The sequence below is a fragment of the Filicampus tigris genome, chromosome 5, assembly GCF_054856515.1.
Source record: "Filicampus tigris isolate MCC_2025a chromosome 5, RoL_Ftig_1.0, whole genome shotgun sequence".
Classification (NCBI taxonomy): domain Eukaryota; kingdom Metazoa; phylum Chordata; class Actinopteri; order Syngnathiformes; family Syngnathidae; genus Filicampus; species Filicampus tigris.
The window spans coordinates 372,452-442,500 of NC_141221.1; the positions used below are offsets into that span (position 1 = coordinate 372,452).

A 70,049-nucleotide genomic window follows, 5' to 3' on the forward strand; every position below is an offset into this window, starting at 1 on the left:
GGAATTTTGTCACGCTTTGTAGGGACAAATACATGTTTTAAAACAGATAAAAAGGCTTAGGAACATTGCAGCGGCAGACCAGTCGGTGACAGGACTGACAATTGTCGACTTGCTTGTTGTTATGCGCTGTGTGACTCTGTTAATTTGCCTCATATGAAAGCAAACTTATTTTCTGATTATTGATTCCCTCCATGAGCTGGTCAACAACAGAACTGCGCACCAAAAATGACATTTTGTTTTGAGCTTTTGCGTAAGAAGCAGTAGAACATTGTTTGGTTTGACCCAAAACACCAGCTTCTGACCAAAAAAAAGAGCAAATTGGCAGCAGCTGCAGCAACTTTGACACCAATATCTTTTTGCTATAGTGAGACCTAAACAATGAAAATAATTCAAGTCGGGTCTTTGCCTGGGCCACTTCAAATTCTTCTTCTTCTTTTTTTTTAAGCCATTCAGATGTTGACTTGCTGGTGTGTTTTGAACGGTTGCCCTGCTGCAAAACCTGAGTGCGCTTCAGCTTGAGGTCACCAAGCGATGGCCGAACCTTCTCTGGTGGCATTTTGAGATCTTTTGGCTGGCCAACTTGATTTTGGGGGGGGGGGACACATCATATGATATTTACATTTGGTTGATGATCTTTAACATTGAAGTGGGGAAACGGAATTTGAGAAGCAGGGCAAATATGTATTCGGAGCTCTGTACCTTCAGAGGGTAAGAAGGCGGTTTTCCAACAGTCCTAAGATTGATTGCCGGTTGTTGCGGCAAGGAAATGATACAGCAAACGCGCGTTTCCTTACTTTTTGTGATAGACAATTAAAAGACTAAAGAGAGAAAATGTGTCTCCGCACATTCTAGTCTATTACTTCAATTTTCCACTTCACTAATTTTGTGAACTCATAAAAGGAGCTTCCCATTCTCTTGCCCGGTCGGCATCATCATCGTCGTCGTCGTCGTCGTCATCATCATCATCATCGTCGTCATCATCAATAGCAACAACAACGAATCCAATTAGCTTCGGCGAGGTGTGTCCGTCCAGCGCGCTTTTGCACACACTCGCAGCATCCAAAATTGGAAAGACGAGACTGGCGCCAGCCACCGGGAGCCAGCCTACCGTTTGCGGAAAAAACAACCCCCCCAAAAAAAGCCACTTGCAACAATCCCATTCCTCCACAAAGCAATTTCACACTCGGATTCCGACTGGTGTGCTGGCGACTGATTGGCTTTTTGCCCCTTTTTCCCTTTGCGCTCTCTTTCTGGCGGCGAGTGTTCACATGGCCAACAAAAGACATCAAAGGTGAAAGGCGCACACTTTGATATTGTTAGAGGAGGTTTTTTTGGTTCACTATTAAAAAGCCACCCCAGGTGTTTTCATAACATGTGTGATCAAAATACCCCAAGGATCAATCATTATACTTGGGACACTGACTAGCCTGTTTTGCAGAGGTGGGAAAAGTGCTCCCATGTCAACTGAAATAAGTTTTTTCATCTTCCTAAAGGCTCCCTAAAAGCGACCTTCTGCTCCCAGATGCGCAGCGATTCTTCAAAATCCCATAAGTGCTCCGAAATAAGGCTCCCTGGAAGTTGGCCCAAATCCAAGCAATGCTCTTGACGAGTCACCTAAAGTCAAACGGCCCTCCCGCACGGACGGAAATCCTCCCGAAAAGCGCCACGCAAACCTGCCGGCGGCTTTTCGAGACTTTCCACTTCCATTTGAAAGGACGCTTCAGGTCAACTTAATTGCCAACGTTGCCACGATGCATCTGCTCTTCACTGCTTCGCTTTGTTGGAGTCAGTGGCGGCATTTCAGTTCCGGATCGGAGAACATCGGCAGCCGCAAAATCCTTCTTACGTGCTCCCACTTTGTCGGAGGCTTGAAAGCATTTTTGGAACGCCAACGTCCTCATGCCAACGAAGGCCTTGCTCTGACCTCCGTCATCTCAGCGGCCGAAGACTTTTGAAGGCGCGCGGGACCGCTGCCCGAGACGCACTCCCGGACATATTCAGTGGCCCGAATACGCCGCAATCTACGGAACGGCTCGGCCAAAGATGCGCCCCGATACTTCTCGAAGGCGACCAAAGCACTCCGACAAGTACGCGCGCCGGCTTCGTCTCATCTTCTCCTGTTGCCGACGCGTTGAAAAGCAGCTGGGGAAAATGTTTGAAAGGGCTACGAAAGCGTTGGCAGAGGCGGCGGGTCCGGATTTCAAAAAGTCAAATTGGAAGCTTTCGAAAAGCGCCGCCCGCATGACCGCTTTGACGCGCCCGCTTCCAATTACAGCCAAACAAAGCAAGTGGTTTCAGCCCAACGGAAGGTCGTTAGCGTTTGTTTTCCGCGGCGCCGCGCGCAAACAGCAGGGTCGACGTCATTCTTCAACCGAGTCCGACTCAACTTTCGACGTATTGTCGACCCCGCGGGGGAATTTGTCCACGTGAGCCCCCAACGGAAGAAGCCGCGACAGATTGCAAATCTGTTTTGCTTTGCCTCCGGTGTCAAAACGTGCTCGAATTATCGTGGCAAAAGCAACGATTGCTGCTCCAGCCGTCCTTGGCTGGTGCCGGCGTGGCTAACGAGCGTGGCTAAGCCCGCGGCGCGCCAACATCGGATGTGCCGTCGCTCCGCGTCCGCTCCTGCGCTGCGGCTCCGAGTCAAAGTGGGCATCTTTGCTGGCGCCGAGGAGCGCACGCGAGGCCTCCTACGCGTCCGCGTCGGGCGAACGGCATGAAAGGGGGGGAAAAGGCTGCTGGCAAGTTGTCGCTTTCAGAGAGGAAGTTGAAAGGGGCTCGCCGCACGCCGACGTGACACATGCGCCAGCAGATAGTCACGCTGATGATAACTGAGCGAGTGGGCCGCGCGCGTGGCGGCGCTGGAAAATTTGCCACGCGCCGCCGACGGATGGCGCGCTATTGTTGCCGTCCGGGATGCGCAGCGGGAATCGGCCAGAGTGTGTCGAGAGGCAAAAGCATTGGAAGGCGCCAATGCGCTGAGATGAAAGTCAATCAATGACAGGCCCCTTGAGTGCGTGTCGCACGACCGGCTCGGCCGATCCTCCCAGACACGGGCCCCGGGTCTACTCCGCTGCCGGGACAAGTGGGCGGGCACGCGCCAGGGCCGCACGCGGCGGACACCGGCGCCACAAAGCCGACACCGGCGCCACAAAGCCGTCCCTTTGATCCTTTGACAAACCTGCCGCCACCGACGGCAAAACGGAGTGCCTTCAAGGGAAGACGTCAACTCGAGCCACATCCGAACGCAGCATTTCCTTCATATCGCCGTGGGTGGGCCTCGAACGGCCGCGCCCGCTCTGTCTTTTGTCTCTGTCCGGCATGGCTTCTTGGTGGCTCTTCTCGTCATGGACGCCTTTACCAAATGTCCTGTTGCCCGGCGAGCGCAAGCCATTCTTCCGGCTTCCGACGGTCTCGAGCCAAAATGTTTTCCGGCATGGCTTCTTGAGGGGGGGGTCTACGCATCGACCAAAGTTCATGCCGCTCACTGAATCCTTCTCGATGGCCGAATTAAAAAAAAAAAAAAAAATCAATTCGAGGACAAGTTTATCTTTGCAGCCTGCGGGAAAATGCCAAAATGTCCCCAAAGTGCTCGCATTGAAGCAAAATACAGCAGCAGGTCTTCTCAAGATGGCTACCAAATGTCACGTTGCTCACCGAAACTGCCTTCGGAGGCTGAATTTTGAAAAAGGTTCAAGTTGATCATTTGATTACTATTACATTTTGGTGGATTTCGTCCGTTGGCAACATTGGCTTGCTTAGTCTCATCTTTGGCGGTGGCGGGGAGTGAAAATCCACTCCCGTCCCATCCCGCTTCCCCCGGAAAAAAATCCCGTACCGTCCGGTCCGATCCCGGGCCAAAGGAAAGTAAAAAAAAAAAAACCCCAAAAAAAGGCAATCCTGTCCCATCCCAGTCCCAGTGAAAACGTCCTGTCGCGTCTTGCTTGCTTTCATTCAGAATGACGTCCGCTTCCGTTTCGGGGGTCATCTACATAAGAGGAAAGGCAAAAGGACCCTCTCACTCCTGTCTGCGACCGTCTTAATGGCGTAATTAAAGGTACAGTTGAGAATCCCGCGGGTCCCCCCCAAAACGTCAGCCTCTCCTTTACGCGCATTTCCACCCTCTGCTGGACATCAAAGCCAGCCAAGGGTATTGGAATGACGTGCAAGGCAAATCCTTCCTTCTCCAAAGCCTTCTCCAATGTCAAAATGAGGCAACACTGGCGGATTATTGGCGGATTAGAAGATGCTGTGAGACTGGCAGGTACTGCGAAGCTGCACTACATAGCTCCTCTGTTCAAAAGTCGTTGGGAAGTGACAGCACCCGCTTTCAAGGTCAGTAATGAGCGCGTTTCCAAAGATGCGTTCTGCACTACAGTCAGCGACATATTCCCTCTCCCGAAGCGTCTCTCCGACCGGGCACGGTGGAAAAAGCACCGGCGGATACGTCCGGGCTCAAATGAGTTGCTCGCCTGGACGGGCTTCAAATTTGGTAGAAAGCAAACTAAGTCTTTGGGCGGAGCGCACGTGTCAAGCAGCCCGCCGAAATGTCAGCTTCAAACCAAAACGGCAGGCTTGCCGTTTCTTTTCGTGACACTTTTTGCTGGGTCCACTCACAACGTCTTTCCGGGAAGTCCCTCAGAGATGCTCTCCTCGAGACTTGCTGGGGCGTTTGAGAAAAACCTGATTTAAACTTCATCCGTGGTGCTGGACTGACTGACTTGGAAACAGGACATTTGGTAGACATGTCCACCATGAGTAGACCCACAAAAAGAGCCCATACCAGAAAGGACACAGGAAGTGCCGTTTTTGGTTGGAAGGGGACATTTTAGGCCTTTCCGGAGACATCGTTCAAGGTTTTCCTCCCTCACATTAGCTTTTGGTGGACATACGTAACATGAGCGGACCTACAAAAAGTCTCGGGAAGCCGCAGGAAGCTTGGCTGTGAAGCCAGCGTTTGAGACTTTTCCAGGGCACCTCTCAAAGACGCATGGACTCCTCCTTGAGATTCTGTTGGATTTTTGGGGGGGAAATTCAGCCCCCGAACGCGAGCTCGCGTTTCATTTGGGAGGCACGTGTCTTTTATCATGAATCCTGCGTGTAACCGGCCGTGTTCGGCGGCGGCGTGTTTCACAATAGGAACGACACACACACGGCGGCATTTGCTGCGTTGCATCGTCTCGATCGCAAAGCTGACGACAACAAATGAAAATCCTCCCGCCGAACGTGCCGATGCGACCGGCCCCTGCACCGATCCAAAAATGCGGCGCGGCAATGCAGCAAAATACAAAACAAAAGTTTGTCCAGCCGCAAAGCTGGACATCGGCGTCAAAGGCGTGAACACCACTTCAAAGCGGCAGTGCCGCACGAACGATTCGAGTAGGGCAACGCGTCAACATGTTTGGAGCCGGAGGATAATAAAAGAACGATTAAGATTAAGAACAAAAGGAGACGCGGCCGTAAAGGTGCAAAGGCCGCCGGGCTTTGTTTGCGACAGCGGCGGACTGGACTGGCACGCGCGTCGAGGTGACGACCGCCGCGCTTCCGGCAAACCAGCGCCAATGAAGCCGGCCGGCGATCGGCTCGTTTGCCGAGCGGCCACCTTTCCTCCAGCGGAGCCGCCGCTCGCTACTTGCATCTTTTGTGCAAGTTGGCACACAATGCAGCTGCCCGCTATTCTACCCACTGACGTTACGCAACAGCAAATGAGATCATCGGCCGAAAGAACAGCACTTCATACCTGTGTGAGTGTCGGATGAATAGACCCGAGCGCGCGCGTGCGCGTGTGCGCGCGCGCGCGCTCTGTTTTATAACGCCGTTCGTTTTTGGGAGACGACCAGAGATGACCAGAATGTTCTTTTATGCGGTGGGCATCGGCAGCCTCGACCATTTGTGTTCTTCTCCTCCCACGTGGCCCAGTTAGCCTATGAATTGATCGGAACAGATGAAAAAAAAAATGAACCACAACCACCAATTGTGATCAATGAGATTACAAACCAAACAAACGAACTCTAAAGCTGCATGAACATCAAAAGAAATAAATCCAGCTCGATTATGAACAAAATATTAATCACGATTATTTGGGGTAATAATTCAAACCCCGATTATTCCAACGATCATTTATTTTTTTTTTGCTACAAGAAAATGTTGAAACAAAACAAATATAAAGACCAATCAATGTAAATAAGTTCCTTTTGAAGTAAACAAAATGCATAAAGTTAGTTATTCTAAAACTAAAAAAGGGTGCAAAATTCCTCGCAGGGTTCAAACTTTGTTTTTCTTTCCGTGGGAGGGCGAGGAGCTGCTGCTGCTGCTCCTCCTCCTCCTCCTCCTCCTCCTCCTCCTCCTCTTCCTCTTCGAGGCAAGCCCGGCCGTGCGTTTGAGAGCGTCGGCGCCATTATCTCGCAGGTTGAAGCCGACGATGGAAGTGTTGGTTGCCACGGCGACCGCCGGCGCTTTGCTGCCCTGCAAACACACGCATGCGCGCACGCGCATGTGCCCCCACACACACACACACACACGCACGCACGCACGCACGCACGCACACACACACACACACACACACACACACACACACACACACAGACAGCGGCAGCAGCAGATTCTTTTTTTCCGTCGCGGGGGGGTGGGGGTGTTGAAAAAAATGTTGCGGAGAGGAGATGAAGTTGCACACTTGCGGAGGCGTGCAGGTCACCAACTCCACATTTGATTTCACGATTACTTGGGGAGTGTGCGGCTAATAAGAAAGAGGAGAGCGGGCCGGACGCTGACGCCGGCGCCGGCGCTGGCGTTCGCTCAATCTGCGGCAACCTTCAGTGCAAATGGTGCACTTCTTTTTGCACTCAAGTCGACGTGAGCAAAACGAGAGCAGACGTGGGTGACAGATGAGAGAGTTGGGAGGCATGTGAAGCGAGACATGAAAGACTTTTGAGACGCGCAAGACATATGTCCTGGGGGATGCGACCTGACACGGACCGGAGAGCCACGCGAGACGCGTGAGACCGAAAAGACACGAGAGACATGAAAGGACAACGCGAGACACGGACGAGAGAAATGAGACGCGCACATTTGGCCATTGTTTGGCGCGTATGATTAGCGCGGTGAATTGAGCTTGGCCGTTACGTCGCTGCGACCTTTCCTTCTTCTTGTCTCCTTGGCGCACTTATTAGTTGATTTCAGTTCAGGCCAGAGGGCGCAAGAGTAGCTCTCCTGCGGGAGGGGCTCGGACCTTGTTCCGCATTGTGTCCGAAAAGGCTCCACGGCCGCGTAGCGACCTTTCTGGCACCTGCCGTTCGATCGTTCAACTGGGAACGCGCGGCCCTCTGGCTGTTGCCATTAGCATCTAGCGAGCAGGGAAGAGGAAAGAACCGAATGAGAGACATCTTTGAAGTGCCACATGAGAGACACGCGAGAGATTTGAGACAAGAGACAGAAATGTCGGAAACCAGGCGTGAGCCAAAAAGACGCGGGTGAGGACGATTTGGAACGCGACGCGAGAGCCGTGCGCCAAATGAGACAAGAGCCACGTGGGACGGCAGACTGGAGCTGCTGGACAAGCGGCGGACGCCCGCCGGCAAGATGAGGCCAAAGTTGAGCGGCGAGCACCAGCGAGGTCTCGGCGGGCGCCGAGGCGCGTCCGGTCCGGCCAGCGAGGCGCTCGCTCGGCACGCCGAGCCCGCGATGGACACGGTCTTGGAGAGCCCCGCGCCGGCCCGACAGGCGACCTGTCCGATCGACAGGCGGCAAACTCTTCCCCGGATCGGATGGCCGTCGCTGTCCCCAAAGGAAGGAGAAAAGAAACGCGGAGGAAGACTGCGGGTATTTTGTAAATGTTCTACTTTATTTGGTAAGTCAATATGCACAGTCCTTGCAGCGGTATGCATTCAAACGGAGTTTGGAGCAAAGCAAAACCGGGGCAAAGGCGGCGAGCGCCTTCGCAGCAGCAAAGCGCACACAAAGCAAAGCAGCCCCGAAAGCGAAGCGAAGAAGGCCGTCGCCGCTGGACAAAGTCACCGCGCGCAGTCCCGCTAAACACACGGAATGGAGACACAAGACGCGTACGGGATCACCATGCGTTGAGCCTCGCGAGCCAAAAACATAGGCCGCACCCCCGCCTATCCTCCAATGCTCCTGCTCATTTCTTCATCTTCAAAATACATTCTTAGAAAACTAGTGGTACTCATAGACAGCAGTGGGTGTGTATGCAGCGACTATATTGCGGATATATTTAGCGTCTAGCATGGACGAAGCACTTTCACTTTCACTTTCACTTTTCCTGCTGCACGTTTTTGCCAGCCGGATCTCAATTGCCACACAATTGGCCCCGATTCGCGTCCTTTTGGTTTTTTTACCTTGTCGAGCGCCGCCAAGAGAGCGGGGCAACCCAATCACGCCATTTCTTTCAGAAAAATAACCCAACAAAAGTCAAAAGGTGACAATTGCCACAATATGACGGCGATTTTTGTGTCGCTTTCAACCGATCAATTTGCTTCCAGACGCTCATTGATTATACAGCATCAAGTGGCATTTGTTTTCAGAATTATAATATTAGGAGAGAAAAGAGATCCTTTTTCAGGAAACCAATCAGTCAAACGAGACTGCGGTCACACTATTGGGAGAAAAAGTATTTTTAGCTTTTCCCGCGAGATGAGGTCACAATCTCCGGATGGAGGCTAACGTCCTACGTTCCCAGACAAGTTGTGATGTTACGACAACATTTGACATGACGGCAAAAAAGTTTTCAAAGGGGACTACAATTGCAATATTACGAGCAAAATGTTTTTGTCGATATTTCCAGAATAAACGAGGCTGTGCTGAATTTTTCAAAAAAACGAGAACAATTCTTTTTGAAAGTCAATTTTTCCGGAATAAAGATAGACCGTTGAGAGAAGAGCAAAAAGTGTATTCATTTATTCCTTTGCTTAAACCCCCCCCCCAAAAAAAAAGTCAGCGTTTCCAGACTAAGAATGCCGACCGTCTTTCCGAAGATGCCTTTGCGTCGGCTGGGGCACATCGGTTGTCGCTCCAAGTGATCCAATTTTGTCTTTAAGAGAAATCGTCGCGTCGAGTGTTTCTGTCAATGACGCGTTTGCAAAAACAGCGTTTTTCGCTGGTGTGTTGGTGAACAGCGTTTCCGATTTTGAGATGCATCGGTGTCGGTTGGGCCGGCCGTCAGTGGCGCGCTCGCGCGTCAATCAAGCTCCGGCAGCTTTGTCGAAGCGGTCGGCCGCACGCATGCAAACATCCAAAAGAAAGCCACGCACACAACAAACAAACCGGCAGCGTTTTTGCGCCTTTTTTGCGCTGCGGGCACAGTAAGACGGCGCACGCGCCACTTTGCGGATCTTCTCGTCTGTTGGAGTCATGCGTGGTCGTCATCGATCACAACCAGTTAGCGCGAGTGCAAGAGAACAACCTCGGCAGCCCCAAAACACAAACATGGTAGCAAAGAAAAACAAACACAGATGTCGAGACGGCACATTTGCTCCAGCTTGTCCTTTTGTTGTACAAAAATTGGCACAGTTTTGTGGAACCAGCGCTGGCTGCGTCCTCGGCGGCGGCGGCGGCGGCGGCCTACGAGCAAAAAACCCTGCAAGGAGACGCAAATGGAGATGTTACACTCTTGTTGACTTCTTCCATTAGGAAGGAAAAAGGAGGCTCTCCTCCAACGCGTTCCCATGGCGACGCGCTTGTTTTGTTCACGTGACGGCAGCCAAAGACATTTCCCAGGAGATACCGTCAAGAGAGGAGAACCACTTTACAATGCATTTTGGGACGCACGGGGTCCAATGGCATGTGGGGGAGAAACAAGGCAGAATACTGGGAGGACCCTTGGCGTTTTAAGAACATGTAAATAAATACAATGAAAAGAAATGCATTTTTGATATATATATATATATATATGTATATATACTAGTGCTGTCAAACTCACCGCGTTATCGGGCGGTAATTACATTTTGCAATTGATCGCCTCAAAGTATCTGACGCATTTAAGGCATAATCCCACTCAGAAGTGCACAGCGAGCAGCAGAGCGGACGCGTGTGGCCCGCGGGAGTAGAAAGAAGCATTTGGAAAAAAGAGGGCAGCTTTAAATCTCCCAAATGTGAATACGTTGCTCTGAGCATGAGTAGAGAAGACGGCTGTCTTGTTTTGTGTTCATAAAGTTCAGTGTTCAGTTTAAAGGAGGAACGCGCGACGTGCTGATACCACCGGCAGCATAGCACGGCATAACATCAGACAATCACGTTGGTGTGCGCTTCAGGGACCGCTCGCAAAACAGAAACTCTTAAGAATATTACAAAGGGCCGCACGTAAATGTGTACATTACACACTTTGTTTGCACACTTTGGAATATTTCTGTCACTGTTCTGAGGCCCTTTTACGTTTTTGTAGCGAATACAAATGCTGTGTACTACAGAAAGAATGTTAATACTTTGCATTTGAAAATGTGCATTTTCATCTCATGAGGATTTGTTGCCGTAATAAAAAGATACATGACATATGAACAGTATGTCCAATGCCTCTATCCGTCTTGTGTCTTGTATCTTTCCATTCCAACAACAATTTACAGAAAAATATGGCTTATTTTGGAGATAAAAATGCGACCGAGTACGATCAATTATTTTCGAAGCTGCGGTTAACGCCATTCCATTTTTCTTATGGTTTGACAGCCCTAATATATACACAGACAATAAAGCAAAGTGTTCTTCCGCGACATGCGCTTTGCGGGTGTGTGGGACGTACTCGTCGGGGTCTTTCTTGCTCTCCTCGATGTAGGCGATGGACTCGGAGCGCAGTCGGTTGGTGACCTCGTACGTGCGCAAGGTGACTCCAAAGATGTCCTCGTGGTAGCGGTTCTCGTCCTGCCAAGCCACATGACGGTGGTCACCGTTTGCGCGCCATTCTGCATTTGCTGTGTTTGTTCTCAATTTTGATCTGGCAATGACTTTGGAACTTGCACGCACGGGTTGCGCATTTGCCCGACTTCAGTTGAGCGGCGAAGCACGCTATAGCGACTATTTCTAAGCAATCGCTCTTTATGGGTTCTCGCCGGGAACGGCTGCGTCGCGAAATGGCATCCAGCACATCCCGGCCGGCCTTATTGCAATCGCGTCCGCCGCCGTCCTCGCCACGGCCCATGAAGACGAGCGACGTCTGCGAGTCCCGTCCCGCTGACCAGCTTTGTTTTCAGGCTTAGTGTTTTGCCGGCGAAAACCAGGCGCTTATTTACCAACGCAACGATGACTTTCGGCGCGCTTGTTTCGCAATCGCAATTGACTTTGCAAGCGGCGGCGCGTGCTGGCCTTACCCTCAGCTTGCTGATGAAGAAGCCGGCGTCCTCCAAGCTCATGTTTCCGTGCTGCTTGAGGATCTGCTGCACGGTTTTCAGGACGTCTCCCGCCATGGTGACGTCGCCGCACACGTATATGTGGCCGCCCTCCTCGCGCAGGCAGCGGTACACTCGTTCGGACAGGTGCTCGCGGAGGATGTCCTGGACGTATTTCTGCAGGCCGACAACAGGAAGTGGGGTGCGGCTCAGCTCCGGGCCGCAGACGACACTCGCAAAATCAAAAACAAATGCTAGGCGTGCTAGATGTCTTTCTTCATTTCTTTCTTCTCATCTGATGAGTGAGTCCCAAGAGAACGGACGGAGAATGAAGGCTCCCGTGCAAAGGAAAGGCCCTAGGCCCAAATGACGTCGGAGCCCCGGTTAGAAATACTCAAGTCCGACTGCGATTCATAAATAGATGCAGAAATGAGGAAATAGTCAAATCCAATATGAAGAATTATTGAAAACATTGCGATAAACGATGCGAGCAACCAACCTGAGCAATTCCTGAGGTGAACGATTTCCGTTTGACAAGTAGCAAACGATGATAACGTTTTCCAAAGTGCCCCTCCCCTACCGGGAGTCTCCTACCGGCCAACCGGATTCCGGATTGAGCTGCTCGAGACGCAACCGCTAACAGCCGTCAGCCGACTTCTAATACTTTCTTTGACTCAAAACTCATCGGTGATCTTTCTTTAGCCGGGGAACGCTGTGAGTAGAAAAGGACTCAAACCTTAACTAGACGGGTTTCCTTTCCTTAACCGCTTCTTGCATAGTAACGCACTGAGCTCCAACTAAGCACTTTGGTGTTGACGGAGAGCAGAGACCAATACCTCAAAGTCATTTGTCTTTTATTGTCAGCATTTCACGCCTCCGTGTCGTATATTTCTGACAATATTGCTTCATTTCATGTGTAAATCTGCCAGTGTGGCGGTTTGGAGCGACGGGCAACCGCCATTTCACGTTCTCCTGAAACCTCATGAACGGCTAGATGTCATTTAGATGACACTCCGTATGTGGTTAAGTGGACTAAAATGTATTGCCCCCGTGGCCTGACCCACAGGCCAGCTCCCCCCCCCCCCCCCCACCTTGGGGAAACCTTTGGATTCAAACACAAGTGAACCCGAGTGGCGAGCTAGCGAGCAACTACGACTCCTCGGAGCCTTAGAGGACAACGCGTGAGCTCGCCTGCCTCCGCAGTTAACTTGTTCCTACACCAAGGTCACGGTAGGAATTGGATTTTCCTTTGCTTCCTTGGGATTGACTGAGCTTTGAAAACGCAGTGTGTGCAAGCTAACGCACGTTACGGATGGACACTCTGCTAAGTTAAAGAAAATGTGGACATTGTTCTGTTATTGATTTGGATTTTGATATTGTGTATTTTAAAGCGGTACTGTCCTCAATTTGACGATACATTTCAGAAAGTGACTTGGGTTAACCTAAAAGTGAGCTCAAACCTAAAATGAAGCAAATCATGATTGCTTTTTCGTCCAAAATGAGATATTAGAAATGACCGGTCAATAGATTGTAATAGAAATGAAATAGGATTATAAAACAGATTGAACTCAAAACCTTTTGTTAGCTCCTGAAATCAACAGGGTGAACTATAGCAAAAGGGGAAACTTGAAGGTGCATCTGCAAATCGATCGTGCTGGTATTTTTGTTGTTGTTGTTATTTGTCGTCCCGCCTCGTCTCGTTCATCGTAAACCGCCGGCTTACGTCTAAATTGCTCCGTCTCTGGTATTTTCTTCTTACCCATCTTACCATTCACAGGGAACACTACAACTAGTCCAGTAGCTTGTTTCCCTCTGCCTAACGGCTACAAAGTGCTTCGACTTGAAATAAGGCGCTTGTCCCAAGAGAAGCCTCGAGTGCAAAAAAGTAAGTTGGAGTCAAGGGAGAGGTACGAGTCCCAAGGGAGCGGTGCGGTCTCCGGTGAAGATCTGCATCACCGGAAGAAGGATGTAGTCCTGAGCTAAGGCTTCAGTCCCAAGAGACAGAATCTACTTTGGAGAAGATTCTACTTGCAAGAGAAGGCTCCAGTTCAGAGAGAAAGTAGCAATCCTGGGACACGCTCCTTGCTCCCGGATCTACTTCCAAGAGAAGGCTCAACTCCCGAGAGAACGGCCGACCCGCTCGTTTGGAGGCCGGCGATCGACAGTGGCGCTCCGCACGCACAGAACGGAAACGTCTCGGCCAAAGGATTTGTCTCGGAGGTGTCCATGGGGCATACCTTTGCTTTTCCGGGTTCTCGGGAGTAGGCGGTGTAGAGCTCCTTGAAGACCTCCTTGTTCCTGGCCTGGATCGTCTCCTCCTTGTAGATGTGGTCCATCTCAGACTGGCGACATCCAAAAACCAGGATCATGGGCCACGCCTCCTCGCCTGGACAAGGACACGCACAGAAGCAACTGTAGGGGGCGCACTCGTAACATCCTCCCCACGCTTTCCCTTTGGTGCCTGCGAGAGGACATCGAGTGGCGAGAAGCGTTCACTTGACCTCGGCTCAGGCCACTTGGTTCAACTTACTTTCTTTATGGAAGGTTTTCGACCGTTACGCTTTTATTAGTCTTCTTTGTTTTGTACGTAGAAACGTACGTTGAACTTGACAATGTAAATGAAAATAGGTCTTTTTTCTGGATTCAATACAAACAGGTAAATTCCAGTTCAAACAAGAACCGGCGACTCAGCCATAGCGAGACAATTACGATCGTGGCGCCATCCAAGTGTGGTCAGGTCTTCCGTGACAACATTCGAGGCCCGCGAATCCCAGATGGACCAACCCAAGAAAGGGGGCTGCGCTAAGCCTCTCTTCGGAGACATTCAGCAAATTGGGCTAACTCCTGTGATCGGCCCAGCGCGGACTCAAGCCCGTTTGTTACTTTTGGACTTTTGTTTCTTTCCTCTTCCAAGCAACTTCAGATATGCAGCAATCGGAAGGATCGGTAAAAAAACCCCAAACTTTTGCCACCAAAGGCCTGCAGAGATTCGAATGACGATGCTGGACGCTGAGGACGGGACGGACCCCCATTGGCTACGGCCCGTCTTCAGGACCTTTCCAGCCCGCGCTTGGCTTGGGCGTCCGCTCTAGGTCACCGCACTGACACTTGAATGGAATATTGGGATCATTTTCTCCTGACCTTTGTGTTGAAGATCAAACATCCTCTGCTGCCAGAAGCTCCTGAAGGGGGCGATGCCTGTCCCCGGGCCCACCAGGATGCAAGGTGCTTGAGGGTCTTTGGGAAGCCGGAATAAGGGCGCGCTAAGCGAACAAACAAACAAACAAGCAAGGTTGGTAAAAGTGGACCAAATGCGAGGCCGGCGGCAGTTTGCCGGGTTGCCTGCGGCAATACCTTCGCACGAAACAGGGCACCACTTCGCCCTTTTCGATCCTGTTGAGCCATGACGAGCAAACTCCGTGGTGGATCGGGCCTTCTCCGTCTGGAAGGGATCATGCACGAGGGTGAACTGTAACCCTGACCCCCACCTGCTTCTTTATGCTTGCTTCAAGCTCTTGATTGCCATTCCAAGTTGACGTTCATACCAAAAAGCCAAACCAGAATTACATCACCACGTGCGGTCATTGAAGTGTCCGCTAGCTTTACGCTAACCAACACAAAATGCAAAACGCTGCAAAACTGACGGGCTAGCGGAACGGTGTCTGGGTGGCTAGAAGCCTTTCAGCGACAAGTAATTCAAGGCAAGCGCATGGAGAGTCAGTTGTGAAACTCTTTTGTCTGTCTGTACTACTGCTGACCCCCGGCGGCCCACTGACGCAGGAAATCAGGTTGCACGAATGCATTCATTCTTTGCATTTGGTTTAGAGGCGCAACAATGAATCGATTCATCGTCAACTAATCGAATGTCAACGACAACTATTTTGATAATCGACCACGTGAAGTTAATATCGTCCAAATCCTCAGAGTCTCATCCCGTCAGCAAGAAATTTCGGTCGTGCGCCATGAAAGTGGACGGAGGATCTTTGTGTTTCACCGAAATGAGACATTTGCAAACGTCTGGGCTCACTTTGCAAAACATTCAACAACATTTTTCGTTCTGGCGGACGTTACGGACCGAAACCGGGAACTGAATCATAACCAGTTTCTTTCTGCACTGTCAATGTGAAATAATGACGGGTTTCGGAACACAGGAAGGGAAATGACTTTTTTTTTTCATCCGATTGGGCGATTAATGGGAAAAAAAAAATTATAGACCGATGAATTGATTATTGGAATAATGTTTACTTGTAGCCTCAATTGTGCTATTACTGAAAACAGTTGTAGCAGGTGTTTTCTCTTTTGGGCGGCTGGAAGGGATGAACGGCTTCCCCATGGGTAGAGAGGATTTTATTCAGCGGGTCGCAGCGAGCGGGCCATTGTCCGATTTGGACGAGCAGGGCAGCGCACCTTTGGCGGCGGTCACAGCAGCTTTTGTTCCGATTTTGCCTCCAGACCAAATTTACAAGCAATCACATTTCCTTCACAGCCTCAGGCTCTTTTGGAAGGCGCGACGGTGGAATGTTTACACGCCTCAAGCTATTGTTCTTTTTGTGATGATGATGATGATGATGATGACGATGACGACAGCTTTGAGCAACAGCGGAAGCGATACAGTTCTTTCTTGCTGTACTTGAGTACATTTCTCAGGTATTCGTTACTGTGCAATTGAAAACCAGTGAGTACAAGTGACGCTTTGTGTTGCACAACCCTTTTTGTGTGCACTTGAGGGTTCGAATCGTAATCCCACTGAATCGAGTCCTTCCACTTTCAAATCGTATAACATATCGAAAACCGTATCGAATGGTCTTTTGTGGAGGGATGCACACCCCTATTGACAACCGTTGAAAAAAAACCCCCAAAAAACCCACAACTTTTTACTTCTTGACAATATGCCCTCAAAAAACATTGACTCTAGTAGATGCATTAGTACTTTTACAAGAGCGTTGTTTAAAACGGGCACTCGACATTTATTGTTCCTTTTTAGGTTTGCGCTCAAGCACGTTTCAAAAGTATGTACTTGCAAACAAACAAGCCCTCCAGTAGCTCGGTCAAGAAGCACAGCGGTCACGCTTATTTTTCTCACCGGAGTCCCTTTGAGAGTCTGGCATCCACCAGTGAAAAAGAATGAGGCAAGACGCAGCGGGAACAATACTGAAGCCGAAGAGGAGGTTTGGCGGCGCCAAAGGCAGCGGCGGCTTGGCCTGACGGCGCCTTACCTTTGGCCCGGTAGGAGACCACGGCGACGGTGAGGTGGATCTCGCCGGGGTGCAGGTCGGGCGAGGAGCTGATGGAGTAGTAGCGCGGCTGCAGCAGAGGCAGCTGGGTGAGCAGCAGCGTGGACGGCATCTGCACCGACGGGAACTCGTCCAGGACCTCCACCAGGGTGGGCGTGTTGAACCACTTCCACTCCTCGTACTCCTGCAGACCCTGAACAACACGCAGCAGATCGAGCCAATAGAGCGCGCTCCGCTCCGGCCGGCCCCGCCGCGCACGACTTGATGCTGCCGTTGCCGTGGACGCAAACCAACCAACCTTCCCCCCCCCTCAGGATTATCCTCCTGTGACTTTCTTCGGCAGCGCAAAAAAAAACAAAAAACCATTTTCGCCGCTCACTGACAAGCACGATGGCCTCGCGCGTGGAATTGTACCGAAACGACAAACAAGGAACGGCCGCAAGTTCCTGCCAACATGTGCCATCCGATGTCGTGCTTTGTGTACAAGTGGCTCCCCCAGACGGTTACAAATCGAATCAAATTCCTTGTTGGCCGCATAGCTATCTATACAAAAACTCTTGAAATCTACAGAGACAATCGGCGCACATCCGAGACTTTTTTTTTTCCTCCTTCTTTGCTTTTGTGGCATCACGCGAGAGGGCTGGAACACATCGAGGGCGTCGACCTTCATTTCGGTGGGGAAAGCCGATCCGAGATAAGCGGGAAAAGTCCTCGGTCGAGAATGCCAAGACTGAACGGTTAAATACTGATCACTTTAGCCCATCCGGGCACTGAATTTTTCGATGGATGTCAAAGCGGACCACACATTTCCAAGCAGTCCTTGTTTTGGCTTTCGGCCAGGAGGTGAAATTGTTTGCCAAATGGGATCAATTTGGAAGAGGACAAAGACGAGCAAAGTGGATCTGATTGGATTTACCTGGACTAACAGTTTCTTCGCGGGGACCTGGTTTGAAGAGCGGTATTTTTGAGCGGGCTTTATTGGATTTAAAGCAGTAAGCCGCGCAACTGTTGCCTTTTCCAAGCAAGTTTCCTCTTTTAGCCGTGCACACGCGCGCGCACGCGCAGCGGATTGCGGCGGCGTCTGCCAACTGTTTGCACGTGTCATCGACATTTGGATGGTGAGTATTTTAGGCTGCCAAAAGTTGGCTGCGAAGACAAACATCGGGCACTCTGCTTAGACATGACGTGAGCAGCCGGCCGACTCCAAGAAGACAGGCGTCCTCGACAAAGTTTCGACAAATTGCTGCTACTCTGGCTTTTCTTGCTTGCCGCTACGCGGTGAGAAAAGATGTAGATTGCTACGTTGTAGTAAGGGCTAACCGCTATCCTTACTACAAGTAAAGATGTAGACTACTACGTTAGCGTTTCACTCCGATTCCTGCCTGTGTTAGCTTTAGGGCTAGCTGCTATATTGTGTGTTAGCGTTACCTTCTATAACTTTGAGTCATGATGTAGACTGCTATGTTAGCTTTTGGCTCGCCATAGCCTACGGCATGGGTGTCCCCTTGTGATCAAAGGTAGAATTTCACAAGTGCGGCATTTTTATTTTCTTCCCATGAGAAGCAAGCGAAAAAGGGTCAATTTCCCTTCGAAAAAAAGCCTCGACTGCGACACCCTCAACGGGAAGGCAAATCTGTGCCACGCGCACAAAGGATGAGAAAAGACGGCTTCAGTTCACATGTAGTTCATACAAAAATAAAAATGGAATGCGACGCCGCGCTTTTGTTTCCCGGACTCGATTGAGACGGCTTCCTTTCCGCGTCTCTATACGTCAACAACAACAACGGCGCGGATACGTGAGTCACCGCTCGGCCTCAGCCAGACGTTTTTTTTTTTTTCTTTCCCCCTTCGCGCACTGCACTGCCAACTGTGGGAGGCGCTGGCGGGACGAGACATTGCGCACATGCTTTTCGGTGCGATGTCAATTCACTGACAACAGGCTCCCGCGTAGCAGCAACGAAGGCGATGTTTCATGTCGTGGATTTGACATCATTTTGAGGATTATCTATATGCGACGTCAGGCGAGGAAAAGCAAAGAAATCCCAATGAGCCGCGCATTCATCGGAAACCACACGACGACTTTGGCAAGTGACTTTTGTCCTTGTCGCCAGTATCCTGTACGTGCTTCAAATTGGCCAGCAATTGGATGTCTTTGAAGGAATGGCCCAAAAACGGGCCGACTTCAGGCACGGATTCAAGACTCTTTTTTTTTTCGCGGGTCTACTCGTGGACACGCGTCTACCAAATTTCATGTTGCGAGGTCAAACTGGCATCAGGGGCAGATTCTGGGGGTGCTACAGAGCCAAAACATCCCCGTCAGACCAAAAGAGCGGACTTCCCGTGTCTTTTCAGACATGGCTTCTTGACACTTTTTTGCGGGTCTACGTACGCCAGACGTGTCTAGTAAACGCCATGTTGCTAAGGGAAACTGGCATCAGGGGCAGATTGTGGGGGTGCTACAGAGCCAAAACATTCCCGTCAGACCAAAAGAGCGGACTTCCTGTGTCTTTTCGGACATGGCCTCTTGAGACTCTTTTGCGGGTCTAGTCGCGACAGAGGTATCTACCAAACGTCTTGTGGCTAAGTGAAACTGGCTTTGGGGGGCTGAGATGTGTGAAACGACTCTGGAAGGTGGTACGGAGCCAAAGTGTCTGCGTCGACGCAAAATGTCCACTTGCTGCGTTTCTTCGGGCAAGGCTTCCGGAGCCTTTTTTTGCGGGTCTACTCAAGACAGGCGTCGACTAAATTTCACGTCGCCAAGTGAAACTGACCTCGGGGACGGGATTTCCCAAACAGTGCACTGCAGCGAGCCCATTTCTGGGATCGCCAACCGCCACCACGCATACATGCGTTTGGAGATGAGGGGCTTTGTTGATCGTGACAAAGACCTTCGCAAGCAGTTTCGAGGAGGCCATCGCCGTGAAACAAAACAAACATTCCCTCCTCCCCCAAAAGCATTTTGCCAGTGGCTGCCTATCCGTTGGAATTTACCTTACTGAGCACCTCCAGTCTCTTCTTGTGCTTGTCGTTGGTGGCCAGGGCGGCGAACTGCTGCAGAAGGACGGGGCTGGGTGGCGTGGTGATGTCCAGGAAGTACTGGAAGGCCTGGAAGATGGTGCAGGGCGGGATGCGGCTGTCGTTGGTCCAGTTACTGATGACGCCTGCCGGGGTCAGCAAAGACGGAGGGTGCTAAGGGACGCAGGGACGCAGGGACGCAGGGACGCACGCACGCACGCACGCACGCACGCACGCACGCACGCACGCACGCACGAGGCCAGCCGCCCGCCGCCCGCCGCCCGCAACTTTTCAACATGCCGCCGCGCGCACGTCCGGACGGCGCCACGGGTCAACAAAGCTTCTGTCAGTTGACCAAGGCGGAGCCATTGAGAGGACACACAGTGGCTTATGACAGCGGCGGGCCTTCAGACCATTGATGGTGCACTCGTCAAAGGCACGCTTCCATACTCGGTCGGCCGCTTCCATTCAATATTTACATCGACAACACGGCGCTCGCTGTCGCCAACGCTCTCGCCCATTTGCGCGCCGGCCGCAATCATTTCAAAATGCTCTTCGGACATCGGTGAAAAGACGCAAAACTGGACGTGCTCTTTTGACGCGCAAATGGATGAATCAACCTTTTGCTGAATTCTGACAACACAAGCAAAAAAATAAATAAATTCTCGGCCGACTTTGGAGCATTTCGAACGGTCTTTCAACAGCCACAGGAAATGATGTTCCGTGACACGCTAAGCACTGAGCCTATGAGAGACCAGACGGTCTTCTTTCGCCAGATACAAACTTTCTTGTTTTCAGTCTTTTTGTAGAAAGAAACGGAAAGCGGATCGGTAACCTTTGTGACTACTTGTGGCTTTTGTGACACATCAAACAACCCAAAGGAGACTGAAAACGGGCGGCTTTCGGTGTCAAAATAATCACAGACGCGCAACTGCGAAACACGCCGCAAGTGATGCTGACTCTGCACGGCTCCAGTTGAATGCCGACGGCTTTCTCTTGTTTAGGGGTCGTCGTTCGGAGCGGAACTGGCCGACGGCGTCGACCGCGTGGCCATTGTTGCATGAACGTCGCAGCCGTGGTAAAATCGGCTATTCTGGTTTGGCACCGCCGTCCTCTGAACGTCGAGCGTCGGGCGGCTAAAGTCTTGCGACGGCGGGTTTGTCGCCATCGACGCGAGCGGCTGAGATTCTCCTCCCAACGTCGATCTTCTTCTCGAATCCAAAGCGATGCAAAAGTGCCATCTGCTGGCGTCTGCTGGCCGTTACACTTTATGCAGGAGCTGGAATTTCACGACACCCTGGCACCTTCGAAGGCAACGTGTTCGTTATCGTCCCATTCTCATTCTCGTCATTTTTTGAAGAGCAGCTTCCAAGGCCTCGTCCTTGCCCAGCCGTTGCGTACGCGATGAACGTATTCGTCGGCAGCGGGGCAACTGCCGGCTGGCCAAAATCAACGGCCACGCTGGCGAGCGAGTTCATGCGGTCAGCTGAGCCACGCTGGCGAGCGAGTTCATGCGGTCAGCTGAGCCACGCGCTTCACGCGGGCGGGCGGCATCCCGGTCTGGAAAAGAGCCAATGTGAGGAGGCCGCTCGATGCGGACAGGCGGCATCCCGGTCTGGAAAAGAGCCAATGTGAGGAGGCCGCTCGATGCGGACAGGCTTCCGGCTCGGGTTGCGGCCTTGAAGGCACGTCTCGTCCGCATGTTGCCACGGTTACTAAGAGCCTCCAGTGATTCCGGCGAAGCACAAAAGTGCCGGCCGGTGTTTTTGGGGCATTTTCTTCAGTTGTTGCATTTTCAGTGACCTTCTGCCCCACTTGCGTCGTGGCTTTTTACAGCTCCAATTTACAGTTGCGCGGGCTCGGTGTAGTACCAAGTTGTGCCACAACATGCCAGGCAGGCAGCGCCGAGCGCAAACGGGAGACACGCCGCGTAAATCGCAAAGCAACAACTTGTGCTGCTCGCGCGTGGCTTCTTGAGCCTTTTTTTTGTGTGGCTCCGCGCCTAGCCAACGTCACGCGGATCAGGCAAAGTGGCCCGGGGGGCCGAACTGTCCGAAAGAAGGAAGCAGCAGCAAAAAGGGCTCCGTGCGTTGACGTGGAGATGAAGCTGCGGCTGCATTAATATGCTGCAAGGATGCTTTTCCCTGACGGGCCAATTATTTTTTTGCCTCAAGAAAAATGAGCAAGTGCCAAAAGGTCAGAAATTTCAATAATAAATATGTAACAATGTTAATGAACAATGGCTGGCTGGAGAAAGCAGCATGTGGCGGATGATTAATTAAGAACAGAATGTCAGGAAAATCTCGGCGCTGGCACTCCAAATCGTCACTTTGGCTACTTGCACAGGCAGTCCACACGCACGCACGTGAAAAACACACACACACACACACAAAATATGTGGCACACACCCACATACAAGACACCCGCAAATAACACCTACACTTGCACGTGCTCGCACACACACGCATGCATGCATGCGGATAGTACACGACAGGAACCCAAAACACACTTGCACGCACACACGCAAACGCAGACGGGTCGACACCTAGCGCGGTGTTCCTCTCCTCCAGGAACTCGACTCTGACGATCTGATTGACATCGGGCGCGTCCTCCAGTTTGTGGATGAGAGCGGTCACCAGGTCCTCGTGGTTGCCGGCGAAGACGCCCAAATGGTCGCCGGGGTGGTAGCTCAGCTTGGCGTGCTTGCTGCCGTCCAGTCGCACGAAGATGGTGGAGCGACTGCGGGCACAAAAGCAAGCGGCCCCACTAATTGCTCGATTTTGCTTTCACACCCGACGGGCAAACGGGAACGCCCTCTTGCCACCTTCCCGGTCGCGAGACGGCAGGCGGCACCGAGCCGGAGCGACGAGGCCCGCGAGCTTTAGCTTAGCCCGCCAATCGCATTTCACATGACGCGTTGGCATTCAGCTCGCAGACTTTCATTCGGATCCCATTTCAGGGAGCGACGCCGGGGCGCCGCTTGCCGTCCAGCGAAGGCGTCAAATGAACTCCGCGCGACCTCCGTCACGTTTCAAATTGAGCCCAAATCAGGAAAAGGTCATGACAGCGACACACTCACTTGGATTTGGGACTTTGGAGGTTTTGCGATTCCAGCATTTTGGCCCCGTAAACTGTCTTCTTGTGGATGGTGGACAGTGCTGGGGGGAAAACAAACAAAAGAGCAAGGAGTCCCATTGTTGTCCTTTTGTCAAGGCTAAAAAAAAAAAAAAAAAAAATCAGCCTTCACATGCACTTGCGCTGTGCTCTTTTCCTATGGACACGATCGGAAACACTCATTTCATGAAACGCCAACAAGCAGTTCAATGTCAAACGTCAGCGCATGCTTTGAACAGGGGGGAAGTAGCGCCATCTAGTGGACAAACTAATTCAGCGTCATCCAACTTCAGCAGCGACACGCTTAGCGCTTTGGTAGCGAAGAGCTGTCAAAGGTTGCTGCGTGCTTTGAATGCGGGGAAAGCAGCAAAGTGCAACGTGCAAGCAATATGCTTACGATGACCCTGCAGGATTAGATGTGAAATGTTGCTGCATGCTTGCAATGCTGAAATATGATTTATATGGCGAATATTGGTGCGCTGGACCAAAATAGCCGCCTGTTTTGCTTGGCCCGACATCAAAAGCTATGCGAGCTTGTCATTTCCGCAACGAGGAACAAACCGTTCAAAAGGTGTCAAACATTCAGGAGCGAGGCTACCGTGCAGGAAACCTCGCTGCATGCTTGGAATGGGGGAAAATGAGCGCAGCCTCGCGGGAAATAAAACATCGCTATGACCCCGTCAAAAGCGACACACGCTTATGATGTCAGGAGTGAGGCTCCCTTGGAGGCACAAGGTGTGAAAAGTTGCTGCACTCTTCGAATGGGAGGAAATGAGGGCAGCCAAATACCAAGGCCGCATTAGCCCACTTAGAGCGCCGCCCGCTTGTGACGTCAGTAGCGAGGCGGCCTACAGCAGGTGTGAAATGTTGCTGCACTCTTTGAATGGGAGGAAATGAGGGCAGCCAAATACCAAGGCCGCATTAGCCCACTTAGAGCGCCGCCCGCTTGTGACGTCAGTAGCGAGGCGGCCTACAGCAGGTGTGAAATGTTGCTGCACTCTTTGAATGGGAGGAAATGAGGGCAGCCAAATACCAAGGCCGCATTAGGCCACTTAGAGCGCCGCCCGCTTGTGAGGTCAGTAGCGAGGCGGCCTACAGCAGGTGTGAAATGTTGCTGCACGCTTGGAACGCGGGGAAGCGGTAGAAGAGACGGCGCACGGCTTTTTGTTTTTACCATCGGTGAGAGCCGGTGCCTCGGCGGCGTAGGTCAGGCGGAACTTGTTCTTCTTCCAGCTGCGGTGGTTGCTGATGAGCGAGTCGTTGGCTTTCTCGATGTTGACGTCGTCGCCCACGCAGAAAACGTCGCAGGCGGCCTTGAGGCGGGGAAGAGGGCAAAAAGGTTCAAGAGGCGGCTTTCGCTTTCCAGGGGCCCCCATTTTTCCCCAAATGAGATGAGAAGGCCGCTAGAGTCGCAACAATTTTGCTGCGCTTCTCGTTTGAGCACCGGAGGCGGTTGTTTGGAACGCAATTTTTCCTCCCCGACCCAACGGCCCCACGAAGCAACTTGTCTTGTCAATGTTAGCAATATCAAGGGGGGAGTCAAACCTAAACATTTTTCCCCAAGAATATGTTCCATGCAGGCCCACTAAACCCCCCGTTTTTCTCCATCTCAAGGGGGCGGCCATTTTGCCACTTTCTGTCGACTGAAAGTGACATCACAACTGCTCAGGTAACGACCGACCACGGCTCAGCTTCAGAAAAGAGGTGAGCCGTGACTGGTCCTTACCTGAGCAACCGCCATGTCGTTTTCAGTCGACAGAAAGTGACAAAATGGCCGCCCCCTGAGATGGAGAAAAACGGGGGTGGGGTGGGGGGTTTTCTCCTCTTCCACAAAGGCAATACTCGCCACAATGCCGTCCGTGTTCAACTGGCGGGCCTGCATAGAACATATTGTGGACACTAAATATCTGTGGGTTGACTTCCCCTTTAAAGATATTGTCGCTGTATTGAGGGAGTTCCAAAAATGAAAAAATAGAGCCAAAGCCACGTTGGCAAGAATCTTCCTTGCTGCGCAGTAGAGGGAAGAGAAGAATTTGCCCTACACCTTGATTTTGGGAGTCCCGAGAATGGTTCCTACAGGCCGAAGTGACTAAAACTGGCGTTGGCCGGAGCTCGCGTCCGATCGAACGTCTGGAAAGCAGGAGACCGTCCGAAGAAACCCGCATGAAACCATTGGAATCTCCTTGGCGCTGCAAAAGGCTTTGTTGGCCAGCGTTTTGGAGCCGCTTGGCCCCAAAACCTTTCCTTTCCACGAATCACGCCACAACGGTTATTTTCTGCAAAGCAGCTTTGCCGATCGCCCAAAGCGCGCTTTGACTCGCCCCCGCCATTAACGGCAGTCAAGGAGGAACCTTGGAATTTGAGCCCACGTTGCCTTTTTGAGGCCGACGGCTTGCGACTTTGCGCTCAACGCAGCCACGCGCCTCCTGGGGGCGGCCCGCTTGGCCCCGCGTCTCTTTTCTGCTTGTTGAATTGGATGCGGAGCGAAAGCCACCTTGAAAACCTTCTTGGCCCAAGTTCGGAAGGACTCCTCCTGGCCGCACAGCTCGTCGCCCTCCCCCATGCGGAGGATGCGCTCGCCCCCGAGCTCCTCGAACAGCGTGTCCACCGCGTGGGCAAAGGCGCAGAAGTGCGGGTAGGCCCTGGATCCCAGGCCGAACACCGAGAACCTGCAAGACGCGCGCACACAAACGCACAAGCGTGCGCACACGGAGGGACGCAGAACAGCCGTACACGGGCACGCAATCGAAACATACAGACACAAAATGACGCGCAACACACAAACAGGACACGGAAGCACAGAAAGCAAGAAAACGTGCACGTATACACGCGTCCGCAACAAATGCACGCACGTAGACGTCAGACACACGTAGACGTAGACGCACGTAGACGTAGACGCACGTAGACGTAGACACACACACACACACACACACAGCCCAAGCAAAACAGCAAACAACACGCATACAGGAAGGCACGCACACGCACACAGAGTGGGATAGCGTTAGCCCGGTGGAAAAGCCCCCCGCCACTCCCCTAGCCAAAGGAAAACAGGCCGAAAATCCTGCCGACGCGTTTGCAATACTTGAGGGGTTTTCGTTGTTTCTTGGCAGGCGCCAGGTCGCTGTCTTTGCTTTCGTGGCGCGGCTTTTCCGCCCCGGCGGCGAGCGGTCCCGGGCCGTGGGGCGCGGCGCGCCAGCTGCGTTTCACAAGCACACGTTGCGGTCGGACGCGGGCCAATTCTCGCCGTCGATCGCTCGCCCTGGTGCCAATCGGCCGCCGCTCAAGCGCCCAATCAATCAAAGACTAATTGGCCTTCACCGAGACCTTATTTGATTGGTCTTCCGCCCACCGCTGACCCCTCGTGCCCCCCGTCCTCGGTTCGCCCTTCACCCTTTCCGGAGCCTTCATCCGCTCATCCGCCCATGAATGCCCGTCCTTACGCCCCCCCCCAAATCAGCCAAGTAAGAGTGTTAAAGTGACAGCGTGTAGAATCTTTTGATTGTTCCAAATCTAAAGCCACCATTCATTTTAGAAATAAGGCAAAAAATAGCTTCTACCACATCAACGTGCATTTTTGGAGTATACGATGGTAGGTCTAGTAATGCCTGGCCGCCATTCTCCAGCTATGGCTACCCGCAGGAGACAAAGTTAGCAAACGTAGTTCTTCCGCGTGGTGACGAAAGGATGTGTCACAAATGCAACGCGCTTACTTTGTCACTTGAGGGAATACCACAAGTCGTTTGGGATGACATTTTGCTTGGTCCTCCGCTCAAGAAATGGGTGGTAGGCTCGCGCCGTGCGCGGCTCGCTCTGAGGCGCGCGTGCGTTTCAAAATGCGCGCACTTTGAGTTGAGGTGCTTGCATTCTATTAGTTGACTGCTAGATGCCACTAAATTCTACACACTGGCCCTTTAAAATGGAGAAGGAAACCACCTCTTCATGTTTTCATCCATCCTCATCATGCAACCATCCCTTCGCCTCGTCATCCACTCATCCTTTTTGAAAGCAGGCTTTATCAAACTTTTTCTCACCCCATATTTTATTTTGACTGAAAAACGAAAACAACTGTATAAAAAGTGAGACTGTTGGGAATTGCCGACCCTTCACACTATAGAGGGATTTTGCCTTCCTACACTAAAAATGCCTTTGCAGTGATTGGGCAGTAGCGACTTCCAAATTGATGCCAATGACAAAGAAATTGAAAAAAAATAAAAATGATATATATATATATATATATATATATATATATATATATATATATATATATATATATATATATTTTGTTTTTTTACCCCCCAAAAATTGGATAAGAGGTGACAAACCACCAATAAGCATTTTCCACGGAATCGGGGATACCGCTCTCTGAGACAAATGTCAAAATAAAAAAAAAAACGTAAATGATTACTTTTTTTTGGGGGGGGTAAAAATCATTGAAAAAAAGCAAATGCGGGGATCCACTGTGTGCAGTGGACAGGACCCGCCCACAGAGAGCGAAAATCTGCATATCATTGGCGTCCATCCAGAAATGGCATTTTTTTTAAACTCCAAAAATGCTCAATTAAGCAGGGCTACAGCACCAATAACCACTTGCCACGGAAAACAGGGGTTTGATCCGTGACCCTACCCCGCCCACAAAACAAAGGAAAATAAAAAAAAGCTGCAAATTGATCAAAATGCGAGTGTGCGGAAGTGGCTAATTTTCGATATGGACGGTCAAGGGGCCTTCTCGGTTTAGCTTCAATAACAACACCAAAAAAAATGCATGTCATCAAATATTGGAAAACAAATGTGCAGGGTCCACTGCATGGAGTCCACAAAGTTTGGCAAAGTCTATACGAGCTGAGAGCAGAAGAAGGAGGAAGATGCAGAGAAGGTGGCGGCCGGTGAAGTTTTGGCGTACCTGACGTTGGCCAGCGGGCCGGTGCTCTCAAAGTCCACTTTGGCTTCGGGCTCGTCGCTGGACGACTTCCTGGTGTCCGAGTAGGACGACACGCTGTTGAAGCGAACTTTGTAGCTCCTGAGAAAATAGACGCGCACGCAAAAATACGCTTAGGTGTTGCCACAATAAAAAAAAAAAGAAAAAAAAAAAGAAAAAAAAAACGCGGTGGCGTCAACGACCCACTTTCGGTCTTCTGTGTTGGACGTCGGGTGTCGCATCTCCATCAAGGCGGCTCCGAATTTCTACGAGCACAAGCGAGCGAGTGACGTGAAGACACGCGGACGATTTTGCCAGCCGGGTGAGGTCACGGTGAAAAGGTCAACCGACCTCCCCGTTCTCAGGCGGGTCGCCGTTGCCGAAGGTGCTGGTCACCACCAGCACCAGCGTCTCGTGCTCCAGGTCCACCACGTCGTAGTCGTCCATGGACATCACCTGCAAGCGGGCGGGGGGGTCCATACGTCGGAAAAATGTCAAGCGGCGTACGCGCCACGTCGGACTTGTTCCGGAAAGCAGACGACACTTGCTTTGACTAGCGAGCGTCAACCTGAGATATGAGTGCCTCACTTTCCCTGACATGCCTCTGCTATCTTAGCGCTGACGCATAATGGGAAATGCCATAGACGGGCCGAAAAAAAGACTGGCATCAAATGAAGGCCTCGGTCGGGCCTTTCCCTGGCAGCCGGACGAGGAACGCCAAAGCTCTGCTCCTGCGACTAGAAATGACCGAATGGCTCTCGGCGCTGCGGACACTCTGCAGAAATGCTGACGGAACATAAAGCCGGCAGAGCTCTGAGAGGTCCGCAGACTCGGTCGCGGAGGCCAGAGCTCAAAGCAAACACGGGGCATCGGCGTTTGGCTGTTATGCCGCGCGCCCAGCCGTCAACAGAAGTGACGTGGAAACGCAGGTTGAAAACCACAGGAGGTCGGCGACTTTTTTGTCACGGCACGGCCGCCGCCGCCGCCGCTTGAAGAGCGAACGGGCACGATGCCGAAGGCGCCGCGGGCGCTTTGCGCTGCGCGCGCCACGCTGGCGCGCCCGCCCACGCGTCCGCCTTCCTCCCCAGCTCCCCTTTGTTAGCGTCGAGGAAAAGAAACCCGGAGGCAAAGCGCACCGCGCCACAAGTGAGCTTTTGGGCCGGCCGGCGCAGGCAGGCAGGCAGGCAAGCGCGTACCTTTGCATCAAAAGCGTGCTTGAAGATTTCGCACAGCGTCTTGGCGTAGTCCTGAGACTTGCCCGTCTCGGTGGCAAACAGGATGGTGGCCTTGACCCGCTTGGCCATGGCCGCGCCCATCAGCTTGGCCGAGAACTTCACCGCCCTGCCGACACAAAAAGCAAACGCTGAAGGCGCCGGGGAAGCAAAGGGCTCCCGACGGCCGCACTTTTGGGGAACGGCCTTTTCAAACGCATCTCTTCGGACGCAAAAAGAGATTGACGTCGGCCGCGACGCGAGCGTCCAACCAAATTGACTTTACGCGTCTCAAATGACGCCGCCGACTTTGTCCACTGGCAGCACCGCGCTCACTGCGTGACTTGTAGACGCGCGTGCGACCGCGTGGGCGAGATCTGCAATCGGGACTAATCGTGAGTGCGGTCACAGAAACCCGTCGCGCTACGTGTGGACGTTTTTCTTCTTCCCCGCAGCGACCGCGGAATGCTCGGCGGGTCAATGTGTGAAATTCGCCCGCGAAAGTGCGCTCGTACCAGCTCGGCCGCCCGTTTGCGCTTTGGGCCGGGCGAGCACTCACTTGGCCAGTTTCTTGAAGCCGATGGCTCTCTTCTTGGTGGGCGTCCCGTTGACTCCTTTCCACACGTGACTGTGCCAGGGGTCCACCTGCGGCAAAGGGGAGAGGCGCCGGCGCCGGCGCCGCACCTTAGAGGACAACCTGCGCCACGGACTTCAGGGCACCGCGGCGATCGCGATCGCCGACGCGCCAGGCTTGCCGCCCAAGCCTGCCTCGGAGCTTTCAACAAGACTTGGGCTTGGTTGGGCTTTCAAAGGAAGCTTTCAAGTTAGGGTGTCAGGGGCATCTAATCAGGTCGGAGCTTGACGCCTTGCTTAGGTCTCCAAACACTGACTAAGTGCCTCGAGTTCAGGTTTTGAGCCAGTTGAAAGATACGGTTTCAAGTTAGAGTTGGCCGTCGGGGTTAGGCTTTCAAACTAGTCTTAAAGTCTTAGTCTCGAAGCCGCGGTTAGGGTTTCAAACTAGTCTCGGGATTTCAAGCCAGGGTTAGGGCGTCAAATAAGGCTTCAAAGCTTTGGTCGCGGGCTTCAACCAGGGTGAAGGTTTCGAGTCGAGCTTTGAACTCGGGAAGGGATTTCAAAACGAGTTGAAAGCTTTGGTTGGCTTTTGAACAAGGCTTTCATGATTTCAAGTCATGGTTCAAAGCCGGGGTCAGGGTTTCAAACAAGGGGTGGGGTTTCGAGCTAGGGTGAGGGGATCAAATCTGGCTTTCAAGCTTTGGCTAAGCTTTTAAACAGGGTCACGCCTTCAAGTTAGGGTCTCAAGAAAGGGTTCGCATTTCAAAGTAGGGTCCCGGCCAGGGTTACAATTTGAGGCCTGGGTTTTGAAGTAGGGTCTCAAGCCCGGGCTCAGGTTTCAAACAAGCGTTAAGTTATTTCCTCAGGGTTGGAGGCGAAGGTTTCTGTACAAGGCTTATAGTGCTTCAAAGTAGGGTCGGAAGCGTTGGGGCAATGGCGGTCCTCGAGGGCCGCTGCCCTGCCTGTTTTCCTGGATCCCTCCCTGCCGCAACGCACCCGATTCAAATGCTCAGCTCACCGGCAAGGTCTGCGCAAGCTGGATAACCATCCCGATCATTTGAATCGGCTGGCTTGCGGCGGGGTGGCATGGAAAACGCGCCGGATGCCGGCCCTCCGGGGCCGCGATCGCCCGCCCCTGGTCTAAAGGCTCGAGTGAGGTTTTTAAACAAGGCGGAGGCTTGCAAGCTGGGATTCTTAAGGGTCGCAAGCCTGAATTTGGGGATCAAACGAGGTGGAGGGTGTGGAAAGCGGGCTGCTGACTGGGCTTTTGGCTTTGTGTTTGAAGAGCCGGCAGCGTTGGGCTTTGCCAAGTAGGGTGTGAAGGGTCCCACCTGGTACTCAAAGGAGGGCGTGAGGCGGTAGTTGAGCATCTCCTGGTGGAAGACGGGCGTAATGCTGCCCGACATGGGCGGCACGATCCACACCCAGTCGCCCGGGCATCCGCCTCGCACGCGGTACTCGTTCTCCATGTGCTTCATGAACGACTCGGTGGCCGAGTGGTGGTCCACGATGGTCACTTTGCACACCTGAGCGGGAAGACAGGCCTGAAAAATAACAAAAACGCTCCATGGGACCCTCCCGCCCGCCCGCCCGCCCGCCTGCGAAAGGCTCAAGTTCCGAGGATATATCGACAAAGTGAAGCTAAGAAAGTCTCCAAACGAGCGAGCGACGGTCAAAATAGTTGCGGGTGGATTTGATCATCCATTTGTTGTCGATGGAGCCATTGATCATTGCGCCAGAAGTCATAAAAGTCGGCGTGACCGGCGCTGATCAATCTCGGTATTGGCCAATATCCAAGCCGCAGCACGGGCATCATCTCGGGAGCGAGCAGGTTGTGTCGGGACACCCCTAAAGGTCACTCTCGGAACGAGCCCGGCCCGCTCAGTCCAAACTAACTACGGCGTCACGGAAAGCGGGGGGGGGGAGAAGACGACGGCGGGGGAACCTGAAAGCTGTAGAGTACGGCGATGTTAATCTCCACCAGAGATTGGTCTTTCCACAAGGAGGACGTCTTCCTGGTGTCCAACGACATCCTTTTAGCGACATCCTGCGGACGCTCACAATGTCAGCCGCGGGCGCTTGCATCGTTGACAAGAGCAACAGAAAAGCCGACTACCTCCAGGATGTTGTAACGGGAGCTGTCGCAAAAGTCCCGGACTCCGATCTCGGTGCCCATGTACCAGCCGCTGAAGGGGCAGCCGGTGAACTCCAGGCCTCCGATCTCCAGCAGCATGTTGGAGACCGCCGGCAGGCTGTACCACTTTAGGTCCAGCTCCTTGAACCACTCGTACCTGAACGCAGGAAAAGCGCCGTTTCACAGACAGCCCCGCTCCAGATTTCACGGACGCAATCGGCAGACTAGTCGTCGCGTGCTCAGGACGTGCCACGCTTGGTATCAGGGATCAAGGCAGGACGTGCGGGCGGGGCAAGTGCGAGGCCTCGACAAGACCGAGACTTTACGAGTCGAGGACGAGTCGGGCCGAGACCGCCGCGCAACCGCGAGCGTAAGAATCCATTTGAAAAAGGCGTCAAGAGCATTCTCTCTTTTGGCCTTTTCTTTCAAATACATTTGACGGCCACAAACCGGCTCCAGAACTCTTTTAACTCATTTTATTTCAACCTCTTGCTGTATTTTTTTCAGACATCAGGGTAAAAGAGGGTCTGCAAATGTCGTTAAGGCATAACATGCAAAGTCTCATGAATCGATAAAATCACTGAAAAAACGGCTCCAACTTGATTGCGTCTAAGAAACATGAAACAGCAGTGATTGTTGACCTATATTTGTACGGAGGGGTCGGATAATAAGGCCCCCCTCTGCCAAACGCCCTCAGTCACACGTTGCAAAGGTTGCAGTCATCGCGGGCTTAGTAACGCGTGAATTTTAGCTACACTATTTGTTGTTCATCCGAGTGCTGCTTCTTACGTGCTTAAGGAATAGCAGATCCGTGCTGCTCTCGACCCCCCCCCCCCCCCCCCCCTCAGCAAGAAAGAAAATCCAGCCAGTCCAAGACCGAAACAGGACCGAGACTTTGGGGGGATGAGACGGGACCGAGATCTTCAAAATGGGGTCTCGAGACAAAGAGTGGTCCGCGGGCAGGCTTACAACACTGGCGTCTGGAACTCCAAGAGACTTGTCGGGCCGTTCCCCCAACAGCCGCTCCTTACTTGGGTGGAAAGGCCCGCCCGTCTCTTCAACATTGGCCTGTTGGCAGACTCGCGCGCCGTGCCAGCCGTTCCCGCTCGGATTTGCCGCTGGCGCCGCCCGCCGTCATGTCGCCGGCTTGGCAGCCGAGCGCTCGGAACCCCCCCCCCAACCCCCCACCCCCCGGCGCCTCCGAGGAGGCAGCTTTGACTAACGTGCGGCGCAACGGCCGCGTCGCTTTCGCGGCCGTCGCGGTCACCTTTGAAGGCGAAATCAAAACTCGTCATTTTCAAACTCGTCACAGTCATCTGCAGCGCACTGGGTGTTTTTGGGCCGCAAAAAAAGTGCTTCAATTTAACGGACAATCAGCTTTAATGGACGACCCCTAGCGGCGTCCTCCATTAGTCCGGTAAAAACCAGTTCGCCGAGCGGCAAAGGGGAGGCCAAAACAAGCATTAGTGCAAATAATGCCACGTCTTGGCCTCCCCGGACGCCCTCTTTTATACCCCGCTGGGGGACTGACGGCCAGCGGCCAAACTGCTACTGTCTGAATTACAATTGGCTGCGGTTGGACAATTTGGGACGACTCCGACTAATCCGGTCAGAAATGTCGCGTAGCCGATGCCATGAAGCCCCGCTCATACATGCCAACCGACACGTCTCGCAAAAGCCAAACAAACAGAGCCAATTGACAATGCTCCAGAGATTCAAACTACAAGGACACAGCACACTGGATCACACACATGCGCGCGTGCGACACCTCAATCATTGTCATCAAGTCCAAGTTCAAGCTCTTCAATTAAAATTCGGAGGGCTCCGGTTGCAAAGGTCCAAATGTAAAAATGTTCCCATTTGCATAACCGACCAGTCAAATTAAATCAAAATGCCACATTTCCTTTTCATAAAATTAATTTCTGGTTTTGCAAATTGCATCATTTGGTTCGGATGGGGGGGGGGATCCCCAAACTAACCCGAACAAGAATACATGTCATGAGTTTCGTGGGCTGCGATTGGAGCGGGCGTTTGGCTGGAGGATCCCTTTTGCTTCAAAGTGCCGCTTAACATTCCCGTCATCATCTTGCAACATATGAGACAAAAGTTTTGCGCTGGCTTCCAGAAATGGGAAAAAAAAAAAAAAATCAAGAAAATTCTGGTCCGTCCTTCCAAAAAAATAATAAGAATAAATGTTTGCCGTGTCAACGTTTGAAAAAGCTACACCATGTCACCAGTGCCTGAAATCTTTTAGGATCAACAGTTTGACTGGCTGGATACGGGTCACATGATCACAACAAGCGGCGCCGCGCTAATCAAAGCAGCCATCGGCGCAGTCTAACACAGGGGTGCCAGGGTGCGGCCCTCAAGAGCCCCGATCCGGCCCGTTGGAGGCGTATCCCTATGCCATCAGCTCATCAGCAAGCTTTGCAAAGGCCTGCCAACCATCTGGATCATTTGAATCAGGTGTGTTGCCGTTCCATCCGCAACAGGCTGGAGAGGGGATGTCGAGGACCGGACGTATGAGGAACAAAAACGGCAGCGAGCCACTGGCGGTTCACCCGACACGGACTCAAACCGTGGTGCGGCATTTGACGATGCCCGCCCCTCGTTATTAATGCTAATGGTACAAAACTAATTCAACGGAATGTAGAGGAGAAAAAAAAAAAAGTCATTGTATCATGGGAATGAATGAAAAGTCTGGAGAGAAAGCAGCATACAGTAGCCACCAAACACGGTGGGGGGTTTTTTTTTTGGGGGGGGGGGGGCAATTGTTTGTGGTGCGACTCACTTGGGGTGCGTGATGGGCACTTCCAGGACCAGGTCTTCAGGGATTTCAAAGAGTTCGGGGTCGTTGCCGTTGGCCTGCAGCAGGAGGGGCAACACGTCGAAGCGACCCTTGGGCGCCTTCCAACCCAGCTGCATGCAAATCTGACCCGCGAGAAGGGGAAAAAAAAAACAAAAAAAAAAAACAAGACCACCACCAAACGTATTAGAATTCACGAAAACAAGAACTTTTTCACGAGAACTCAACTCGGTCAAATTGAACAAACATTTCCATAGACAAACAACTAAAGGGTGCTTTAAAAAACAAAAACACAAACTAACTGAAACTACACTTTATAAAACTAACCAACTACATTTATAGCGAAAATGTCCTCTGCTTTTGTTCGTGGATTCATACATGAGCTTCCAGAGTTCATTTTCAATGTCATGATTGTTTGGCTGTTGGGTTTTGTTGCTTCAATAATAAGACAATATGAATAAAATAAGAACGGATTCTGCCAGAAAAAGAAAAAAAAGTCTTAAATCGGTCACCATCAAGCGTTTCCCCCGAAAAACTGAGGTTGGAAGGAAAAATTGATTGTGGTGAAAGGAAGGGCTGAATAGTTGCCAAGCGAGCAGCGTTGCGCACCTCGGTGAATTCCACATTGGCGGGGTCGCCCAGGACGCTCCCGTCGGGCCGCTTGTAGCCCGCGTAGCGGATGAGCTGAGCGTTCCACACGCGGAAGTCGCGGTTGCTGTCCGTCCTTTGTGGGAAAATGGTAATGGCCGACCTGCCATGTCACAAAAGCAAAGTTTTTTCACCTATGCTAATTCCTTTGCCCGTTTATGGCGTCTCATATTGTATGTTAGCATTCAGCTAGCAGACTGTTCTATGATGGGGTTGGAAAAGCGCGACTAGCGGCGAGCACTCAGCCATTCTTCAAGCAACCACTAGGCTTCACTTACAGCCAACCCATCGGCCGCTGGCACAATCTCGCGCTACTTTGAGGTTGCTTATTGAGACTGATGAATAAGAAAAACTGCTCCGACAGGGAGCAGATGGTACAAGGAATCCCTGACGCTAAGCTCGCGGTCCATTTGTTGCAGGGTGGAAAGGAGATGTGCCGCCGCTTATCAAAGCCACTCGCCGCCGCCCCAAGGTCAGGCCACATCGGCGAATGAGTGTGACGCCGTCAAATGGAGATGAAGTGTCACATGCAAATACGATTCTGTGGGATTTTTTTTTTTCTGGTTTGTTTGTTTTGTTTACCTGAGGTTGCCCTTGTTGGTGGCGTACTTGATGTGGTTGCAAATGTAGTTGTACATTCCATGAGCCGTTGTGCAGTCCCTTGCGTCGAAAACCTGAAACAGGAAAAAAAAAAAAAAAGAAAAAATGTCCCATTTGAAGAGTAGTGGCCAGAAACAAAGTATACATACTTGGTTACAGCACTTGCGTTTTTCAGCTATGTGTACTCGTCACATGGAGACCTAGTACCGATCCACGATGCCGGTCATCTTGCAATTTGGATGACATTTTGTCTGAACGGCTCCCGCAGAAGGGCGAAGGAGACACTTTGAGTGTCCGACAAAGCCCAGAGATTTGTTGAGGCTATTTTCGGCGCTTTACATTTTAGAAAAAAAAAAAAAAAAAAGAAAAGACTGACAGTGGAAGAGACGGATAGGATTCGTTGGTTGAAAAAGATGAAAGTGACATCTGCGCCTTCCGCCTGACAGCAGCAATTTGCGTCAGAAGTCGCGAGTCGGCGTGAAGGGAGAGAAAGTCAAGGTGTGGCCGCCGCCTGACATCCCCTGACCTCAACCCCACTGAGGAAGCTGAAAGGGCGCACGCCGACTCATTTGGAAGACAAAAGCCGATCGATTGGCGCCACCTGCAGTTTGGACCACTGGATCCTCCCCACGCAACGGGCGGCGTTCCTCCAGGCGTGTTTGGCTCCGTAGATGAGCTCCGTGTCTTTGAGCTGGTACGTCCCCGAGGCCTCGATCTCCTTGGTCACCTCCTCCAGCCGGTCGGCGTGCGCCTTGGAACTGTACCTGCGTGCAAAGGACTGTGTCAAAACCTGCGCACCGATTTCAGCAAATGAATCCGCTCCTCCAATCAAGGAGGGCTGGGGGGCGGGGGGCGCGGGCAATCAATTCCCGCATGATTTCAAAGTCTGATGATTTTCCTTTCTGAAAGATGTCAAGCCAATGCCAAGTCAAGAGGCGGCGCCATCACCCCCCAAACCCGTACAACTTTTTCATCCGATGAGAAGGCCAAAGATTTGCAGGAAGGGTCAACAAAAGTGGACTGAGAGCGGCGTGGACTTACTCGTTTATACCGCTCTTGGACCTAAAAAGTTCAACAAAAACATTCCTTTCACACAAGTGCAGTATTAGTGGTGCATTCACACTGTTCAACCTCAATGACGTCACAAACATTGCAAAATGTCTTTGGATCTGATTTAGGATGAAAACCGTCCCTGAGAAGGTGGATCTTTCCATTTCAAAAGACGGTCTATATGCGGCTGTCAAAAAGATTTCACTCAATCTGACAAAATCTGTGCTGGGACGATCACATTTTTTTTTTTTTGGGGGGGGGGGCGTCGGGCCGCACATTTTACTTTTTTTTTGGGTGGGGGGGCCGCATAGAACGCATTCTTGAAAAAACAATGTTTGGGTTGACGCCCGCTTTAAGATTGTCCTAAAAGGTGATCCTTCTGTCTCCTACTCACTACAATGAGATTTTTGGTGGGCTTCTAAGGGTGTACAGGTCTTGCCTCTTGATGGAGGTGTAGTACTGGTCGATGAAGTCCGTGGCCAGGGTGAGGAGCTCCTCTTTGGGCCGCACTTCGTCCGGCTTGCGGGCGTGCTGGTTGGGCATCATGATGGAACCCAGGCACACGTTCTCACCGCAAGTGGGCATCTGGAACCCCCCCCAAAAAACAGCATAAATGTCTACTCATGAAAGTGACGGCGCTAAGTGAAAATGGCTTCAGGTATGCGACCAGGCCAATTTTCGAATGAAAAGTGTTCCTGTGCCACTTCCGGCCATGGTTGAGTTTCATGCGGGCGTTTTTGTGGGTCTTCTCATGATGGACACGCACACAAAATGTCAGAGTGCTGAATCAAAGTGTCTTTGAGGGCAACCCCAGAGGGTTGCCATTTAGAAATCAATGATCAATCAAGAGCCCTTTTTCTCATGAGGTTTTTGTTGTTCTATTGTTTGTGGTGCCAGAAAAGCAACAAATGTTGGCGTCATCGTCGCGAGAAGCTTGCTTTTGGCCAGAAACGGTTGTTTTGGTGTTGGGCTGCTAATTATTCAACAAAGACAACAGCGAGAAATCAAACTTTTTTTTTTCTTTTTTTTCCCCCCTGGTGACAAAGACGGTCTTATCGGGAAGACAATTTTGTCGCGGGGCTCGGGAACGATGGGTCAGAAAGCCTTGAAAAGGTTAGCCGGGAACGGCATCCGCTTATTTGATCCGCGCGCTCAATTTCCGTGCGGTGTTTGGCCTATTGGTCTATTTTGGCCAAGCGCGTCCTTCCCGTGACGAGCCAAGTTTGGAGTGACACCGGAGCGGCCGCGTGTCGCTGCGGCAGGCCGTCACGGTCTGGCGTCGGGAGGCTAAACGACAGCTGACGTTGGAATGGTGCCAGCGGGCTCTGGCAGAAGTCTTCCGTTTGCGCCGCTGGCTTCCTTCTCTTCCTCTTCCTGGTCTGCATTTCCACGCTTCATCGCGTGGCCGCGCCTACGTGACTCACCGCCTCCGTCGCACATCAGCCATCTCGCGGTAAGGCGTCAGCAGCTTTCGGCTTGATCGGCATCAGTTTGAAAAAGGAGCTTTCATTGGAATTTGGAAGAGCAAATCCACACGGTTGTTTTTTTCTCTCACGCCATTTTCATGAAATTTGGTCCATATGTCTGTCATGAGGAGGCACAACTGAAAAATGTCACGCGAGGAAATCCGCAGCCACCAATTCCGCCATTTTGGTTGGAAGCAACCACTTTCTCAAAATTGGCTTAGCAGTGACCCTTTGATTTTTGGTTTTTTTTCAAAATTTGATTTTGGTCCCTTTGGCCAGTTTGAATATGGTGGGCAGATCTGTCTGAGTAGCCTCCCAAAAATCGAACCCTAACCCCAAACCGCACATGTCCAAATATGGTCACATTCATTTCGCCCCCCCCCACAAATCACAAATTCTAATGGTCCATCCCTACTTGGTCGGTCGCTTTTATGCAATTTAGAGCGGTGAAAAAAGCAAATAGACAAATAAGAAACACAGGTCCACTGCCGCTCTTGAAGGCAACTTAGGTGTGAGTGTTGCAGAGGTGTGGCAATACTACTTCCATTTCCTCATCACACGGAAGCCGTGTGGCAAAATGGCTGCCTCTATTTACTGTCTGGATGATTTATTCATTTCTATTTGATTTTTTTAGACAATGACGAGTGAAAATGGTCACTTCGTGGCTGGATTAAGTTGGCCTGTTTGTTAATATGGATCGACGTGATGCGCCGATGCAGAAGGACCCTCGATTGGTCAGTCTTCGTTTCATTTTAACATCCGCTTCAGAGACGCGGTTAGTTGGCTCATTGTTTCATTTATTGCATCACTCCTGCCTTTAGAGCTTGAAGAAGAAATTTTGTCAAGACCTCGTTGGGCAGACGTTTGTTAGTTAGTATGTACAGTATAAATCGCCAACAGAGGGCGGCGCCATGGAAGAATCTTGCCGAGGGCGCCGCATTGGCACGGGCCGGCCCTGCCGAGAGCGTACGGCTAAAAATAAGAGGATATACTGTACAGTATTAAAGGCGGAAGATTAGAGTGGAGCGAGCGAGGAGAGTGCGAGAGGTGACGGCGGAAACAACAGACGAGAAAAGGGATGAGCGCGCGTTAAAAATAAAAGCAAATTGGGGGCATTGCGGGCTGACCCTTTTGGAGGCGGACGACGCTGGCGCATCACATGCGCCACGCTAATAAAACGGCTCGCTCGCCACTCGTCGGCTTATGGAGAGCCAGCCGGCCGGCCGACCGGCCGGCCAACCCGCCGTCGTTGGCCAATCGCGCGGCAACTTCCTGGTTGCCTGGTAACTGCCGGCAATTGTCAATAGTCGGGCTCGTAGCAAGATAGCACCGCGCCCCCCCATTCCTCCCCCCACCCACCCCCCTGTTCGGAGGCCACTGCTGAAATGTGGCTTGTCTGTTCAGTACTTTTTTCATTAAGTTTGCTTTACGAGTCTCAACAGGACTCAAAGCAGATTTCCATTCCGACGCCATCGGGATGTTTTGGGCCGCCTGTCGCTTTCCGTCATGGGCCGAGCGCGTCACTTGTTGGCTTCAAACAACTCCGCTTCAAATTCCCACCCTCCTCTGACCGTGAGCCCACTTGAATCACCACGCCGCATTTAAAAAAAAAAAAAAAGAATTGTAATAAATGCAATTGATGGTTGACTTTTATTGATCTGCTTAAGGCAATTGCTAACAGATTCTTTTTTGGCAACGCCGCCTTGGCTGCATGCAGTAGATAAAGAGTAAATGAGTAAGCGTACACCCTAAAAACAGTTGGATTAAACCATGGGTGTCAAAGTCAAATGGACGGAGGGCCAAATAAAAAAAATTGCGACAAGCCGAGGGCCGGACTGTTAGAACGCTCATTGAAATGTTTTCAAATATCCAGATTGGATCGGGTCTCGCGCCTGCTGATGATGTCACGCCTTATATTTCTGGAATACATTTCCTTCTTCCTCAATGTTTGTCACCCTCCTGGCTGTTGTGTTTTTATGTTGGGAGTTACTAAATAAAAACTAAAACAAGTACGCTACTGCAACTTTTGCGAGGCAGCTCGTACGTCACTTCCGCTTATGACCCGAGAAGAAGCCGCTGCCCGTCTTGTGAATCACGATCAGTGGAACGTTTGCGTTTCTCCTGCCAAGCTGGAAACAATTTTCACGCCGACTCGGGCTGCAAGATTGTATGACGTGTACACGATGTGAAGTAAAACGGAGAGGATCGTGCGATTGGTATGATGTCTCCGGCTGACCCTATTTTAGAGTGGCAAGGTATGAATGTGGGTGATCCTGTCAGAAAACACCGGCCCGTATTCCACTCGACACGTGGTCTGCAACAACACAGACAAAGAATAACCCGGCAACACCATCCGATGCACATCCAGTGGTTAACAATATGCCTAAACATGACACTTCACTGCATTAAGCAATTAAACAGCCAAACAATACATACAGTACACATTCACACGTTACGTCACTAGAACAGTTAGCATACTAGCCGAAATAACTAACTAGTGTTCATCAACGTGACATCCGTCACTCACGAGAACATTTCTAGGCTATTATGTACGGCAGTTCGCCGACGACAACCTAAATAACCTTTTAACATTTACACACAACAACAAACGCGGTGAAACACGGGAAGTCTGCAACTACCGAGTTTGCTGGCACGAACAAACTACGAGCTGTGCCGAAGGAAGGAAAAGGAAAGAAACCGGCTATCAACACTCTGCGCCCGAGGAGCGTTCAACGCCTGCCCACGGCGTGGGACATCTGGGCGCTACATCGAAACTCACTGAATTGATCAAATGCCAACAATTGCCAATAATAAAACAACGCGAGATTTCTAACGTGAAGTATTTCTGAATCAAGCGTGTTTTACCCCGAATAACTTTTCACCACCATCCGATTCTGAAAGCCACGAGAAGTGACGCGAAGTCTTCGGTCGGCACGTAGACGACAGAAGGACGATCCTCGCAAAAGAAGCGGTAATGTTTGTTATAACAACAGCCAGGGGGTGGCAAACATAGATGCAAAGAAATAGCGCAACGAACGGTTGTCCCACTGCATTGGCGTCGGCTGCGGCCCACACTAGCCGGTTGGACTAATCAAAACGTGATAATCAAACTACGTCTGTGTTCTCGGAAGACGCTACAATACATTTGAAAGCGTGACGTCATGGGCCCGATCACACCTGCTACCCACACCGGCCTGCTGCGGGCTGCGGGCCGGATGGAATGATAAAGCAATTATCATCCCAGGGGCCGTAGAAAGCCGCATCCGGCCCGCGGGCCTTGACTTTGACAGATGCGGATTAAACAGAAGACAATTTGGGGTCGAAAATGGACGATGCACTACTTGGGCGATCCACTACTTGCACAAGAAGGCGGATAAATATTTTAGCGGCAATTTTTTATTATTAGCAGCATGTAGAATGGATGGCGGATGGCAAATTGCGTTGGAAATCAGATGTTGACTTTTCGCGTGAGACGACAGGGTACTCGAGGGGACGGACAATGGGAAAAAATGGACCACGTACAAAACCCGAGTGGCAAAGAGCGATGGACAAGAGGAAGATGAGGAAGTGAAACGGAAAGGTTAAGAAATGTGACTCCCCGGGTGTTATTGTTGCAGCTTTTGCTTTGTTTTGTTTTGTTTTTCCATTTATGTTTCGTTTAGCTGAAGTGTGTTGAAGAAAAATAAAAACCAATCTCAGTGCGTACGCATGTGCGGTTAGGTGTGAACGGAAGGTCGACTTAGCAATTAGCATGGCCTCACTCCGTCTTTCCTTGCCATAACCGTCATGACAAGGGTACTTGTTCGAAGTGAAGTGGAGCCGATTGGCCGCCATCAAGGCCGCGATGACCGACTTAGCGGCGGCGGGAACGCTACAGTTGATGTGAGTCATGACGTGTCAACATTTGATGATTTGTAACGTAGGCGGAGCTTTGTTTCTGGGAAGAAGCCAACTGCTTTGGCGCCTCACCTTGCTGGCGCTGTGGAGGAGCGTGTCGTTCAAGACGCTTCCGCTCTCCCAGTTCTTGATCTTGACGAAGCGGGGGCACTTGGAGGGGCTTCCGTTCTGCAGCGTCTTGGTGGGCGACCCGGCGGGGCCCTGAGAGCAGACACCGGGCGTCATTTCATGCTTATGCACACAAAGGCTAGCATTCTTCTCCCACAAAAAAAAGGAAAATCTCCTTTCCCATCGCAGAGGGTTGCCTTGCTTCATTGTGGATTTCTGAGCTTTTTGATTGATTTTTTAAAATTTTTTTCATGGCTTCCAGATGCGTGCCTTCAGCGTTGTACCACATTGTGCCTGCCGCAGCACTACATGGGCACCACTGAGCTCTATTGCTAGACAAGCAGCGGACGGTAAAAGCCCTCATCCATATGTCACAGTTTTGGGGCGTTTTTTTTGTACAGTTGATAGCTTTTATTCTGCAGTCCCTTTATTCGGGGTGTAATTCCACTGTCGGCCACTAGATGGTAGCACACTATGTAGTTTGACCCTAAATTTGAAAGAAGAGTGAAAACAGGAGGGATTTGAATCTCAGCCTGGTTTTATTTTGCTGAATTGAATCCTTCTTTTTACATCTACAGAAAGTAAGAGCTGAAGGTTTATTTGCTAATGAAGATTATTGATGACCGACCTTGATGATATTAACAGCGGAGCCTCGATTTAACCGACCCGGATTCAGCGGATAGAAAATAGTGTCCAGTCAACTCAAAACCCAAAACCCCATTTCTAAAGTCACCGTTTAAGTGTGTTGGGCACAATTGGGTGCAATTTGTCACAGTGCCAGTAAGTGGTGCTGTGGTGCCATGAACAGACAGAGATTGGTTACACGCTTCCGGCTTACTCATCATAGCTGCTTTGAAAACTGCTGGCAGTCAGTGCGTTCAAATAAATCAACTAATAAATAACGTAAGGTCAAACCCGAAACGTTTCTTGCAGTCATGTTGTTCGTGTAATCAGTTCACATCAGCGAGGACACCACCTCGATGGAACGGATTCATGCCGGCGCCCTATTTGAGTTGATGAAGTGCATGATGGGGGACGGACCAACTTTGACCACACTCCCCATCGACTTCCTGTTTTCATTTGAAGGACCTCTAATAAATACAATCGGCCACTAACGGCGGCTAACCTTTCAACCGGCTATTGATTGAGCACAGGCCCGCTGTTTAAGATCGGCGCAATCAATCACGCATGCTTAGTCATGGCACAATGCAGTGGTACACATATACAGACATATATACATTCTGTACATATATACATTCTGTACACATATATATATATATATATATACATATACATATACACACATATATACATATACATATATATACATATACATATATATATATATAGACACACTTTTTTTTTTTAATTATACATATCTATATAACTATCTATCTGCATAAAGTTTTGACTTGACAAATGACAAAACAAAGGACTGACTGGGGGTTAGTAAGTAAATATTTCATTTATGCGGCGCTGTTCTTCACGCACCAACAAGCGCAAGTTTTGGGGGATAAGTTATGCAAAAAAAGTAAAAAAAATCTAATGAAAAATCTATGCGGATGAGGGAGAGCGCGCGTGGCAGCCCGGGAAAGCAAAGCGTAAAAGATTGGGTGGGACGGTTACGATGCGCACGACGGCGACCGAGAGTCGACACTTTTCGTGGACGTGAAATGCTACATTATGCAGGAGGAGGGGGGATGGGGGGCATGCATGGCAATTCCCGCAGAAGAGTGTGAGGGAGGGACACTTAGGATGAAAACTTTGCCCACCACGTCGGGCTTGATCAAATTAAACCCGAAGTAATGCCACTTCCTGCGGCACGCACGCACGCATTTGTCTTACTTCATTCGACAATGCACTCTAATGTAAGACTTGGACCTAGAAATTTGAAAAATTGTTTTGAATAACATTTGAAAAATGTATTTTGCCTATTATTCATCTACATTTACTCTTGATTTCATCCTTTTCCAACTAAGTGACATCAAATGTATTTGACTTATTACAGGATTTCACCATTTTTCAAAATGGAAATCAAGTGAATCGCACCATTGACAGCAACATTTGAAAATTCATTTTGCCTTTGTTTTTTAAAATCACAGTTTAATCACATGGTAGAGCAAATTTTTCATATTATATGTACATTCTACAATAAATCCAAATACGAATCAAGCATGAGCGCATATTTATTAAAAATGAATATAGTAACCAACTCCTAATTCTATATTGATATTTTATAATACAGTATAATCAATTTGTAAATGTGAAAAAAAAAATTCCTTTTCATGAAAATGAAAAATGTCAATTAGTAAAAGATCATCATGTGCATCTTCAATTTTGAATAGAAAAATATTTCATGAAAAAATATTCAGAAATTGATGAAGTTTTTAAAAAAAATTAAAAATAGTAAACCACATAACACCTTTGATGACTTTGAGAAGGGTGGGGGGAGGCGGGGCGATCCTGATGGCGAGCGCCTCCATTTTGCCCCATGGGAGTATTTTGAGGATCAACACAGAGCATGTACAGATTAGGACACCATCGGCGTAATCCGGATTAAACATCGCCTCCGTGGCAACGGCTTGTCGCCGGAACGATCTGAACGGGACGAGGCTTGGGGGGCGAAGTGATAGGATGATTTTCTTCTGGTTTGTTTTTTTTGTTTTTTTCCAGAGGATGCACAAATTCGCCAGCTCACTTGGTAAAAGCACAAGTGAGGGATTAGAGACAATCTACAAAAGCAGAAGTCTCACTTCTACCAGAAAAAAAAGCTGCTCTAGTTCTTTCGGCTGTTTACAAAATGAGCTGTAGAAAACCCCAAAATACCATTTCCTGACCCAACAGTGGAGGAAATCATCTTTTTGTCACAGGAAACGTGACTTTGGCACCAATTCTTTCTGCTTTTGTGACACTTGAAACTATAAAAGAAGAAATACAAGACTGAGGGCAGCCTTTCTAGCTCATTTCCAGAAAAGACACCAAAGGAACGCGCTGTGAACGATACTGACTCAGCACAAGGCTCAAACTGAACCTTGGTGGCTTTTTAGCATGTAGTGCATATATATATATATATATATATATATATATATATATATACATATATATATATATACATATACATATATATATATACATATATATATATATATATATATACATATATATATATATACACACACACACACACACACGCGCACACATATATACACACGCGCACATATATATATACACATACATAAATATACATATATACATACATACACACATCGAGATATCTCAAAATATGCAAGGCTGCCATCTACTGGCGCGTGTTTGTCATTACCATACTTTCCAAAGAAAGTGCACTGAGAAACGGAATTGAGCAGTAATTGCAAGTGGGTTTCCAAAAGTTGAAAGCCGTTTTTCAAATTTTTTGGGGATTTTGTCCCCGCAGATTTTAAGCAGCTGCAGAGAGGCCGCACAGCACAGGTACTTTTGTCGTCTTTTTTACCTGCTCGGCCTCGATATTGTGCAGCACCACCGGCATGTTGTCGCGTCTCCTGTTGTTTTCGGACGAAATCTGCGGCGAAGTTGCGTTTGCCACACTGACGTCCCTGCAACAGAGGACAAAGGGGGAGGCGGGGCGGGCGCATTGTCAGTCGCACGTGCCACCGACAACAAACACGCGCACTGCTCACGGAAAAAAGGTGTCAGGGTGAAGCCGACTTCATTTGAGCCGTGTCAACTTTTTCTTTTTAATTGCATCCGCCTTGTCTGTGCGGCTCACGTTCGGTGGGAATCGGACAAGATCTCCTTGTCTGAAGGATGAAATGAACCTCCGACGTCAGCTTCGCACCAAAACGGCAGACTATCGTTGTCTTCTCGGCCACGGTTTTTGTCTCTTGCGTTGAGCAAATGTCAAACACGGTCCGGAGCCTGAATGTGACAAAACATTGGAGGGCGGGCTCCCACTTGAAAATGTATTTTCAGGCAGGCACGGCTTCTTGACTTTTTTGTGGGTCTACGCATGACAGACATGCCTAGCAAATGTCATTCTATGGAGCCAAGCAGGTTTTGGGGGCTGAATTGCACAAGTTTCATCTGAAATGATGACTTGTACATAAACTTGGGACCCTTTTTGCGCATTGTCAGGACCCTTAGCTTCTTGAAACGATCAAAGAAGGTTTCCGGGGCTGCGTTTGACACAACATGCTGGGAGCGGGTCCCGATGCAAGATCGGGCCCGACCAAAGCATCCTGTGCGTGTAGCTGCTTGAGACTTGGGCCTACTTAAGATGTGGACCAAAGGGCTTGTTATCAAGTCAAACGCTCAATTGGAGAGGTCATTGCAAGGGTTGTTCCCGGTGCAATTTTCAGGTAACACGGCCGCCGCTTGACTTGACTTGACTTGACTTGACTTGACTTGACTTGACTTGACTTGACTTGTGTGCCTGCGGGCTTGGCTTCTTGAGACTTTTTTGGCCGGTCCGCTCATCCTGGTGAAAATGAAAGCTGAGCCAAACTGGCCGGCTGATCAAAGTGGACGATTTTGCTGATTCGAGATGACAGACAGTATGTCCCAATGTGCCTAATTGGCAGCCAGGCTCGTCATCCACTCGAGACGAATAAAAGTGTGCCCCAAAGACGCCAATGAGAGCCTTGCATGGTGTCATTTGCTCTTGTATTGCCCACGGTGCACCTGGTCTTTTCGCTTGTCGATTTCAAATGCAGTTTGCTTTCAACAAAGGCCTCGTTCGCCTTCGGAAAACTACCCACCTTGCGTGAACTTTTCCCTTTGCCCAAAGTTTGGAGTCTACAATGAAAGTCATTTTGCCACGACGGCGTGCCGGGTTGGCTCCCGGTGTCAAAGGCCGTCCGTCCGTCCGTCCGTCCGGCCGGCCGCCCGCGGGCCGCCTTTGGCCCTTGCGGACCGCCCTTGGCCCTTGCGGACCGCCTTTGGCCCTTGCGGACCGCCTTTGGCCCTTGCGGACGGCTCCTCAGCCTAAAGCTCTCTGGGGCATCCCCGTTCGACCAGCATCAAGACGACACAAAGCAACGAGCGCAAGAAAAAGCAGCGATGGACAAGGCCGGGCAGACGCTTACCGCTCCATCAGATCGACGTACGGGTTCAGGCCGGCAACGCGGCAACAATCTCTGGCGGATGTGGGAGGTGCGCCGACGACAAGAACGTCTCGTCAGCGTTGTCCACGCGCGCACCTTTAAGTAGCGTCCCTGCAGCCAAAAGAGGCGCGGCCTACCGGTATGACCACGACGACAAGAAGAAGAACAAAGCCTTTGACTGGTGCGCTCGCTGGCTGCCGATCATCTTGGGCGTGGCGTGACCCAAGCGGACCGTGGCCCAAACCGGTTCTTCTGAGCTTCACGCAAAGTCAATACAGGTTGTTCCTTTTGATCATCGGCCAAATAACGGCTGTGAAGTGACAGCAAAGAATGTCACTCGACACCTCGCGGAGAGGTTTGCGGCGGGAGCCCGCGACGCTTTATCTTCTCTGCGAGCGACATGCCGGGAATGCTCGTCTGCCAGCTATAATGGAAAACTGAATTATTAAGCGCTCGTCAGCAAACACTTTGGGCACCCTGGCTGGCGTGCCTGGCCAGCCGTCGGCTGTGAAATTAAACAAGCGGCATCAATCTTTTGTGAGCCGATTCACAACAGCGGCTCACGTTCGGCGTGCAAACGTCTTGGCGCCTATGCCTTTCGGAGACTATTCCGGTTTCTCCGCTGCAACAAACTGGGATTCGGCGCCCACTTCCTGTTTGAAGGCGCAACGAAGGGCATCGATCGTTGCCCCGGGCCCGCGATGTCCCAAAAGGGGAATGCGGTGACGAGGGAGGAGGAATGTTCCGAGCGGGGACAGAGCGAGCGATCGGCCGGGGCGATGGCCGATGTTCCCAGGGCCGACAAGAGATCAATTTCAAACGGAATTCTTTTGTGAAATTGACGCTGAACTTTATAAGGGATGCTGCTTTTACTTTCCGTTTGAAAGATTGAACGCAAAAAGCGAACATTGAACATTTCCGTGATGCTGACGTTTCGGGCTCCTAATCTTTCACTTTCGGTACGACTGGGCTCATGCGAGCGATCGGCCGGGGCGATGGCCGATGTTCCCAGGGCCGACAACAGATCAATTTCAAACGGAATTCTTTTGTGAAATTGACGCTGAACTTTATAAGGGATGCTGCTTTCACTTTCCGTTTGAAAGATTGAACGCAAAAAGCGAACATTGAACATTTCCGTGATGCTGACGTTTCGGGCTCCTAATCTTTCACTTTCGGTACGACTGGGCTCATGCGAGCGAAGGCAACGCGGCCTGGTGTCTTGTCGCTTGTGAAGAATGCGGCCATGCCCGTCACGTGCCGTCGCCTTCCGAACGCAACCACCTTGGTATTGTGCTTCCCTGCCGGTCCAGCGGCGGGGATCCGGTCTTGTCCGCCGGAACCTGCGCGCGTTCGCGCTGGCGGCTTTTTCCCGGCTCCCGAGCGCTCCTTTGTCTCCACGCGAGCGCTCCAGGGTGGCCTCTCGCCTATTGGCCGCCGCTCACGCCGCAGTACGGTCTGACCAACGGGGTTACAATGGTTTGGGATTTGCCAGTATCAGTTGCCCATTACTTCATTTTGACTCTCTCTTTTTTTGTTTTTTTAATTCATTTCATTTCATTTCAACTTGTCCTTTCACAGTCCAGCCATACAATCCCTGGAATTTCTTTCACATTTTTTCAAACGGTTATGGTAAAAGAGGGTCCGAAAATGCCTTGCAGTGAATGAATTAAGAGCAACTTTGGTTTTATTATCTTTTTGAAAATGCTTTGCTTTAGTTTGTTTTCATTAGTTTTGTTTTTAATATATAGAGTATTTTTCAAGTGCCACGAAAAAAAAACCAAAAAAAAACCGTCACTCAGTACTCTGTAATAAAGTAAATGACAATTCTGAAACAGCTGAGCTTCCTTGTGTGGCAACAAAGCAATACAGAAACCAATGCAATTCAAAAATGAAAGCTCATGAATGATAGTAGCTGACAGACAAAAACCAAGAATGTTTTAGCACTAATGATAGTTTATAGCAATTATAGTTTCACCTCTTTTCCATTTTGTTTGTATTTACTTTTAAGTACTATTACTTTTATTTGATGTTGTTAACAAAAACAGGGGCGCAGCCACAACATGGCTCATTGGGTGGGCCTGCAAAAATCAGGGCGAGCCTGAATATTTCTCTCACTGAGCACGATCGTCCAACTCATATCTATATTCGTATATTCAAACAAAATGACAAACGCAATAATACGAAGTTCAGATCTGCCTTAGACGAGCACAATGGTGCCATTGTAATATTCAATCAAATAAAAAATACAACGAAACACAAATTCAAAAATAATCGAATCGTAATTTACAACAAATGATCTTTTTTCATGAATCTCACTGGGTGGGCAGTCTGTCAATCCGGGTGGGCCACTGAATACTCTATTTTTTTTTTTTTCAATTTTAGCTTGACTCATTGTGTTAGTTGTTAACGATAATAATCACGCACGCCAGTGAGGGGCAAATGCTTTTCCGATCTTCCCCTTGGAAAAACCCGAGCAGGGCACCGTCTTTGAGATCAATGCAAAGGTGGGCCTTTGACAACGCGGAGGCCTGCCGGCGGTCGACTCCACGTGGCTCCCCGTTCAGGAAAGCAGGTCGCTCATCACGCGCTCGCCAATTCCGAGATCGGCCCGGACTTAGGCGAGAAGTGGTCGCGCTCAGCAAACGTCAGCGTGGGGGATTCAAATGGCGGGAGGGAGGCCTCGAGGGAAGGAGGGAGGGAGGGAGGGAGGCCTCATTAAGCAGGCTAGCTAAGCAGGATGCGGCTGGATCGGCTCGGAGGTTCTTCTTTGCTTCCTTTCCCCGTCTGCGAGACGGCCATCGATCACCGAAAGGGGATTTGATGACGGATGAGAAGCTCAGGAATGAGATATTGATCGGGGGGGACACCTCGAGTGAGTCCAACGGACGCCATCCGGTTAGCGGGAGACGGAGGCCGTCCGGCCGAGGACGCGGCGGCAACTCGGACGGCGCCGGAATCACGGTCTCCGTTAAGTGGACGAAAGGTGACGCCGCGCTGCTTTTGGCAAGTGCTTGGCAAGTGCTTGGCCGCCTACCGGGAAGTTGTAGCAATACAAGGCCAACATTCATTCAACACGACCAATAACTTGGACAAAACAAAAGAAATAGCTCTTCTGCTGCCAGGTTATTTTTGGTATCTCATGACGTGTGAAATGCCATTAAAGCCCGAGGCCACGCTCGGCCCTAATCCCGACGACATGAAGGACTTGTCCATTCCCGAGCCTTTCTGCATGTTGGCCGAATGCCAAACGAACTCAACAAAGTCACGTGTTTCAATTCGAGCTCATTTGACGGTCAACCAGTTCCCTCGACGACGATCACTCGTCAAAGTGGTTGTGGCTTAACGTGACTATCCAGTAGTTGCGGATTAAAGGTTGCACCTGCGAGTTGCCGTGGCTTCACTCGTTTCTTGGATTAGGGAAAACAATGATGTTTGATGTTAGAACATTCCAAGCGGTCGAAGGTGCGATACGTGTGCGGCGCCTGTGCGGGCGCGTAAGGATAAGGGCTGGCGGAAAGGAATTCTTGCTCTTAGCTGCGTTCAATGAGCATCATACACATAAGCGCAAGTGCAATCATCAGCAGGCGACTTGAACCTCAGCACTCGGTCAGCTAAACCTCACAAAAGCCTTCATCAAATGGAATCCATTTGGGCGTGGGATGCCCCGCGTCAACCGAGCGAAACATTTCCCGGTTGCGACAGTCGCTCACCAGTCCTCTGTGTCATGCCGTTCACACGTAAACGTCAACAAGAAACCAGAACCAAACCAAACTGTTACTCAACGGTCAGGAAGCTCGCAGTGATTTCAAAACGGGTTTGCCCTCATTTTTCGGCATCTATGTAAGTGAAAGCAGATGGTTGGTTGGCAATCTGTGGCAGGAGGACCATTTGATACGCATTTGGATTCTATCCCATTCAATGGTGTCATTTCAAGATGTTCCCAAAATGCCTAAATTGCCGCCACCGCCGCAAAAAAGGCCTACACGCGTTCCACGTGTCCCTCCGCGGACGCAAAGCATTCCATCTTGAGCCGGTTCAGCTCATTAAGGACATCTGCGCAAATATCGCCATCTGACACGTTTGGAAACTAATTGGGAAGCGGGCGCGGGCGCGGGCGCGGGCCTTCCCCTGGCACATTTCGCCACACTTGAAACTACTCAGCTCACGGGTGATCGGGGAAGAAATTGCCGAGCTTGAAAGTCAAGGCCCCGGCATCCCCAAAGGGCCCCCCCCCCCCCCCGGCCGGCGGTTTCGCGCACTTACCAGGACACTTGAACGCCGGCGTCCCTGCGGGCGGCGTTCCTCTGGCCCTCGCCGTTGAGCTCCTTCTTGCTGTTGCGGATGAGGCGGAGCACGGGCTCGATCTCCTTCAGCAGCTCGTTATTTTCCTCCAGCCCGTTGCAGAAGAGCCCGCCGCGGCCCCCCTCCCTCGTCAGCAGGGGCTCCTGGGCGGCCAGGAGCGCGATGGAGGGCGACGAGAGGTTCTCGATGGCCCTCAGCTGAGGCGAGCAATTCTCGTAGGATTTGGAGGGCGGGAAGGCGGGCCGGGTGACCCGCACGGTGCGGGGGCGGCCGTCCCCCGACAGGGTGGTCTCCAGGTGGGTGCTGAAGCCCTGGGGCCCGCGCAGGATGAGCACGGCGTGGCTCTCGGGCGACACGTTCTTCAGCGTCTCCAGGGCCCGCTCGTAGCTCAGCTCCACCAGGGGCTTGTTGTTGACGGCCAGCACGATGTCGCCCACCTGGACCAGGCCGCACTCCTCGGCCGCCCCGCCCCGGATCAGGTCCGACACGATGACGGGCGGCTTGGAGACCCTCTGCTTGACCAGGAAGCCCAGGCCGCCCACTTTCCTCTTGAAGAGACGCACCGAGATGATGTTGGGCTGCAGCTGGCACACGCTGGCCTCAGGCTCCTGCATGGCGTCGGCCGGCGCGTGTCCCCGAGGAGTGTCTGCACGGACACAAAAAAGAATAAGAATAAGAATGCCTTTATTGATCCCACAGTGGGGAAATTGTCACTTTTTCAATTTTCACAGCAAAAGAGACTCGATTCCTTTCGAGGGGAATCGGCACTCGGCTCCCTTTCTGTCCGCGGCTATTCAGCTCCGGTTTGACGGGGAATGACGATCGCCAAACAAAATAAAAAATGTATCTGTTGATTCATTGTTGAATCTGGTTTTTAATGCGTTTGAAATTTCCCTCCGTACATTCAAATACCTTTTTTTTCCCCCCAAATTGACGGTGCACAAAGATGCGTGAAGGTTTTTTTTTTGCTTTTGGTTTTTTCGCTTTTGGTTTTTTTGTTAGCGATTCAGATGCTGGTTGTTTGGTCCGTAAAAAAAACGTCAAGCGGGCAGAAATATTGCTCGCCGCGGTCCCAACACAATCGGTCAACAACCGGTCGGCTTTCATAAAGGACTTAAGAAATCGGAGGAAATTCACTGTCGAGAGGCTGGAATTCGGAACATTTGGACAGCCGTAGCTCTCTAAATAACTGATCGATTATCAAAAATAAATACCGAGGAACTTGATCAATCGATTAGTTGTCGATGAATCGTTGCACTTTGAACCGTCGCAACCCAGTGTCTCGGATTGCTGTATTGACAAAAATAAATACGTTAATAAATTGCCCCCAAAACCAGTCAGGTCAGCGTACGAGAAACGTGTCGAGCCTAACATAAGAGGACACACCCACAAGTCTCGAGGGCCCGTGAACAGGAAGTCAGCCATTTTGGTTGGAAGCAGAGATTTTGTTCAACTTTGACCAACTCCCAATGAGGAAATCTGGCCAACAGAAACAGAAGAAGAGACCCTTGACTCATGATCCGGTGCATATGTGAAGCTCTTTGAGACTTTCCTGGGATTAAGGGCTATAGAAATCAATTTGACTTGACAAGTGACATTTCCGATGCAACATTTCCAAGCATTTGTCTTGCAAAAATGGTAGCCTCCCAACAGCAGTTTGCCTTGAGATTGGGTGGACATGTCATGTCTACCATGACAGGAGGCACAACAAAGTCTCAAGTAGCCATGCCAAAATCTGAACAGGAAGTCGATGGATCGCTGGGGCAAATTCTCCTACGAGGGTATTTGTCCAAATATGTGACCCTAAATCCCAAACATTTTTGAGTAGTGCTGTCAAAGTCTGTTGAGTTGCGGGGGGGGGGGGGGGCATTCCCCCCATGACGATCTCAAGTGGGCCGAAGCGGGGGGCCTCGTTCCCCCCATTACGATCTCAAGTGGGCCGAAGCATGGCTGAATATCTTTCGATATCAGGCATCAAATTGCCAGCCAGTCGGACGACGTCTTGGACGTGGCCGTCAGGTCGCCCGGGTCAAGTGGACCAAATTAGCCACATCAGTGACTCCGATTGCGAAATTGCGGTTGACGTTCTCGCGGGATTCCTCCACGGGCCGGTTCCTGGGCCCGCAGCCCGTTTCATTTGACAGTCCTGCTTTTGAGGAACGGAAGGCTCATTCCAAGCTCGATTCATGTTCACTGAAAAAAATTAAAAAACGTTCCTTGTTGTAACTGAGAGAACACCTGAAACACTCACTATACTTACGGTATGTATACACACCTTTTACGGGTGCAATTATCTTTTCAAAGGGGTGGGCCGATTCGCCTCGGGCACATCTCTAGGCTCTGAGCAAAACTGTATTGTTCAACCTTCCCCGCATGCAAACGAGCTCGTCGGTACGTGACGGCACTGCGGGCTCGTTGTTGGTGAGCGCACAGCCCCAAGACACTTGTGGTGCGTCTGTACGAATCCAACTGGCGAGATTCACCGGAGGAGCAAAAACACCGAAGCTAGTCAGGCACCATCAAATGTCATTTGGGGACATTTTCCATGACAAATGCGCTTGAAGTCGTGACCGCGCGGCTGCGTAGCTCGAGCATCTCCCAACACTACACCCTTGGCGAAGAAGGCCCAAAAGGGGCCCTTTTCCGTTGTACAGCGCCGACACGAAATCCGCCGCGGCCCACTTACTTCGCCCAAGTGGAGAGGCCGGGCGATAGACGGCCTCCGATCGTCCCAGCCCGCTCACGGCCTCTTGGCCCCGCCCTCAAGTCCAGGCACGGACGCGTGCACTTCTGACCCCGCCGGCCTCCTCCGGGCTGTCCGACGCCTTCCCCCGCGGCCATATCGGCACCGGAGCAAAAGCTCAAGTCAAGCCAACTGCACTTTGGCAACAAACCCGTTTGTCCACGCCGCACACTTCCGATGGGACCGCTGCAGAGCGATCGGACGCACAGACCGAACCGGCCCATCCTGCTCTCCTGAATACTTCTTACATCCTATTGATCAGAGCCTGTGCTATTCTCTTTTGTTTTGGGGGGCGGGGGGGGGGTGGGGGGGGGTCCACCACTGGGGGGGGGGGGGTCCACCACTGCACGATTGCGCACACACCGTTGAAGGTACCTGCACAAGTCAAGTCTTAAAACAGGCAGCTTGGCCCGACTCGGTTTGCAACTCTTTTTCCCCGAATGCCGTGTTACCGGGGCGATGCGATTCTCCCGCAACGCAGACAAAATATTCCCACTGAAAGCGACTCGGCTTCAGTGTCCAAGGGACCGGAGCCGCCTCTTTTTGCGAGCGACACTGACAACTGTGTTCACATACGCGGAGGCGATTTTGCTCTCATTTTCTTCACACTCTTGCCGTCTTTAGCTTCCAAAATCAAAACTTTTTTTCCCACCCATAATTTCAAAACAGCGGCCCAAAATGGAGGGGGTTTTTTGTTGTTGTTTATATTTACCTGTAATTTACAACTGGCCAACTATGTATGAATACACAAGCAATTCACTACAATTTGTGGCCGTTAGGCTATTTTAGTAAGCCGTCTTTCACTCTTTTCGACGATTTGAAATGTGTTTAAATGTATTTTTAATCACGTAACGCACATCAAACTACGTGAAATGCAAAAGCAATCAAACTTTTGCGTTGCTTTTTTTTGAACCAATCCCCGCTTATTCACATTTTTTGCCCATTTATTCATAATTTTTGGACCACGCGTATTGACTTTTTGGGGGAAAACTCTTTCTAGGAGTTGTTCAATTCTATTGGTGTGGGAAAAAGTTGCAAGATTCTTAAGTGAACTTGAACTTTGTGGAACTCGACGTCCATTTGTGAGCCGATGACGAAATGACCACATGCTTCCATCTGCTTTTATTTTGTCTGGACTTAGTTGTTCTTTTGACTTCTTACACTCGATCTCATACCGCAACGGAGCTGATCTCGTTTATGGCCAATCATTTTGTCAGGAGGGTTACACATTGATCCCTTGAAAAAACAGCGATACAAAGGCGGCTGTGTTCTTTTACGCTTTCGCACGCTCACAATGCGACACTTCATCAAGTTGACAGCCGTTGCCTAAGCAAATAGCCGACGCGTGACGAGCGCAACCGATTGGCTGCAACCGTCTGCCACGTCGGCTAATTGGGCCAATGACAAGTAACTAAGTCCAAATGTGCTATTTTTGGGGGCGTATTTCTTTTTCTCACCGCTTGTTACGTTTGCCAGGGATGAGGACCAAGCCCTGCCGCAAAAAACAAGTCACAGAACTTGCCACTCACAACATGGCAACCACATCAGTCTTTGGGCTAAATCACAGGTGCCAAAATGGCGGTCTGGCCGGCAACAAGCATTGCAAAAGCGATGGCAAAACGCGTTGGTCGACTTCAACTTTATTGCACCGTCTCTGCACTTTTATCAATGAAGACCAATATAAGATATCGCAAGTATTTCTTGGAACCAATCCTCCTTTAAAAGAAAGTGAAAAGTAGCCGAGCAGTTATTGACAACCGGGGCAGTCCCGATGTGATTGATACAACACCCTGAGAATTGTCAATGTGGTTTTGCCGATTTTCATGCAGACTGCCGACAATTCAGGGTCTCGGGGAACAGAAGTGACCTCGCGGCGCCGGGCGGGCACGGGGAACGCCCAGCTCTGGTCACGTGACCTCGGGAAGCCGGGCCAGCCCGGCCGGCGCCGCGATGTCGTTTTCGGCCGACGGGGTTAGAAAAAAAACGGCCGCACCCTGCGACGCCTCGAGATGTTCCACAAACGCAAGATCAGAATCAGAATGCCGTGTGGAGACGAGAAGAACATATTTCCAACTTGACTTTACCTTTAAAGCGGAAGTCAAACCAAACATATTTTTTTGTTCGATGCAAGCGCGCTAGTTGAAACAAGGCATTCTGATCGATATTGCCTTTGTGGAATGAGAATTAATCAAACGTTTTTAGACAGCTCAGGAGGCGGCCATTTTGTCACCTGTGTCGACTGAAGATGACGTCACAAATGCTCGGGTAACAGCCAATCAGGGCTGACCTGTTTCCTGAAGCTGAGCCGTGATTGGTCGTTAGCTGAGCAATTGCGATGTCATTTTCAGTCCGCGGAAGTGACAAAATGGCCGCCCCCCGACATGGCTGAAAACGGCTGGATTTTGCCACTTAACTCCTTATTCCACAAAGGCCAAATTCATCAGAATGCCGTGTTTGGACTAGTGGGCCTGCTGGGCACATATTCTTGACAAAAATATCTTTGCGTTGATTTCCACTTCAAGGTCACCGCTAAAGCCAAAGCACTCACTGCGAGCAATATCGAGCGTGTGGGCAATGAAGCCGAGGTTTGCGCTGGCCCAAACGCTGACGATCGGGAGCCTTCAAAGTGCGCGTTTCCGTGAAGACCGACCGAGCGGAGTCGCCCCGAGGCGTGGGAATAAGTTAAGGCGGCCGGGCCTTTAATCCCACGCGGGCTCCCCGCCGAGGTGCCAAATGGCCGAAAAGTGACGCAAGCCGGCGCGGGCTGGCGCCTCCCCTGGCTTTGAGTCACGCTGGCTTCCTTGGTAACGAGCGGATGACAAAGTGGCAACGCGGCGCGGCACATAGCGGCGCGGCGCATAGCGGCGCGGCGCATAGCGGCGCGGCGCATAGCGGCGCGGCGCATAGCGGCGCGGCGCATAGCGGCACGGCGCGGCGCATAGCGGCAGAAGCCACGTCGGCCCAGCGCACGTGCGCACGTCATGAGCATCTATCCGCAGGCTGCGTGGCCTTGAGGAGAGACGCACAACACGCGTGTGGAAAAATTGATCTGCAGATTTGGATGCAAAATAGCAGCTCCGTCGACTACTCGTCACAACAAGAAAGGTCGCTGCCGTCACTTATTTGGGAGCGATCGGGTCGCTCTTCTTTGATAAGAGAAGCCGACATCGCGATTTCGTAAAGGTGAACAGCACTATGGCATCTTCAACGAGGTCTTTTGGTATATGCTGATAACGAGTTCATCGGCAACAAAGCCATCAGAAGTGTTCCTGGAAATGCCGGCACCAATTTAGCCTTTTACATACTAAAGCTTTTTTTTTTTTCTTTTCTTTTCTTTTTTAATTTAGCGGCTTCGGTGAAACTTTTTCCGAAATGCTGATGACGATTCAGTGCTCACTAACGGACAGAAGTTAGTCACATTTTCCGGGGTCAATGTAAACAAGACAACGTATTGTTTGTGTGTTTGTCAACAACGCTGTGCGCGTTGATCGAAAGAAACGTTGAGGATGATTTCGATGTCACGTAACGCGACGCGGGCGTTTTTGCACAATCAACAGCACTTTGGTCGTCGACGAACCCGCAGTCGGCGTTTCCATTAACGGTAACCACGAGTTCATCTTCGAGGAAGCTAACGTCGGCGTTTGCATAACATTTGGTGACAATTTAGCCAAGCGTGGACGCCAACTTGTATTTGTAAACAGCGGCAATGATTTAGGGTCCCTTCAACCAACTCTACGTCATTTAAAATAAATAAATATTGACCCCGATGTCGTTGCCAATGTAGTCCATGTGCTTTCTTAAAAAGTAGTTCAGTCTTGCGAGCGCCAAACCTTTGTGTGGTTCATCAACGTCGCTGCCAATTTAGTCTTCAGTGAACCCGTGATCATTTTCGTAAAAATCTGCGACAATTTAGTGTCTTCTTTGAGCCGACATGTGTTTCTTTCCCCCCAAATATTGACGGCAATTTTCAGTTTTCTTCAACTACGCTAACGCTCATGTTTTTTTTTCATCAGCGCGGATGACAATTGAACTGCAAACGCATGTTGTCACAAGACAGCCGGCCGTAACTTGTCACGCAGGATCCGTCCACACAAAAACAAAAACTTGACCAACAGGCTTCTCTGCACTGATCTGAAAACTGAAACAATGAAATGACAATTGTAAAAACATCCTGGCTTCGGATTGATTGCCATTCGTCTGCTGTGCCTTCGGTTTGGGAATCGAGTGACGTGAAAGCCGCTCGCTTTACTTTGGGCTTGGGGAGTGCAAAGCCCCCCCCCCCCCCCCCAGAAAAAAAATAGAATGCGCTAGCATTTTGGTGTCGCTGATTTTACGCAGCAACAAGTTGTCCATCACTTGGGGAGGGGGGCGGGGGAATAACGCTAAGCGGTGGAGGTGTGAAGTATCATTTTCAAGTTGCCTCCTCGCGCGCACCAGCACGTTGCGCAACCCCTTTTTTTTTTTTTTGGTGCAAACATACCGTAGGCCTACCGTACAAACCGTAGCAGGAGACGGAAATCAACTCACCCGTTGAGAATGTGAGCACCAACTCTGTGGATGCGCAGCAGCCCTCCCACAAAAAAAGAAAAAAACCCCAAAAACTTGGTGTGAAACTCCTCAGCAGTACGTGCGCTTCATTCCTCACACACCCCCACAAAAACCAAGAGGAGGGACGGGATGGGTGTGGGGTCGTTCAAAAGGCAAAAAGGTGTCAGGATGGGGGGGGGAAGCGGAGATTTTGCTCGCGCTCTGCCTCTCTGGAGGCTCGCCTTGTGCTTCGCGCAGCGCTCGGGCGCCTTTTTAAAGCCACGGGAGGAGAGAGAGGGACCAGCGCGGATGGATCAGGGGGGCGGGGGGGTTTGCACATCGCCTGTCGTCATCGCTCAGCTCGCGACGGGAGGCGCTTCGTACTCGTCCTCGTCCTCGTCCTCATCCTCATCCTCATCCTCATCCTCATCCTCATCCCCCCCTCCGCCGCAGAGAGCAAGAGAGCGGATGGAAAGCTGGAGCTCGTGTAGACCAGCGCCACGCCACGCCAGCCGCAATTTCATTTCTCGGTTCGTGAACAGGGACGAGCCAGGCACGTTGCGCTGAAGGCGGCGACGTTTTCCATCTGGGCCGCGGGTCGGCAAACTAAAAGTGGGAAGCGAGAACCTCAACCTTGTTTTGCATCCCAAGTGAGAAGAAGCCTGCACAGATGGCGATTTGCATCCGCACATGCCAAAGACAAATCCATAGCGGTTTGCATTGATCAAAACAACAAAGCCGTCCAGAAAACCCGAAAGATTATTTCTGCACGCGATAAAAGCATTGCGAGCTCCGAAAGACGACGCCCGCTTGGAGCTTCCGTTCAAATGAAACGGTTCCTTTGAGTCCCGCTGGTCTTCACGGAGCCGCGGGCAAACTCGCGCGACTAGGCGTCAACACGACGGCGTGGGCAGCGTGCACGCAGTCAGCCGCCCGCGACTTGGATTCGAAAGGCCGATTCCCCTCAAGAACATCAAAGGCATATTTGCAACATAAGAGTGCAGCGGAATACGGATCGGAGCCGCTTAATGCCATTGCTGCTGCGGAAGCTCGGCGCGCCGGGCCTTCGACGCGCCGGGCCTTCGACGCGCCGGGCCTTCGACGCGCCGGGCCTTCGAAGCGCCGGGCCTTCGACGCACCGGGCCTTCGACGCGGCCTCCGTCTTCGCGCGCCGTCGCAAGCTAACGGTTAGCCTGAAGCGAACAGTTCCCGGAGCCGGAAGCGTCGTTTTGTTCGCAGACTCCTCTTGGATCTCTCCATGCTTTGCCAACCCAGCCTTGAAGAGCTCCATCGATCCAATTGGAATTCTTCGATTCGAGTCGCCGTCGCTCACGTTGTCCACCGGAGGGCGATCCGCAATCGGCCGCTACTCAAGGCAGATGACGACTTGAGGCCAAGGAAGGCCACTTTGCACAAAATGCACAAAACCAACCAACCAACCAACCAACCGACCGACACCTCCTCTGGAAGTATTTGAAGAGACGAAATCCAATAGCATGCAAAACACCTGCTGAACCTCCTTTGGTTTTTGGTTTTTGGTTTTTTCATGCGCTGCCATGACTTGGATGGACTTTGTCTACATTAAACAAGGCAGGGTGGCAAGTGCGGGAGGAGGGATGGTAGAAAAGGAAGGAAGCCAGCAGGGAAAGATGAAGAAAGAAAACAGGAAGTCAAGAAGGAAGCCAAATAAGCGACAGCGCACACGTTGCAGTTTACCTTGGAAATGTACGCGAGCGCTTCCTCGCCCTGACCAACGGTGACTCCAATCGTCTCCGAAGTCCCACAAAGTCCAAGTAGTGGGCTTTTTTTTTTTTTTTTTGTCTTCTTTTTCCTCTCAAGTCCCACTGCTTGGTTTTGCTCCCCTCTCACATATTCAATCATTTACACGAAAGCTCACGTACGCACGGATGCAGTGATGCGCCAACGGCTGAAAAGGACGAGGACGATCATTTTTATGAATGAGGACGGAGGGACGAGGACGGAAGGCTACCCCGGTCGCGGACTTGAATGACTTTTGTTGTGTTCTCATCTGGGGTGCCCGGGACAAACTCATTGGATCTACGTGCGCTCCGTTGGGAAAGATTGCTTGGGATTTCGTCCCATTGGGTTGTAGTCGGACCTTGTGGAGCCGATTCATCCCCAAGAGTGAGACTCAACGTGTCAAACGGCGTAGAGGACGTATCCTCCCTTGCCAGTGAATGGCGTGTACTTGGCCTGCATCCGCTTTCCAGCCCATCTTTGTCCCGGCCAGTACGATAGCGCGCAGCATCACGTTCGGTCCCCTCTTGACGGCATCATCGCCATGGACATGGCCATCTCCGCCGCGCGAGGCTATCCTTTACACGGACGGGCAAGCGAAGCACATCATTGCCTTCATTTCCACTAAGCAGCGTAATAGAGTGTGACGGAGTACTCCGGCTGCTGTTTTGTGGCTTATCTTGCACATGACTCACACGCGTTGAGGTCACAGAGCCGGTGAAATGATGGCAAATCAAAGCAGCGAGAGTTCGGAAAGTGCCGCCGCCGCCGCCGCCGCCGCCCTGACAACTAGCCGAGCCACTGAGGAAAGCCGGCGCTCTCGGGAAGTCTCAGGGCTGGAGTCCTCCAGTCCGACACACACCGGACAGGCTTTTTTGTTCGCTCGTTGGACTGACAAAACATTTTGAATCCTAAACATGATTCCTTGATGACTATTTCTCAAAGTCATAATCCAGTAAGGAAAGCTAACGCGAGTGCATTTCCTGTCGTGCAGGAAATGCAAACACTTGGCTTTTTTTTCCTTTTTTTTTTTTTCAAACCAAAGTCGTGCGCTTATGTGCACGCACGCACGCCGCACACGCACGCATGTCATTATGTCGATCGCTTCCTGCTTGAGTGCTGCCATCTGCCCTCTCATGAAGCCCCGCGTGCGGATGGCCCTGCAAAGCCATGACCCCCCGATTCCCCCCGCGCGCTTAGCGCCCTCCACGCAGAACGGCGCCGCCTCGTCATCACGTTCACTCACTCCAATGAAAACAAGCCCTTTCCCACTTGCAAGACGCCAAACGGGCACGGCTAGGCGGCTTTCGTTTTGTCACACCTTTCGAGGGCTTTAATAGGATGCGGGCTTTCCTGCAGATTCGCCTCCTTCGTCACAAATGGCTCTCAAAGGGCTTCACAAAATTAGGGACAACCCCGCAACCAGGCAAGGGCTCAGAAAAGAGAGGGGACAAAAAAACAAAACAAACAAAAAACTCCACAGGACACATTTGCGACTGCAAAAGCGTCAGTGGGCAGGGGTGGGCTGCATTTACTTTATTTTCGGTGGGCGGTTAACAACAAATACTGCAAAGCATTTTTCTGAGGCAAATTTAATTATTTGGTCCAATAAAATTCAAGTTATCAATTCAATCGGCCGAACGGTTGGAAAAAAACCAAACAAACAAACGCTTTTCGTCCATTAGCGCTTACAACAAGATATGAGTTACAGGCAGAACATTTGACCGTTTTATAATGCTTTGTCCTTTACTAGTTGTTGAACTTCACAACAGTGTGAGCAATCGGCAAAGATTTTCACGGGGTCCATCGCGGAGGTGGACTTGCGCAACAGTTGAAATCCATGAAGGAAACAATGAAAGGCCCAACATAGAAAAGAGGAAAAGAACCAAGGAAACGCCCAAAAAAGGAAAAAAAAGAGAGAAAGAAACGGAAAGAAAGGAAGGAATCAACCAATGAAGGGAGGTCGAAGGGAAAGAATGACGGAACGGAAGGAATGAATGCAGGAAACAGAGGAAAGGAAGGCAGCAAACAACAAAGGTGGAACAAAGGAGGGAAAGTCTGCAGGCAGGAAGGCACCTGCACTTTTTGGCGGGGAGAAAGAAAGTGAGGAATCCTCCAGCAAAGGTTTGAAGGCGGTACTGAAGGCGGCCAGTCGTTTATGCCACGCAGGAAGGCACGCGCGTGCGTGCGTGCGGTCGGCTCCTGCGCGGACAGGTGCGGGACTATTTATTCCTCGCTTATGCCCCTTTGGCATCCTTTGCGGTCTCCATGGCGACATCCAACGGGGCCATTCCGCCGCCAGTCAATTAAATAAAAAAGGGAGCAGACGCGCCAGGAAGACGATGACGACGGACGGGTGGAAAACAATTCAACTCAGATGATGAAGGCGCAGCTGGGACGAACCTCGGCGCCCATCGCGCCCCACTTGAAGAAGGACAGGGACGAAAAAAAAAAAAAAGGAAGACGAGGGCTGAAAGACGACGCGGGGAGGAGGAGAAAAAAAGTAGCGACTTGGACTTTTCTTGCAATTGCTCAACCTTAACCGCATTCTGATGAACAACATTCTGTTGAAAAAAAGAAAAGAAAATAGGAGTAAATGAGGTTGCGTATGAGGGAGGAAGAAAGGAAAATCAAAGCCCCAAAAAAAAAAAAAAAAAACACAAAAAAAAACCAAAAATAAGAAAGGAGGAGGAATTAGAGGAAGAAGGAGGAACGAGTGAAAAACGAAGGCAAAAGAGTTAAGACGAAAGACAGGACGATGACGCCGCCGACTCCTTTCCTTCGGAGTTGGGCTTGTTTCAAGGGCCGTTCGGACTGCCAACCCGCAAAAAGCCATCGTGGCCCCATTTGATCGCATCCGCGCCACCGATTCATGGAGAACTACTTTGGCCATCGGAACCCGGGAGATCGTGGCTTTTGCTCCATTTATTTGAAAGGGGCACTTGGGCGCAAGCAATATCTTGGGAGCGCGGTTCAAAGCGACGGACGCAAGAAACACGGCGTCCACACGCACGACGCGTCTTTGCGGGCCACGCAAAACGCCGCGGCGGGCCGGACGGCTGGGAAAAAGTCCTTGGCCGACGGGGCGGCACACAGGAACCAATATTCAAATAGGGTGACGGATGTAGCCAGGGAAGGCGCGAGGCCAGCCGGCGCTCGAGAAGAGCGGGCCGAAGGCAGACGTACTTCCGTGGAAAAGGACGGCACGCCGTGGACACCCCTATAAATAACCGGAGGAAAAGGAAGAAGATGAAGAAGGCTGCGGAGAGCTCACAAAGGCCGCCTCCTCCCACCGCCGCGTGACCTCACTTTCGCCGCCACAAATTCGAAACACAAAGGCAATCGGCAGGCCGGGTCCTTCCGCGCCTTCCGAGGCTCCTCCTCGCGTAGCCTGGACGGCAAAAAGCGCCGCGTGGCTTGGTGTGAATTTGGACGGCAGGCGCGGTCCAGTCGCGCCGGAAGCGAGGTCACGTGGCCGCAAAGGCGGCCTTCGGAGGACCCGGCTCAAAGCTGGCACCCGCGCCGGTCCTGCCAGGCTCGTGGAAAGCGCGCATTTCCCAATAACGGCTGCAAACATTTCACAATAAGGGCCCTCGGTGGCGGGAATTTGATTGGTGGGCCTTCAGCCACTTCTTCATCTCACCACTCCCACGTCAACGCAAGTCAGTCCGTTATTCAAAAGTTGAGCCGATATCATTTGGGTTTTTTTGGGCCAATTCCTCTGAAACGTTACGCACACAAACCTGCCGCTCGCACCGGGGTGTCAAACTTGGGCCAAAGCCGTCGCAGGGGAAGAATTTCAAAGTCAAACAAACAGTCGGCTTTGAGAATTATTTAGCGGGGCAAAAACTATGAAAATAATTCCTCCTTGTTGAATCAAGTGCTGCGCTCCCTTTCTCAGAAACCCCCGTGACTTCGTTTTGTGCCTTTGTGCCCCACCATTGTGAACAGTTGTCAAGCCGTAAACCTGTCTTTGATCATTTGTATACAATCTTGGGAGGTTACTTAGCATGGCCGGCCTACGAAACACGCCATTTTTTGTATCTTTTCAACATCGAGGCATTGTCTCTTTTGTCCTTGCGCGTAGTTTGTTGTGGTTTCGGGGTTGTCGGCCTTGTTTTTTTCTCTGTGTCAGTGTCACCTAGGTTACTGAATTGCTATTGCTATTGCTATTGCTATTGCTATTGCTACGTAACATGCATCCTGTGACGGGAAAAGAGGAAAGTTGTTCAAAAATCGACACGGAGACGATCAACTGAAGCAAATTGCAATTCAAGAAGAAACAAACAAAAAAGAAATCGGAGGCGTTTTCTTCATATTTTGTCGAAGGGTAGTCGACCAAATGTAAACCCCGTGCTGATGTTCTTGTGTTGCTTTGCATGAAAACAAAGGCATGCAGCAACCCGTTAAATTCTTCTCCAACTTTTGGCAACTCACATTGGTGAGTGTGCCAGCAGCATTTAGCAATTAGCACTACTAATCTGTTTCACACTAACGGGTTAGCACATGGCTATCACGAAGCACCTTTCAGCTTTATTGAGGGGAAAAAGTGGCTCACCTCTTTACACCTCACAGCCGCTTATTTCAATCCAGAAAGATCTTCAGGGGCCACATTTGCCTCCTCGCTTTGTAAGCTTGCTGGCTTGCTGGCTTGCTTGCTTGCTAGCTAGCACAGGTGTAGAGCACTTGCTCAGATTGGACTCAACCATTTCATGCTAATTGAAGGGGTGTGTATGGGCTCCTAGCCAGGACTATAAAGCAGACTTTATTGAAGCTGCGCATTGAATGGGGCGTGATTCGTAGAGCAAAACACTGACAACGTTTATGACTTCTTGAAACAAAGGTTTGTGCCGCCCTGCCTGCCATATGGCCACCATTGGAATAGTCCGATTGAGCACTTTGGGGACTTCCCAGTCGCACATTCTTATACTTGTGTTCTAGTCAATGCAGCTTCATTTGATATGAGTATAAATAATAATACATCCAAAAACATGAGAAGAAATTGAAGGGAAAATGACAAATTGGACTCAATTTGTTGTCTTTCCTGGTGTGGCAGCAATACGCTTCTGTTGGATGGCGCTTCTTTGCCTTTGTCGTCGTGCCCGCGGCTGAGCTGATGTGTTTTGGTTGATTCTTTTTCTTTATGTTCCCCTGGAATTCCAGGAGACAGGAAATGAGATTGTAATGCATGCAGCAGGTCTGTTTTGTTTGTGCAACCTTGAGCCAGAAGGCAAACGAGCATCTCGTCTTGTCTTTTTCAGTGTCACCGACGCCCGCAAATGAGCCGACGTGCACCCACGGCAGCCGGCGAGTGGGCGGCGGCAATTAGGCCCAGCGATGACATGCGGGCGGGCGGGCGATTTGGGCGAGCGGCCTTGCACTCCTTGTCGCCGTTCGAGTGTCCCGGTGATGTTTTGTCTTGTCTTGTTTGATCTCAGCAGGCTCCTATTAGGCGTTGCCCCCAAATTGTGGCCGACCGCAAGATTGCAGCCGTTTAGCAGGTGCACAAAAGGCTCATTTGTGTCCGCTAATTGGGCAGGACGAGGTTTGAAATGTGGATTTGAAAGCCTACCCTGGGCGAGAAACACGAGCTTGAAACCCTGAAGCCTGTCTCCAAACCATACCCAGGCTTTGAACCCTCATTTAGAACACTAATTCTGTGTTGAAACCTGCATTTGAACCCCCCAACAGGGTCAACTTTTGAAACCAAAATGTTTTGGCGGTTTCTCAGCATTTTTGTTTTGCTTTGTTTTAAAGATTTTACGGTGATTACAACAACAACAACCACAACAACAACAACATCAACTTGTCCATCGCTGCTCTGTACCTTTTCTCCAAATTCGACCCAATCTTGAAACCATCATTTGAAACTCTAATCCTGTTGGGGTGACAGAAATATTTTCTCATGGGGAGTGCGATTGCTCGAATAAACACTCTGAACTGACGCAGCTTCTCATAATTCTTGTCCAAAGAACGTCTCCTTGAAAGGTAAATGATACGGCAAGTTGGAAACAAGCCAGTTGGACTGCTTCCGGGTGGAGGGGGGGGGGGGGTCAGTGGTACAAAAATATTTCACTTCAAAGCATACATCGGGTGGGTGTACCTCGCCCTGGGCTGTGGACATTCCCGTTACCTCACTGAAGTTCCTGATCTTGTTTTCTCTCTCACGCAAAACAAGTTGTCCACTTGTCTTTGCTTAGAAAACGTAAACGTGATACACGCCGATAACAGCACTCTGCCTGCATTGTCCCAGGAAGACAACACGTTAGACCAGGCCTTGTCCAGACTTTTTCTTCCAAGGGCAGATATACAAACGGTCATTTTCCAGAGAGCGGTCACCTGGGCAGGCGGCGTCTCGGCCCGGGACAAGAAGCGGCTGGACAAACTGCTCAGGAGGGCCGCTCCCTGGACTCGGTGGGGGACAGGAGGATGATGGCCAAGCCGTCGTCAATGGCGGACAACCCGGCCCACCCCCTCCAGGGCGCCCTAACAGCACTCCACGGCTCCTTCGGTGACAGACTGTTACACCCTCGCTGTGCAAAGGAGAGATTCGGCCGCTCCTTCTTGCCTGCTGCCGTCAGACTGCTTAACGAGAACATCGGGTAGTCTCTGCGAACTGCCGGACATTAGTGCAATTGTGCAGTCCAGCACCTGAGCTCATATCGTATCATAAACCCAACATTCCCCGCTACCGTTGGTCTAGTTTTATTTTTATCCGATGCTGTTCCTTACATTTCACTACAGCACTGCAGCACTGTCACTAACTTGGAGTATTTTTCCTCTGTACTATGTACAGGCTAAAATGAGTGTTCCTCATACTTTTTATGTAGATGTATGTTGGTGTGTGTGTGTATACACATAGTTGCTGCGTATATTTACATAGGTTTGATCCTGAATGTTTGCCGTTAATGTTAGACATGAATGGCTACATTATGCCGCCTGTGTCCCCGTGTGACCTCTGTGATCTTTGCTGCTGTAACACTGAAAATGTCCCCACTGCGGGATCAATAGAGGCATTCTTATCTTTTCTTCTTATCTTAAATGGAGGGACTCGAGGGCCACTTTGACAGCCCACACCTTGAAAGACCCTGTGAAGAGATTTGTTTCTAAAGACATTCATATATGTTTGAAATGAGTTTGGGTAATTAACGCTTTGATGCAAAGACATTCACGAGCCACAATGGACGTTAGCGAGCCACAAAACCAGTCACTGCGAACATCGGAGAATCACCGTGAACGGGAGCAAGTCGCGGTGGATGCGAGCGAGCAAGCGTGAGTAGATCTTAGTGAGTCCAAGTGGACAAAAGCAAGTCACAGAAGACATCAGTGAGTCGCGGCGGACATTGGCGATTGCTGGTCAACATTGGCAAGTCGCGGTGGACGTTAGCCAAGCCTAGTGAACATTATTAGCAAGTCGCGGTGGACGTTAGCCAAGCCTAGTGAACATTATTAGCAAGTCGCGGTGGACGTTAGCCAAGCCCAGTGAACATTAGCAAGTCGCAGTGGACGTGAGCGAATCCTGGTGAACGTTGGCAAGTCGCAGTCTCGTGGTCTTGCATGCACATGAACAGATGGGCCGGCATACGAGTCGCTGCAAGGCAGGCGAAGGTGACATCCTGTCTTCTTTGTGCTCATTACGTATTTCTTTGTGCTCATTACGTAAGCGCTGGACTTTTTCGGGACCATTCTGTCTCCGGCATCAGACGTTACACTCGAGTAGTTGGAGTGGCCCCCCGACGGGACTCTCGGGTAATTAGAGCGACGATAAGGCGGAGGTTTTTACACCTGAGGCGTCGCGTGGCGTATTGCGCGTGGGCAGCTGTGTCTCGTCCGCGCCTCGGCGGCGCCGTACAGGTGCTGCGCCGGGCCCAGTGCAGCCTCAGGACATCCCTCGCCTCGGTGGGGCGCGTTTTTGCCCGCCGTCTCCTCTCCCGCCTCTGCGTCCCCAATAAAGCTTGCGTCTAATGAAACGCTTCCTGGACGTAATAAGCTCCGTGGGCGTCTTTGAAAAGAATGGAGAGGGGGCGGCGGTCCTCGGCGGCTGCGTGGCCCAAACATTTTGTCCGTGCTAAAGCGACTCCAGGGCATTTTGTGGCTTCTTGCACTGCATCGGCAGGAAATAACACACACTTTGTTTTTAGTGTTATTGCGCATTTCAATTATTGACGCTCTATTTAGCTCTTATTTGCTTCCGTTTCACCCAGGGACCTTTTCGACATTTTTATCAGCCATCATTAATGCGACACTTTGTCTTTTTATATTTGTGGTGCGTTTCAGGTGATGCTACCACAGAAACGTACCGGTAACATCCAATGTAGAAGATAAGATGAAGATAATTCTATGTTTTGCTTTGAATGTTTTAAAGCACTTTGAGTTGCATTTTTATGTATGAAAAGTGCTATATAAATAAAATGTGATTGATTGATTGATTGATTGAATGTCTCTCGCCTCGGCGCATACATTAGGATTTTTCCGATCTTTAAAGATTGTTTATCTGGGACAGAGCCCTCGCATGAAGAAAGAGAAATCAAGCGTTTGAACAGGTCGGTCCGTATTGCGTGTGGCCCCGCTACGACAATATCAACACAGAGCACCACACGCAGTAAGATTCTGTGACATCGGCTATCTAGAATCTAGTCCTCCAGTCCCAAATTCTACAAAGAAGAACAGAAACAACTCCCGGACGTGCGCCAATGTAACCCGAGTGTTTTCAAAGAAGGAAGACTGGAGGTGGGGGCATTATAAAACGGCAACGTCGTCAAGTAAAGTAAACCCGATTATCAGGACAAAACCACTCTTAACACACCTCAGTCAGAAGGAACCTCTTCTTGGGACATTCTTACAACTCAAACCAACCACCGCTCTATGCAAAGTGCTGTACGTGGAGCAAAAGCAAGTCATACAACAACAATCAATCAAACAAATGAATAATGACGACTGTAAAAAGCACAAAAACAGTCAAACCAAAACCAAGTCCCAAGCTGAGTCAAAAGCCAAAGAATACAAATGAGTTTTAAGGCGAGTTTTAAAGGTAGTCCGCCGTTTGACGTCCTTGGCTCAGGAGGGGGAAAAATTGAGACAAAAACAGCTCCACAGTCTTGATGTATTCAACCGACCTAAGGTCTCCTCGCTAAGGTCGATTGTTACACGCTAACGTCAACTGGGACTTGCTATCATCCAATGTGGCTTGCTCACACTGGCTAATAGCGAGACGCGGTGCATGTTAGCGAGTCGCAGCGGAGGATTTTTTTGTTACCAGCAAGTCACGGTCAAAAAAAGCAAGTCAAAGTGAATGATAAAACAAGTCACAGAGGACAAATAGCAAGTCACCGTGCGTGTTGGCGAGCCACAAGTGACTTTATTACAATTCTCTCTCAGAGAATTTCATCATCTATGGGCGTCATGGAAAAAACCCCACCCAAAAAGCATTTTTGCAGCTAAACTTTTCGGCGTTCCTATCGCTTTGGCCAGCATGCAGCACATCCAAACATTGATGCTCTGATGCTTTTTATGGCGCAGCAG

The 70,049-nt window shown here is 50.7% G+C and overlaps 1 protein-coding gene across 6 annotated transcripts; it reads right to left on the minus strand.

The window, feature by feature from the left end:
* Positions 1-7,819: 7,819 nt before the first annotated feature.
* nos1 (nitric oxide synthase 1 (neuronal)) lies at positions 7,820-59,015 on the minus strand. Of its 6 annotated transcripts, XM_086031887.1 has the most exons (31): positions 58,770-59,012; positions 51,461-52,145; positions 45,589-45,691; positions 42,063-42,191; positions 37,067-37,212; positions 36,619-36,639; positions 36,179-36,341; positions 35,560-35,651; positions 34,939-35,080; positions 34,315-34,454; positions 31,506-31,680; positions 31,335-31,436; positions 30,721-30,915; positions 29,376-29,461; positions 28,802-28,946; positions 27,957-28,061; positions 27,813-27,871; positions 27,591-27,707; positions 25,773-25,886; positions 25,185-25,359; positions 23,865-24,003; positions 22,656-22,734; positions 22,122-22,315; positions 19,553-19,722; positions 16,544-16,754; positions 14,682-14,769; positions 14,469-14,590; positions 13,565-13,713; positions 11,310-11,504; positions 10,745-10,863; positions 7,820-9,589 (listed from the first exon to the last, which is right to left on the minus strand). In XM_086031887.1, the coding sequence occupies exons 2-31, from the start codon at positions 52,111-52,113 to the stop codon at positions 9,574-9,576; spliced, it is 4,344 nt and encodes a 1,447-aa protein (XP_085888013.1). In that variant the 5' UTR covers positions 52,114-52,145; positions 58,770-59,012; the 3' UTR covers positions 7,820-9,573. The 6 variants fall into 6 exon arrangements, 5 of the variants coding, with proteins under 5 accessions (XP_085888013.1, XP_085888014.1, XP_085888015.1 ...); XM_086031888.1 differs by lacking the exon at positions 36,619-36,639 and having other exon boundaries at positions 58,770-59,013; XM_086031889.1 differs by lacking the exon at positions 25,773-25,886.
* Positions 59,016-70,049: the final 11,034 nt, after the last annotated feature.

Excerpts from the sequence above, each read along its gene's own strand:
- nos1 (XM_086031887.1), bottom strand. The coding sequence starts at position 52,113 with ATGCAGGAGCCTGAGGCCAGCGTGTGCCAGCTGCAGCCCAACATCATC. Across the intron at positions 34,455-34,938 it reads CCAATGTGGAATTCACCGAG|ATTTGCATGCAGCTGGGTTG; the intron begins GTGCGCAACGCT and ends CTCGCGGGTCAG. Across the intron at positions 27,872-27,956 it reads ACCCGCCTGAGAACGGGGAG|AAATTCGGAGCCGCCTTGAT; the intron begins GTCGGTTGACCT and ends TTGTGCTCGTAG.